General features: G+C 37.8%; 1 protein-coding gene across 6 annotated transcripts; it reads right to left on the bottom strand.

The window, feature by feature from the left end:
* Positions 1 to 35,815: 35,815 nt before the first annotated feature.
* Positions 35,816 to 63,706, bottom strand: KBTBD8 (kelch repeat and BTB domain containing 8). 6 transcript variants are annotated; one of them, XR_007134640.1, is made up of 6 exons: positions 63,601 to 63,706; positions 62,747 to 62,957; positions 56,902 to 58,016; positions 50,791 to 53,936; positions 37,407 to 38,418; positions 35,819 to 36,605 (listed from the first exon to the last, which is right to left on the bottom strand). XR_007134640.1 is itself a non-coding variant. In XM_047778914.1 (4 exons), exons 1-4 carry the CDS (start codon positions 63,614 to 63,616, stop codon positions 53,473 to 53,475), a joined length of 1,806 nt encoding a protein of 601 aa, XP_047634870.1. In that variant the 5' UTR covers positions 63,617 to 63,706; the 3' UTR covers positions 50,657 to 53,472. The 6 variants fall into 6 exon arrangements, 1 of the variants encoding a protein (XP_047634870.1); XR_007134636.1 differs by having other exon boundaries at positions 35,820 to 36,605; positions 38,343 to 38,418; XR_007134634.1 differs by having other exon boundaries at positions 35,816 to 38,418.
* Between the last annotated feature and the right edge of the window lie 8,383 nt (positions 63,707 to 72,089).

The raw sequence follows: 72,089 nt of genomic DNA, 5'->3' as shown, positions 1-72,089 counted from the left end.
TTCCAAAGAACAACTTTAAATTGTTTTTAGGTAGAAAAGTTGTGACGTTTACATTTCATAGAGTAAATCAGATAATATTTATGGAACTATACACAGAAGTTTTTTACATTGTTTTATTAATATATATTAGAAAAATAGCATGTATGTTAAGAAAGTATCCATATATTTCATATTATAACTATTTCTAACCCACTAATTAAGCTATATATTTGAAAGGGTACGACGCCATAACTTAGAATGAATAATGGTATATACTTAAAATGGTTGACCATGTGGAAGTGTTGAAATCTTAACAGAGAGTCAAAATTAAGAAAGATGTAAGGATTTTCTATGAACTTAAAGTGGCTAGAATCTGAAATATTTTCATCATAAGTGTGTTCTAACACTGAGTTTATCTGTTGGGAGTCTATCCAGCTGGAATAATGTGGTTTCAATTCCAAGGCAACTCTGATATGTCAGGGCTACCTCTTGGCTCACATATTCATCCAGTGAATTGTTATTAGCTCTGTGTAATTTCAGTTTTAATCTCAACACAGGTTTTTGAGATATTATGCTTATATCATATTTCTCAATTCACTATAGGTTTGTTTTTTGGGTTTGTTTGTTTGTTTCGAGGTGAAGATAAAGAAGTGTTTTTTGAGATAAGAAGATTGCTAACCTAGCGCAGTAGAGGACCTCCTGATAATCAGGGAAAGCTCATGGCTGTGTCAGTTTTTACAACCCAGAGAGAGAGGAGAGGTCTTACAAAACACCTGCTGCTCTGCTGATTGGTTGGGAAAGAGGGATCTTTTGATACACTTGATGATTGGGTGAGGGTGTATAAGGGTGGGGTGAGCAGTGGGCCACATGTCTTTCCTAATGGGGGCAGGAAGAAGTAAGCCAGGTTGCTCAAGGTGAGGGAGGGGTCATTTCAATGAGATGGGTGGGCAATATTAGGGGTCTGGCAATTCTTGTCTTGGCCAGAGGCTTTGAGTTCTAACTCCTTGAGAGGGCTTGAAGTCCCACATTTCCCCATCTTTTTCTTGAGGGCCAAGTCTTTGGCCCCTTTGAATACCCTGCTCTTATTAGCTACCTGCCTTATAATATCATATTTGTGATGTGATGTTTTTATACTTAAAAATAGGAAGCTATGAAATTATTGATACAATACTAAACCCACTTGATTTCCTTGCATCAATGTATTTCTGATAGTTATATCATCATTTTTATGTAAATGTCAGTACTTTGAATGTTAACACATTTTTAGGAATCATTAATAGTAAAATCATTTTTAACTATGAAATAATTGTGGATGTAGGCAATATCTTAGAGTATTCTGAAAATTTCAATTAATTTCAATTTTATGCTAACATCATCATCTGCTTAAAATAAAGTAATTAAAATACATTTAAATTTCTTTTAGGAGTTGCCGTTGTGGCTCAGTGGTTAATGAATTGGACTAGGAACCATAAGGTTGTGGGTTCGATCCTTGGCCTCACCCAGTGGGTTAAGGATCTGGCATTGTCATGAGCCGTGGTGTAGGTTGCACATGCAGCTCAGATCTGGTGTTGCTATGGCTTTTGGCATAGGCCAGCGGCTACAGCTCTGATTAGACCCCTAGCCTGGGAACCTCCATATGCCACATGTGCAGCCCTAGAAAAGACAATAGATAGATTAATTAATTAATTAATTAATTAAATAAATTTCTTTTAGATAATAACTTGCTTTTATTATCTTTCTCAACTGTTCACATTTGATTGTTTGATTTATGCTTTTGTCTTCTTCTATTCTTTCACTATTCATTTCTCTTCCTCCCTCTTTGCACTCCTTTTTAATTATTCATCTCCCTCTTCATAGGCTCCTTCCTGACTCTGATTTTTGTTAGGGTAAGTCATCATAGAACAGGACAATTCAGATTGTAATTCAACTACACTAGACAAACAAACACATATCTATAAGATCCTTAACAATCTATTATCACTCTTCAGTTCCAAAGTGAATTTTAAGTTTAGAACATAGAAAATGTTATTTCAAGAGAGAACATGAGATTTCTATGTATCTTTCTAAAAGACCTCTTTTGGCTCTTATTCACATATGTGATTAAATGTCCTCTCCAGTAGATCATCAGCATATGATATGAAAAAGATAGGGGAAATTAATGTCTTCCTTTGGTGAATTGTATTTTCACATATGTACTTTGAATTGCAAAATTCATTGCTAGAATATACTACTCTATATATTAACATTTAATGTTTAAAAGATATGTGGCAAGTTACTTTAAAGAATTTCTAACCTTAAAATCAAAAACAAATGGACACCAGCCTTGCAGATTCATCCAGAAGCTAGTTTAGTCATGCTAATAAAACTTATTTTGCAAGACTTTCTCAATCTAGGTCATATTTTGCTTATACTTCTGGAAATGATAAGCAAAACTTGAACTGCTTTCCAAGGTAGATAAGAGTTAACCACTGAAAATTGTAATAGTATAATCAATAACTGTAAAGAATAAACAGTTACTGCTTTCTCACTGTATGAGCTTCTTTTAAACAATGTACCCCTGAACCTCATTCCACCTTTTGGTTTGCGTGCCCCATGGTTGCCAACTGTCTTTTTTGTGTGTGCACAGTTAACTTTCACTAATTACTTTTTTAGTGAGTCACTTGTTTTACTCTTGTTATTTCTGAACTTTTCACAGTATAAAGTTTTGATTCATACTGGAAATAATGCACCTTCTATATTATTTTGCAAGAAAACTTTAGTTCTAAAAATTTACATATTTTATTTTTTTTTAGAATTGAGTATATAGACATGATAGTTTTTCAATCAACACAGTTGAAAAGTCAAAATTTTAGAAACAAGATAAAAAATGTGTTCATGTCAAAGAGCATTCTGTCTTGTCTTTGGCAAATTTAGTTACAGACTGACCTTCAAGCTTCCAATTCCATGGCCACCTCCTTTAAGAGTCAGCCAAGGTTATTTCAGAAGGTAGGATGGAGGACAGACCATACTGTATGTAAGATTGGATGATCTAAGTAACCATCTCCCTCTTCATAGGCTCCTTCCTGACTCTGATTTTTGCATGTATAATCAAGCATCCATCTAATTATCTTGGTTTTCCAACTAAAGACCTTTTTTCAAAAAATCCTCATTGTAATAGTGTATCTACCTAAGCTGACACAAACCAGCCTTTTATCATGTGGGCAGCTGAACCTCCTCTTCACAAGGAGGTGGCTTAGCCTCCATACATATAGCATGGCTGGACCAAATCTTGGAGGACAGAGAATTAGCCCAGGAGTAGTCAGGGAGGTGTTGTGGACACAACCTGGCCTTTGATACTAGACTACATGGGTTCAAATCTGACTTCTGTCACTTTCTAACTATGTGGAATGCAAGTTATTAAAATTCTTTCTGCCTTCCCTACTTTCCACATGTTTAAAATGGGAAGGGAGTTCCCTTCATGGCTCAGCTGTTAACAATCCCAACTAGGATCCACGAGAATACAGGTTCAATCCCTGGCCTGACTCAGTGGATTAAGGATCTGGCATTGCCATGAGCTGTGGTATAGATTGCAGATGCAGCCCAGATCCTGCAATTCAACCCCTAACCTGGGAACTTCCATATGCCACAGCTGTGGCCCTAAAAAGCAAAAAAAAAAAAAAAAAGGTGAGGGGGGGAATAGTAATAGTAGTTCCACAGGGTTATAGAGATTGAATAAGTTAATTCTTATAAAACACTATTAATATAAGATATTTATTATTATTATTACTATTATTATTATTATTATTGCACCTTTCTTGATTTGGGGCCTAAAACTGCTTTGTCTTATTATAAAACTATCCAAGATGTTTTCGGCACCTGAGAGTCTGTCTTGGGAAGTCCTCTGAGTTACCACAGAAACATGCAAATGTTTCCATTTACCCAAAGAGAGAATGCAAAATGTCTCTAGTCTCTTGACAAAGGTACTTTTAGAAGCAGTGTTTTTCTTTTAGTTTAAAAGGAACCAAGTCCTAAGTTTTTTCCATTCTGCCATTTAGCCCCAAAGAATCCCGCTTTATTTGCTGAATAAATGTAAGCCTGTATCCTTGAACAGAAAACCCTGAACTTCATCCATTATCACCTATGAGGCCTTGCTTGATCTGGATGCTGCCTCTTTCATCAACTTTGTCTCATGATACCTGCCCTTCTGACTCTTTCCAAGCCCATTTTCTTACTATGCATCATTGGCCTTTTATCTGTTTATGGAATAAGCCAAGTTCTTTCCAGCCTCAGGACTTTTGTTCCTGCTATTCCCCTCTCTAACTAGCATGCTTCTCTTCCCATCTCCTAGCTCTTCTCATCCATTAGGGTTCCCAGGCAGAGAAACCTGTGACTACATTGTTTACATTTGGTACTTCTCACTTCTGTTCTTTTTTTGTATTTCAGCCTCTTTTGTTCCTTTATATCACTTAGGTCAACTTGCATCCACTTGATTTCTGTTGACTGTAAGAAAGATGGAGTAAGGAAAAGAGCTAGGTCTTTTTCTGTGTTATACTGCAAATGTCTAGCACATAGTTGGCATTAAATAAATGTTTATTGAACAGATGAGTGGCTAAATAAATACCTTGTTACAAGGTGTTGAAGTGTTTCTAAATGGGAAATTTTTCTGACCTACTCAACAGATAAATAACACTAATTTCAATTAGTATGTTAATGGTTTATATATTCTCACATTTTGTAGTTTATTCCTGAGAATTTACTTAGTCAACTAGCTTGCCCTGAAAATCTTTTTTTTTTTTTTTTGTCTTTTTGCCATTTCTTGGGCCACTCCCATGGCATATGGAGGTTCCCAGGCTAGGGGTCGAATCGGAGCTGTAGCCACCAGCCTGCGCCAGAGCCACAACAATGAAAACCTTTTTTTTTTTTAATATAAAGAGAGTAAAGAAAAACTTTGGCTTATCCCTGTGAGGAATGGCATTCTAAATTGCAATGGTCAAATGGAAAAGAATCATGAGCCCAGACATGAATGCCAGCGTATGCAGCTAACTAATACTTGACAAGAGAGCCCAGGATATCAATGGAGAAAAAACAGTCTCTTCAATAAATGGTACATGGATAATTGAATATTCACATGTAAAAGAATGAAACCGGACCCATATCAGAGACCACTTAAAAATTATCTTGAAATGGATCAAAACTTAAATGTAAGACCTAAAACTGTGAGACTCCTAGAAGAAAATAAAGGAATAAAACCCCTTGGCATGGATCTTGGTAATGATTTTTTGAATATGAAACTGAAAGTACAAGCAAAAAAATTGTATGTTGGATTGCATCGAACTAAAAAGATTTTGCACAGCCAAAGAAGCCATCAACAAAGTAAAAAGACAATCTATGGAATGGTAAAAATATTCATAAAACATATGTAAAATATATAATGGGGATTTTTGTGGCACAGAGGGTTAAGATCCAGTGTTGTTGCTGCAGTGGCTTAGGTCATTGCTGTTGTGCAAGCTCAGTCCCTGGCCTGGGAATTTCCATATGCCACAGGTGTGGCCAAGAAAAATTTATATAGATATAGATGATATATTTAGATATAGATATATTTTGGCCACATCTTTTGGCCAAAGAGGTTAATATCCAAAATATATAAAGAACCCATACAACTCAATAGCAAAAAAATAAATTAATTAAATAAAAGGTAAAAATGAGCAGAGGACTGAATAAACATCTCTCCAAAGAAAGGCTAAAGGTACATAAAAAATACTCAGTGTCCCTAGTTATTAGAGGAATGCAAATTAAAACCGTGATAAGATAGCACCTTACTCCTGTTAAAATGCTCATTATCAGAAAGCCAAGAAGTAGAAAATGGTGGTGTGGATTTGAAAGGGAATCCTTTTGCATTGCTGGTGGGATTGTAAATTGGTATAGCCACTGTGGAGAACAGTATGGAAGATCTCCAAAAATTAAAATGAGGACTTACCATCCAGCAATTCTACTTCTAGGAATATATCCAAGGGAAACAAAAGCACTGATGTGAAAAGCTATTCTGCACCCCATGTTCATGGCAGAATTATTTACCAAGGCCAAGACATGGAAATGACTTATGTGCCCATCAATGGATTATGGGTAAAGAAGTTGGGAGATGTGTGTCTATATATATATATGTGTGTGTGTGTATAAAAAATACACTATTGTTATATTATTCATCCATGAAAAATATTGAGGAAAATCTACCATTTGCAACAACGTGGACAGACCTTAAAAGCATTATGCTAAGTGAAATAAGTAAAACAGGGGAAGACATGTGGTATATGATTATATGTGGAATCTTAAAAAAAAAAAACAAACTCAGAGGAAAAGAGATCAGGCTTGTGGTTGCTAGAGGTAGCTGGTGGAGGGAGAAGATAATGGAGAAAGATAGTCAAAAGGTGCAAACTTCCAGTTACGAGACAAGTGCTAAGGATGTAACATACAACACGATGACCGTAGCTAAGACTGCCGTATGGTATGTAGGAAGGTCGTTAAGAGAGAAAATTCTAAAAGGAGAAAAGAAAATTTCCTTTTTTCTCCCTTTTCTTTTTATTGTATCTCTATGGGAAGATAGATGTTACCTGAACCTCTTGTGGTATTCATTTCACAGTATATGTAAATCAAACCATCATGCTATGTGCCTTAAACTTAAAAGTGATATATATCAATTATTTTTCAATAAAACTTGGAAAAAGGTAAAATGAATTACAATGGTTTGAATTTCACGTTTCTATAAAATTAATTTAGATATTTAATTATGCTACCTCCCATTTCTCCTAGGTTTTAAATAGGAAGTATCTTACGTAATAAACCTCGATGCCTAGCGTGATATAAAGCATCTGCTATCTCCAAACTTTACAGCAAAACTGACCATCTTAGGAGTTCCCGTCATGGCTCAGTGGTTCACGAATCCGACTAGGAACGATGAAGTTTCGGGTTTGATCCCTGGCCTCACTCAGTGGGTTAAGGATCCAGCGTTGCCGTGAGCTGTGGTATAGGTTGCAGACACGGCTCTGATCTGGTGTTGCTGTGGCTCTGGCGTAGGCTGGCGACTACAGCTCCAATTCGACCCCTAGCCTGGGAACCCCTAGAAATGGCAAAAAGATAAAAAAAAAAAACAAAAACAAAACAAAACTGACTATCTTAAATCACAGTAAATGCTACTCAATAATCTTTCTTTTAAAACATTGCTGAATTATTACTACCACATTGAATATAGTTAATTCTCTTAAGTTCTATCTAGTCTTTTAAAAAATATTTTCTTTAGTTATGTTATAAAAGTGAGTCTCAGATCTAAAGTCAAAATCTTATCTTAGTGTCTCACTATTTTAATGGGAAAAAAAAAACATAGAACTACTGAATGTTTTAAAACAAAGAAAGCAAAAGCATTTGCTTTGCCCTCACCCTGACACACGTGATCTTACAATGATTTCTATTTTTTAAAGTCACATGGTATTTTCACTTCATATGCTCTTTGAAGGAAAGCTATTTTCTACAGTGATAACAACTGAATCTGGAAAGTTTCTGGATCAGAGGAGCTGCTCAGTTTTATCTCTGGGAGCTTCTGGTTAACTGATGTAGCATTCATTCTCTTATATCCTGGAAAAATTTCTTCCATCTATTCTCTACTTGTAGCTACCTTTAAGAAAAGAGGAATGAGGCAAAATTGAGCTTCAGGGAATGATAACAAAACATTCCTAACAATGTGAGTCCTAGCAATGCTTGTGTATCAGATAGTTCTCACCAGGACTGAGAGAGTTTCATACGGTAATGAATCAATTACATCAAAACACATGCTGTTACACAATACAGGGGAAACACTTCTGGATTAGCAGAGTGAGAACTTCCAAAATCTGTCCCTCCATAAAGCAGTGAGAACACTGGCAAAAGTCTTAAAAATCAATGTATTCAGAACTCTGGATGTTAAAAAAATGCTTGTAATCATTCTGTGATTATTTATACATTTATGCAAGAAAAATAGCTGAATTTCAGTAAGACTGCAAGCTTCATAGATTTATTTCTTCCTATTCCCATCCCCATCTCCCCAGCTCTTCTGTAGCCATGATAAACAACAGCCTCACAACCATGGTATCTATGAAAAGCAACAGCAGCCCAGCAACCACTAAAGGACACAGGACAGGTTGGAGTCCCTCAAAAGCAAAATAATTGTCGTTCTTTGACTTGTTTGAAAACTCCCTGGAGAAGATCCATTTTCAGGGCTTGTCCTTATTTGACCTATTTCAGAGCTCAGTCTGGAAACACCACCACTAGGACAAAGGTCAAAAGAAGTAAATAAGCAGCAATTGTTTAACATAACTCTTTCATGAGGCAGTGATAGCAGTTGAGTAACAAGAGCCTGACAAAAGTAGGCAGCATGCAGGAACAGATGGATGATCTCAGCAAAGAGATGGAAATTCTAAGAAAGAATAAAAAAGAAATGCAAGTTTGATGGACACAGCTGAGGAAACAATCTCTTAACTTAAAATATGTTAATAAAACTTACAAAACTGAAAAGCAAAGAGAAAAAGACTGAAAAAAAGTAATAGAATATTTAGGAACTATGAGATACATACAAGATGTGTAACGAACTTGTAGTGTGAATACCAGAGAGAGAATGAGAGAGAGAGAAAAGAACAGAAGAAATATTTGAAGCAATAACGACTGAGAATTTCCCAAATTAACATCAAACACCAGACCAGAGATCCAGGAAGCTCAGAGGACACAAAGCAAGATAAATGAAAAACAAAAACCCGAACAAAACACCACACTTGTACATATATTGAAATGGTATAAAATCAAAGGTGAAGAAAAAAATCTTGAAAGTCAAAGGAAAAAGACACTTTCCCTATAGAATTACAAAATGAGAAATACATTGATTTCTCCCCAGAAACCATACAAGTAAGAAGAGAGTAGAGTGAAATACTTAGTGTTGAGAATACAAAAAAACAAAACAAAACAAAAAAACCAAAACCAACAACCTGGAATTATCCTTCAAACATGAAAGAGAAACAAAAAGTTTATTAGACAAACAAAAATCTAAGGCATCTGTTGCCAGTAGACCTGCCCTGTAAGCAATGTAGAAAGAAGTTTTTCAGAGAGAAGAAAAATGACATATCAGTAACTCATATCTACATAAAAGAAATAACATTCAAGATGAAATAAGTGAGGGTAAAATTAAAATGTTTATTTTTCTTTTTGTTAATTTATCTAATATGTTTCTCTGTTTATCTAAGAGCTTGTTTAATAATAGCAGCAGTTTAATCAATGGTTTTAGCTTACGCAAAAGTAAAATGAATGACAACAATGATACAAAGGGCAGGAAGGAGGAATTAGGAATACTGTGTTTTTGCAAGGTTCAGGAACCACCTGTGAAGTGGTTTTCTGTTATTTGAGAGTGAACTTGGATTAGTTGTACATGTATATTGCAACTCTAAGACAACCATTTTAGAAAAATCAAAAACAGAAAATGTAATTTATATGCTAAGAAAGGAGTGAAAATGGAAACATAGAAAATGTTCAGTTAAAACCACAGAGGCAGAGCAAGAGTAGAAAACAAAAATAGAAAAAAAGAACAAGGGCAAAAAATAGAAAACAATAACAAATATGGTAGATATTAACCCAATTATATCAGTAATCGCTTTAAGTGTCCTTGTTCTAAATACCTATTGAAAGAGATTGTCAAAGTAGACCAAAACAATAAGATACAGCTATATGGTATCTGCAAGAAATCTACTTTAAATATAAAGACACATAGGTTAAAAGTAAAGCAGTAGAGAAAGATCTATCATGCTAACACTAATCCAAAGAAAGCTGGACTAGCTCAATTAATTTCAGACAGAGTGGACTGCAAAGTAAGGCAAGTTATCAGGCATAAAGAGGGCCATTACATAATGATAAAATGTTTTTTTCTCCAAAAAGATGTAACAATCTTCAATGCGTATTTGAGATTTAATCACAAAATTTGATATTAAAAATGGATTAAAGTATAAGGAGAAATAGATAAACCCACTGTTAAGTTGATTTCAGTACCTCTATCAGAAATGGACAGATCCAGGAAGCTAAAAATCAGTAAGGACGCAGATGAACTCAACAGCACCCCCATTAGCCTGGATACAATGGACATCTGTATATTACTTCATCCAACACTACCATAATACTCATTATTCTCAAAATCACATAGAAAATTCACTAAGATAGACAACATTCTGGGCCATAAAGCACACCTTAACAAATTTTAAAGGATAGAAAACATAATATGCTCTCAGGCCCACTAAGCTGTGTTAAATTACAAAAAAGAACAAGGGAGTTCCCATGTGATTCATGGGTTAATGATCTGGCTTGTCTCTGTGAAGGCGCCAATTTGATCCCTGGCCTGATGCATTGGGTTAAGGATCCAACGTTGTTGCAGCTGTGATGAAGGTCACAGCTCTAGCTTGGATTCATTTCCTGGCCCGTGGCGGGTGCTGGAAAATATTTTAAAAAACAACAACAAAACCAACAACAGCAACAATAATAACAACAAAATAACCAGGATGTAACAAGTGTTGGCAACAATGTGGAGAAATTTCAACACTTATACATTGCTGGTTGATTGGAAAATGGCATGGTCACTTTGTAAAACAACCTGGCAGTTCCTCAAAATACTAAACATGGAGTTACCATATGACCTAGTAATCTGTCTCTTCACTTTATGCTCAAGCTGATTTAAAACATATGTCCACACAAAAACTTGTATGTGAATATTCATTGCAGCATTATTCATAACAGCCAAAAAGTGGAAACAAGGCAAATGTCCTCCACCTGACGAATGAATAAACAAAATATGATATATCCAAACAAAACATCATATAACCATGCAATAGAATATTATGGGTAATAAAAAGTAATGACATTCTGAAATAAGGTACAAAAATGCGTAAACATTGAAGACTATGCTTAGAGAAAAAAGTTACAAAATACTACATATTGTATATTTCCATTTATATGAACCGTCTAGAATAGGCAAATCTATAAAGACAGGAAGTTAGATAGTACTTAAAAAAATCTGGGGGATGGAGTTTACTGGTGGGTCAGCAGATTAAGAACCCAGCATTGTCATGGCTGTGTTTTGGGTTACTGCTGTGGCACTTGTTCATTTCCTGGCCTGGGAACTTCCGCATACCATAGGTGCAGCCAAAAAAACAAAAAACAAAACAAAAAACAAAAAAACTGGGGGAAGAGGAAAAGGGAAGTAGTGGTAGCTATTGGGTATGGCTTTTGGCAGGGGAAGGTATGAAAATGTTCTGAAATTAGATGAGTGGTTGTACAATTTTGTGTACACTAAGAGTATACCAGGAGTCACTGAATTGTTTACTTTCAACGGTGAGTCTTTTGATTCATGAATTATATCTCAATAAAGTCATTCATTCTAACAAAGATGCACAATATTACTGGATGGGTTCTAGAAAATTCATGCTAATCCACATGATCCTCAGTGTATAGAATTACCACACTGTTATCGTATGTAATTAAAGGCTGAACTTGTAGATTTTTCCTGTATTCAAGCTCAAGAGCTGGAAACCATATTCACGAGGTGCCAATGCTCTGAGAATTTGCTATATATAGTTCATCCCAGTGGACTAGCTGAAGTATCAGAAATAGCTTTGGAAGGTATAATGGGCTGAATTGTATTTTGCGTTTACCCGTAAGTTGTATATTTAAGTCCAAATTCCCTAAGGATGTCAGATTGTGACTGCATTTGAAGACAGGGTCTTTAAAGAAGTAATTAGGTTAAATGAATGCCTTAAAATGGGCCCTGATTCAGTATGACTGGTGTCCTTAAAGAAGAGGATATAGAACAGAAACACATACAGGGGAAGGACCATGTAAAGGCATGGGGAGAACACCATCTACAAGCCAGGTAGAGAGGTTCAGAGCAAACCAACCAATCCACATCTTGATTTTAGACTTCCAGTGTCCAAGACAGAGCCAAAATTAATTTCCTTTGTTTAAGCCACGCAGTTTGTGGCATTTACTATGGCAGCCTTAGCAAGCTAATTCAGAAAGGAAAGACTTAGGTATTTGCATCTCCAACCAAGAAAATTTATGCTTTAAAAGATAGAGCTTAGAAATTACCAATATTAAATGAATGATATATTTTTCAGTTAACACAGTTTAGTTTCATCCACATCATTGTCCGTGGCATTGGCCTTGCTTTCTGGACTGTTAGGCTGAGGACCCTTAAAGAATCTCTGCTACCCAACAATTAAAGAGAATTCTCCTTAAAAAGATGATAAACTCCCCCTCCAGCCATAGCTATAGCATCAACTAGTTAGAAGGAGTCAGAAAGGCCAGTGTCACCATGCCATTAGCAAATTACCTTCTAAGTATTTTAAAATTGTTCTCAGCAAAGAATATCTCTGAGGTCAATTCTTGGAATCATTCATAGCCGCTGTATTAAAGTTTTCTCTCTGGTGTTCCTGTCGTGGTGCAGCGGAAATAAACCGACTAGGAACCATGACGTTGCAGGTTCGATCCCTGGCCTTGCTCAGTGGGTTAAAGATCTGGTGTTGCTATGAGCAGGGGTGTAGGTCGAAGATGCAGCTTGGATCTGGTGTGGCTGCAGTGTAGGCTGTCAACTTTGGCTCCGGTTAGACCCCTACCCTGGGAACTTCCATATGCTGCGGGTGCAGCCCTAAAAAGCAAAAAATAAAAATAATTTAAAAAAATAAATAAAGTTTTCTCTCTAGAGGAGAAAAGATTTAATATGTAGGTGGCCTTCACATGCTGTCATGCAGCTCCTCTTCCAGTGAACTGGAGCCAAGTCAGAGAGTCATGGAGTTGCTATTGGTAGGGTGGGCGAGGGGGGCCAGTTGATGCAGTGCTTCATAGTTCACGATAAAGTTATTGATCTTGGGAGTTCCTATTGTGGCTTAGCGAGTTATGAACCCAACTAGTATCCATGGGGATGTGGTTTCCACCCCCGGCCTTGCTCAGTGGGTTAAGGACCCAGTGTTGCCATGAGCTGTGGTATAGGTCACAGACAAGGTTCGGATTCCACGTTGATGTGGCTGTTGTATAGACCAGCAGCTGCAGCTCCAATTCAGCCCCTAGCCTGGGAACTTCCAAATACCACCAATGCTGCCCTAAAAAGAAAAAAAAAAAAGGTTTTGGTCTTAATCCTAAGGGTATTTTAAGTCAGTAGCATAAATTAACAACCATGTTAATAGTGCACACATTTTTTTTCTAAACACTTTCCACATTCCTACCTTATTTTACATTCACAGTGACTTTATTAAATGGCTCAAGCAGATGAAGATGTTATAGTCCTTAGACCCAGAGACGCTGACTCATACATTATCAGAACTTGAATTTAAGATGATGTAAATTTTCATTATTTCAAACTAATACCAAAAAGATATGATTTATGAAAACTCCTTAAAGAAATACTTTATATTTTTTATAACTTATTATCTAGCAAATAGATGTTATTTGTAAGTCTAGGAGGAATCTCCAAGTTTGAGTGAGTAATTAAAATTAATTTTCTTTTTTTTTTCTTTTTTTGGTTTTTTTTTTTGTCTTTTTAGGGCTGCACATGGAGGTTCCCAGGCTAGGGGTCTAATTGGAGCTATAGCTGCTGGCCTACGCCAGAACCCAGAACCACAGCAGCCAGATCCAAGCCACATCTGCAACTTACACCACATCTCACAGCAACACCAGATCCTTAACCCCCTGTGCAAAGCCAGGGATCAAACCGCAACCTCATGGTTCCTAGTCAGATTCGTTTCCACTGCGCCAAAACAGGAACTCCTAAAATTAATTTTCAATCCATTTGTTATATTTTATATAAAGCTGTGTTTTTTAAGTGCCAAGAAATTCTTGATTCTAATATCTCCCTGAAATTGAAATTTTACATTATAAAGTTAATTATTTAGGAATGTGTTGACACTTTCATTTAGTTGACTCTTTTGTGTTGCTCATGGATTGTCAATAATATTTGATTAATTTGTTTTTTCACTTATTTTGTTCGTTTTTATGGCTGCACCCATGGCATATGGAAGTTCCTGGGCCAGAGATTGAATCCAAGCCACAGCTGCAACCTATGCCAGATCCTTTAACCCACTGCACCAGGCCAGGGATCAAGTCCTTGCCTCTGTAGCAACCTGAGGCTCTGCAGTTAGATCCTTAACCCACTGTGTCACAGCAGGAACTCCAATAATTTTAATTTAAAAATCAAGATACCATATGTGTTCACATATCTCCCCTTTTCTGGGTACTTTCATATTTTAAGGTAAAATTGTAAATCCTCTTCACAGCAGCTTATGCTTCCAGCTTTAAAATAAAAATGCTGTTCCTTTGCTTTGCTCCTTAGGTTGTTAACAAAAAAAAAAAGAGGTGAAAATGAAGGTCTATAATCATGCTTATCTTCCACTTGACAAGATGAAAAGAGAAAAACACTCAGCCCACCCTTGCACTGCTGGCTCTCACACTTTTCCTTTCTCCTCACTACCTCCTCTTCTGACCCCCTCCCTCCTATAGAGTGGGAATACAGAGCTGTCACCTCCCTCTAGGAAGTTCCAACCTATGGGGATATCTGGAGAGTCTAGAAATGAGTCTAGGAGCTACTTATTCTGAACCACCACCAAGTATATGTGTGCCTCAAATCTAGAACTTGAAATGGAAAGAACACCTAATGGAAATATCACCTTGCTGTCAGCTGTAAATCCCCTTCCTTTTCTTACATTGTCTATATCTCTGTAGCTTTAAAAAGTCTTGGACTCTCAGTGGTTTTTTTTTAAGTAATGTGTTGATGTACGGAAGAATGAGAGTGGTTAGGAGATTTAGAATCCAATTAACTTTGCACCTGCGGATTGCTGAGTTAACTCTGAGTATGTTACTCTGCTCTAGTAAACCTAGTAAGAAACATCAGATTAATGATGACAATAAAAGATGACAGTGAAGTAGAAGCCAGGTGCTGTGATAATTTTCCATTTCCTTTATCCTATTTACAGTAGAAAATGTTGCGAATATTACTTCACACTCTGGAGTTGTACAGTGCATAATTTGTACAACAACTGTGACAACTCTGGTTAGATATGTAAAATTATGTAGGTGAGAGTCATATAAAGTGCAGGAATGCTTGACTTTTGCCAAGTAATTTGGCTTTTAAAACTCTTGAGACTATCCAGGGAAGATATTACAAGTTTTGTATTTTGTATTTCCCATTGTGGCTTAGTGGGTTAAGGACCTGACTTTGTCTCCGTGAGGATGTGGGTTCAATCCCTGGCCTCCCTCGGTGGGTTAAGGATCTGGCATTACTGCAAGCTGTGGAGTAGGTCACAAATGTGGCTTGGATCCAGTATTGCTGTGGCTGTGATGTCGGCCACAGCTGCAGCTCCAACTTGACACCTGGCCCAGGAACTTCCATATGCCACAGGTGCAGCCATAAAATATAATAAAATTAAAATTAAAAATAGAAGCTTTGTATTTTAAAAATCAAATTAACATCTAAAACTCCTTCAAGCCAGATATATATCCCATGATTTGGGGACTAAATATCAAAATTACAGATCCCAGTCTACTGATGTCATCACATGCTATTTTGGCCTTCAAGCAATATATACACAAAAGTATATACACAAGTATATACACAAAAGCTACACCTTGTCAAAAATTAACTCAAAATGGATCATGGACTAAAGTGTAAAACTATGAATGTTTTTTAATATAGCAGAAAATCTTCATGACCCAGGGGTAGGCAAAAACATCTTAAACTTGACACCAAAAGCATGATTCACAAAGAAAAACAATAAATTGGACTTCATCAACATTAAATTTTAAATTTTTTCTCTGTGAAAGATGCTGAAAAGACAAGCTACAAACACAAAGAAATATATCTAACAAAGACCTTGTATCTAATATGTACAGAGAACACTTAACAGTAAAACAGAACATTACGAAATCCAAATGGTCATGTTAGAAAAGAAGACATCACTGGAAAGGATACATGGATAACAGGTAAATACATGCGGAGATGCTCGACATCATTAGTAGTGGTAGGTATAATAATGCTCACCTCAAAATCCATAATTCTAATCCCCAGAACCTGTGAATATGTTATCTTACATTCCAAAAGAACTTTGCAGGTATGATTAAGTTTTTAATAGTCTTGAGACGAAATTGTCCTGGATTATGCAGCTGGGTTTGATGTCATCACAAGGGTCTTTATAAGAGAGAGGCAGGATTGGAGATAAGAGAAGATGCCATGATGCTGGCATTGAAGATGGAAGAGGGGGCCTGGAGCCAAAGATTGTCTCTAGAAATCGGAAAAAGCAGGGAAATGGATTCTTCCCTAGAGCCTCTAGAAGGAATGCAGCATTGCAGACCCATTTTAGATTTTCTGACCTCCTTAGTGGTAAGAGAATAAATTTGTGTTGTTTCAAGACACTAAGTTTGTGATAATTTCTTACAGCAGCAATAGGAAAGTCATACAACAAGCCATTAAAGAAATGTAAACTAAGATCACAATAAGATCTTACTACATACCTATGAGAGCAGTTAAAATTTGAAAAATAATGACGATAGCAAATAGAGGTGAAGATGCACAGAAAACAAATCTCCCTTACATTGCTGGTGGAAATGTAAATGATGTGGATTCTCTGGAAAATTGTTTGACAGTTTCTTAAAAAGACTAAACAGGAGTTCCCGTCGTGGCGCAGTGGTTAACGAATCTGACTAGGAACTATGAGGTTGCGGGTTCGGTCCCTGCCCTTGCTCAGTGGGTTAACGATCCGGCGTTGCCGTGCGCTGTGGTGTAGGTTGCAGATGCGGGTCGGATCCTGCATTGCTGTGGCTCTGGCGTAGGCTGGCAGCTACAGCTCCAATTCGACCCCTAGCCTGGGAAACTCCATAGGCCACGGAGCGGCCCAAGAAATGGAAAAAAGACAAAAAAAAAAAAAAGACTAAACAAACATTTACCATATGATCCAGCAACTGCACTCCTGGTAACTTATCCCAGACAAATGAAAACTTAAGTCCACCCAGAAACCTGTACATGCTTGTTCACAGCAGCTTTTCTTGTAAACACCAAAAACTGGAAACAATAAGTATGTCCCTTGGTAAGTGAATGGTTAAACTATGGTCCATCCTTACCATAGAATACTACTCAGCAATAAAAAGAAATGAAATATTGACACAAACAACAACTTGGATGGGACAAGGGCATCACGCTGATTAAACAAAGCCAATCTCATACCATATGATTCCATTTATGTAACATCCTCAAAATGATGCACTTACAGATATGGAAAGCACATTAGTCATTGGGGGTGATGGGCAGCTGGGGGGTGGGCTTGATTATGAAGACGTAACATAAAGGAAATCTTTAAAGAATTTTTAAAGAATTGTCCTGTATGTGTGTTATGGTGATGGTTACACGCATCTACACATGTGATAAAATGATGTAGAACTGTGCACACATGTCAAGTTATTGACTTGAGGGTGTACCATAATTGTGTAAGATATAATAATGCGGTGAAATCAGGTAATGGATAGTTGAACACTTGAAGTACTATCTTTGCAACTTCCTATGAATTTATAATGTTTTAAGTTTAAAAAATTGGACGAATGGAAGGCAGGCATCAACAGATACCTTTCCAAAAAAGAGCTGAAAGTTTAACTGCAACGCTTTGTTTAGGAAAAACCAAGATGTAGATATTTCAGAGAGAAAGATTTTCTAATTCTTATTTTTCATAAAATTTCTCCAATTTTTTCAACTTGAAATATACCATGTATCCAAAAGAAAATATAAAATACATATTTACAGATCACTCAAGTTAAATATAACCCATGCCTTAGAAGATCCCTGTATTTGATGGTTATGTCAGCCCCTCTCTGCCCCAGAGATAACCTTTCTCCTGACCTTTATGATAATCCCTTGGGTAAAAGTTGTTTTTGTTTTTTTTTCCTCTGTATTTATCTCTTAACACTACATTGTGTACCCTTGCCTGTTTTGAGCCTTATGTTAATGGAATCATAATGCCCGGATTCTTCCCTGAGCTGCATATTTTGCTACTACGATGTCTTCAAGGTTTATCTAAGATCTTGATGAGCAATGGCTGTAGTTCATTACTTTTCAATGTTAAATGGTTATCTGTGTGGGAAATAGTTACTAGTGAACTTTCTGTTCTCCTGCTATTGGATGTTAGATCAATCCCTTTTTCTCTCTTGCAAGTCTGACCAGAGAAAATGTATTCTCAGTTACTGTTTCCATCAGGTCCAGCTGGTGCTGAGACTAGGTGAATAACTGTCTAATACTGGGCTGCGATATTGGGAAAGCCGCTAGCACACCTCATGGCACTCACATTCTGCAATCCCAGTTTTATCAGTAATAACAGCAATGCTTGGCCGCCAATTGCCTCACTCTTTTTGAGAGATTTCTCAGTTGTTTCAATTAGGTAAGGAAGAGAAGGATCCCATGTTTGTTCTCTGCTTTGAAACCCAATATTGACATTCTAATTACCAATTTTTTTTCTCTTTTTCTCTATCTTTGTCTCGATGTCTCCCTCTTTCTTAAATTTCCCTTTCCATGGCTCCATCCACTTTTTCCTGGTTCTTCTCTTAGTGAGTTTTCCCCTTGTAAGCTCTTATATTTTACAGACCTTGAGTGTTTACCCTCTGCCAAACTCTGTTCTGAAGTCTCACTTGTTTACTCTTTTAGATCAATTTTAGAATAATTTTGTCAAGTGAAAAAATTTCTTATTTTAATGTACATACTGATTTGGGAATAACAAATATCCTTCCAATATTTATTTGTCCTGCATAAAAACCTGGAGTTATGCTTTTCCTTAGTGTATACAAATTGATTTTTTTAATTAGTAGGGTATTTTCCTCATATATTTCATTATCATTGCCATTTAGGTTAATCCCAAGGCTGTGTTTTTGTTCTTATTGTTCATGGTATAGATAGAGAGATTTGTGTATGTGTATAATATTTATTCTTTTAAAATTATATTTTCTGATTCCTGTGATAAAGTCACTAATATGTATATTTGTAGGTATATATATGCATTCATATATGTATGTGTACATATATTTATTTACATTTAAATGTATACATTTTATATATAAATGTAATAAATTCATATTTTATATAGAGGTAAGACATAGATGTATAATTTAACATATGTACTATATATAGACTGTATTATACTCATTAATTCTGATAGAATTTTAATTTATTGTATTCAGTTTTTTAGATAAAAATATACCATCAGTGATTAAAAATGCTCATTTCAATTTTATTCTACATGTGCAACTATTTCTATTTTTTTGTCTTTTCCAGAATTTCAAGAACAATGCTAGATATGGAATTCTGGTTTCATTTCTAATTTAACACAAATGCTCCTAGCATTTCATCCCTATGTATGACACAAGATATAGATTTCAGCCAGAAATCGGTTGACTTATTAAGGATGATTAGCTGGAATATTAGTCTTAAAGAGATATTTAAATAGTTAATGAACATTAAATTTCATCAAAATGCCCATTAAAAGCTATAGAGACTGCTTTATGGCTTTTGTAATTGTTCTATTGATGATTTAACATCTTGATACCAAGATGAATTGTTTTAATAGATTGGTTAATTCTATTGTTAGTTTTGTTTTTTTTGGTCTTTTTGCCTTTTCTAGGGCCGCTTCCGCAGCATGTGGAGATTCCCAGGCTAGGGGTCTAATCAGAGCCGTAGCCACCGGCCTATGCCAGAGCCACAGCAATGCGGGATCTGAGCCGCGTCTAGGACCTATACCAGAGTTCATGGCAATGCCGGATCCTTAACGCACTAAGCAAGACCAGGGATCGAACCCACAACCTCACGGTTCCTAGTTGGATTTGTTAACCACTGCGCCACAACGGGAACTCCATGTTAGTTAATTTTTTAAGACACCTTACACCACAGTGAGCAGATCTGTAGAATACATTTAAATGTTGTCTTTGCAGAGAATGATCAGTGTAGCTTTCCTTATTTTTCCATGGTCCAGAATAGTTTATAAAGCACAAAAATTAATCTGTTGCTCTAATCTTAGAGAATTCATTTATAGTATTATTTGGAGCAAGAGCCTTTTACAACTTTCTTAATTTGTCCCTGATTATCTTTTATTGGGTTTCCTATTTCCTCTTAAGTCAGGATTTTATATGTATGTTTTTTCAGAAAAATTATCCCTTTACTTTTGTTTTCAGATACATTGTACCATTGTGTATAGTGTTCTCTTTTCATTTTCACTTCTCTGTTATTTCTGTAGTATCATCTTTTTTCTTTACAATATCACTTACTCTGTTTTCTTCTGAAGCTCTTAGACTTTTTAGAAATTTGCCCATTTTCCTTATTTTCATAAAGACCCAGTTTTGAATTATTAACTTTTACAGTCATCTTCATTATTACCTTTAGCTACTTCCTTCAGGTTTTAAAGAAATTATTCAGAATTAATTCTTGGTGTAAAGGCATTAAAGACAGTTACTCTTTGCCTAAAGAATATATTAACCACATTCCATAATTCCTACTATGTAAGTAACACTCCATTTAAAAACATGTTCATTTAAAAAATAACCATTTTGGGGGGGGGTATATTTTTAGGGCTTTACCCATGGCATATGGAAGTACCCAAGCTAGGGGTCAAATTGGAGCTGTAGCTGCCAGCCTATGCCATAGTCACAGAAACATGGGATCCTAGCCACATCTGTGACCACGGTTCACAGCAATGCCAGATCCTTAACCCACTGAGCGAGGCCAGGGATCAAAACCCACATCTACACAGATCCTAGTAGGGTTCATTACCACTGAGCCAGAATGGGAACTCCCATAACCAATTTTTAAAGTCACTTATTTAATTTAAAAAATATCATTTTTTAACCAATTGTTATTTGGGGAGATAATTGAGAATTTTTACTCCTGTAATTTTTCTTTAAGGTGTATATCTACTAATTTATTATATTGCTATGAAATAATTAAAATAAGCAAGAAAGTACAGAGATTAATATGGTCAGTTATCCATGACCCAGAATTGATACACATTATCTTTTTTCATGCTTGCTTCAGCGAAGATTTCTTAAGAAATAAAATATTACAAATAAGTTTTTAAAAAAACCTTCTTTTTAGTTTCTCTGGATCTACTCCCTTCTTTATTTCTCTCTTCAGAAACAGCCTCTAGCCTGAGGATGGTCTGTATCTCTCCTGTTCATGTCTGTACATATGTGCTATATAAACTGCTTTTTAAATAAAAATATGTAAATAAATGAAGTAATAAACATTTTGAAACTTGCTTTTCACCCAATTTATTCCTTTTTGCTGCCATGTATACTTCTATGATTTATGCATCCATTTCTCTAGTTGTTTTAATTGCTATAATGAATATACTTATCTGTTTGCTTATTCACATGTGCAAGAGTTAAGGTATATATCTAAGAGTGGGTAGTTTATCTTCAACTTAACTAATTATTACCAAATTACTTTCCTAGATGGTTATACCAATTTGCAATCCTCCTAGAAGTTTATGATAGTTCACTTTTTGACCTCAGGATTGCTAATCCCTGGTATTAACTTACTATTAAGTTTTAAAGCATGAGATGCTATCATTGTAGTTTTAATTTACTCACCAAATTCCTAGTGAGATTGAGCATCTTTTAAACATGTTTATTGAGTTTTCTCATCTATGAGTTACCTATTCATATCCATTGCCCATTTTTCTATTGGGTTGTCTTCTTATTGATTTGTAGGAATTATCTGCTGGTTCTGGATAGTGATACTTTTTGTCTTAAAATCTTGCAAGTATCTTCCCATGTGTCATCATCTTTTAATTTAGTTGATATTTCTTCTCTCGTATACATGTTTCTTGTCACTAAATTTATCAAGTTTTTCTTTTATAATCTACTCTTTTATGTTTCAGTGTCATAAAATATTTTCTTATACAACATTTTTTCATAAGTTCTGTTATTTTACATTTTAGTCTTTGATCCACCTGAAACGTATTTTTTAATGGTATATAAAGGAAAATGAGGATGAACAAATGGGTGGTAGAATCATTAGACCTCTATATTACCTATAAAGCTGAGATAAAGGAGGCACAGCCTCTGCATCTTTGCAGAGAATGTATTATTAACATGCTAAATCAGGCCTTCAAATTTTTATTGACATTATTGCCTGCTACACTCATTTAAGAGCTTTCTAGTTTATATCAATCAATAGGGCTTTTCTGGAAGCTGAAATATATGGGAAAGTACTTCCTTTTTCCTAGGTGGTAGATAAGATGAGTATTAGTAAATATAAAGACATCAACTCTTTCAAAACTACTGTTTTGCTTCAGTCAGTGAGGTGCTGCATTAGAACAAGAACTGGTCAGCAAAGAAAAATGGGAAACTGATCTAAGTTCCTTGTCTCTTGAGTCCGATGATCATAGTTTGATTTCTCTTTAACTTCAGTTTAGAGTGGATTTATTATTTCTGTAAGCAATGTGAATTTCCAAATTGAAGAACACATCCATATATACATATATTCCCAAAACAAAAATAAGTATTTAGATCTTCCCAATGTGGGTTAGTAGGCCCTCTTCTAATCTCTTACTGGCTCAGCACTGAACAAGAATTAGCTTTATAGCAGACTCCTTTTTGTTCTGCTTTTGGTGAAAAAATGGGGTTTCTATAGATCAAGAATCTGCTAACACAACTTTTTCCCATATCTGGAGATATGATCATTTAATACATATTCTACAAGTTTTTTCTCTCCATCTAAACTATGTCTGAGCAAGAAAGCTTAACTTGACTGATGAATCTGACTGTCCAGAGAATCCTTTAGCTGTATTCAACTCAGATACAATACTGTATTTCCCACCACACTTCACCAGTAAGTCCTCCGAACTCTTCCTGAAGCTCTCTTTGCCTTCCCTGGCTACTACCCACCAGACCAGTAGTGCCATGCCCTGTCATGAGCCTCACTTGCCCAATAAATTCAGAGGCCAAAAGAATACAGTGTGGTACCTTTAGACAAGAGTCATGCAGGAGGCACTTAAAATTTTGTTGAGAGGGCAGATTTTATATTAAGTGTTCTTACCACAATAAGATAAAGTTTTTAGAAAAAAAGATTTATTTCCTTTGGTACTTTCACAGAGCAGCATAAGGACAAAACAGGAAGAAGATAGGAGAGCTCTAATAGCTAGCCAGTGGAGGTCAAAGTTGAGATATTACCTTTTGCAGAAAGCTTGATAAATTATCATAATAAGAAAAATATGACCAAAAAGTCAAGCCTCAAGAATGGCTAGGTGTTCCTGCTGTGGCGCTATGGGATCAGGTGCTGTCACTGGAGTTCTGGGATGCAGGTTCCCTGCCTGGCACAGTGGGTTAGGGATCCAGCGTAGGTCACAACTGTGGCTTGGATCTGATCCCTGGCCCAGGAACTCCTGATGCCATGGAGCAGCCAAAAAAGGAAAAAAAGAATGGCTAAAATCATTAGCATGAATGCCTCAGAGGGAAGTGACAGTTTCCCATTGCCTACTTATGGAAAGAGGATGGTCACCAGAATTTACTACTCTTCTAAAATAGGACAGGAAAGAGGACAAGCTGAGATATGAAGATGATGTATTTTTAATTGGTTTCATTCTGTGATATCTAATTGACACATAAAGTGTAAGTTGTGATTGGACTGTAACTATAGATGTTGGTCATCTACCTCTTTAAGTCAAATCAGTAACATAAAAGATAAAACACATTAATATTTTTATGCTTCTATCTGGATTACTAGCCCACTGAGAAAAGATAGGGTGTCACCAAATACACAGAATAAACCAGTGGTTACCACTGGGGAGAGGGAAGGGGAGGGGCAAGATGGGTAGGGATTAAGAGGTACAAACTAGTATGTACAAAATAAATAAGCTATAAAGTTGTATTATACTACACAGGGAACATAGCTGATATCTTATAATAACTACAAATGGAATATTATCTTTAAAAATTGTGGATTATTATGTCATACACCTAAAATATATAGTATTGTAAATCAACTTTACCTCAGTTAAAAAAAAAGTTACAGTGTTGTGTCTTTATCATAGTTATTTCAGTTCATGACATCTTATATAAAGGACCTTTAGCTGACACAAACAGTAGAAGTAACTAAAGTCCAAACCAGAAAAATGTAATGTGAGAGAGTCTTATAAAATTACGTACTTAAGGCTTAACTTCATATTTTTTAGAAAAAAAATTCAGCCTTTTTGTGTTAACAAAATGAAGATGTAACGTCAGACCACAATATTCTGAAGGAATGAATTTAACACAGTTGTTATATTAAGCAAGCTTGGAATATATATATTTATTTATGAGAAGTATAAGAAGCCTATTCTCTAAAGGGCTCCAACATACCCTAATTCGGCTTTGAGAATTGCTTTGATAACTCTCTCTTGCGAAAAGTAGATGAAAGCTTGCACTAGGAGTGATTAAGAGATTTATGGGATTTATATACTAACATGAAAGCCCAGGATTTTAGACTTGTGCTAATTGTTCCAACCCTGGGTCCCAAAAGTCTAACTCCACTATTGAGATATTTTAAAAGATATTTCAAAACGTGCTTCAGGAATCCCACAGTTCTTTAATTCAAATATTATTTCATACCTTTTTATATATCATTTAAACTAATAGATTTAAAAGGTACAATTGTTCAAAAGTGTTGAATACCAAATTTTGACACATTAGAATTAATGCCTGATTTCATGCTCTCAGTAACATCATTACAGTACAAATTTCAAAATAATGGTAGCTTTGACATCTTTTTGCATATAGTTGAATGTCTTACCAATACAAATTCATTCATCTTAAAAATTTACATGATTAAGGAGTTCCCCAGTGGCCTAGTGGTTAAGGATTTGACATTATCACTTTTGTGGCTTGGGCTCGATCCCTAGGCCAGGAACTTCTGAATGCCACAGGCGTAGCCAAAAAAATAAAAATTAAAAAAAACTTATGTGACTTTGCATCCATGTTTTTGTAATTAATTATCCCAGCTGTGCGTGTCTGTCACATTAGATTATACATTTTGCATCAGCTTTTGTATTTGCCAATAATGTGTACAATATGAGTAAGTTTCGTTAGATCACACAGATTGTTATAGTTCCATCCTGCCAGCTGCCGACAACATTAGCAGTGAAGGCAAACCTTGAACTAACATGCAAAACAAAATCTATTTTACTGTTTTGAAACTTTAAGTGACTCTCTAATGGGAGCAAGCACTGAAGTATACAGATTTATTATAATAACTACAGCAAATGTCACACTATAAGATAATTTTTTAAAATATTTTCTACAAAAGATTGTATCTTTTCTATCGACTTCTCTGAAATTTAAATGCTTACCTACTTAATTATGTGAGTAGTAGTTGGATAACAAAATGAATAAATGTAGGAAAACATATAATAATCTCTGTGGTGTTTCAGAATCAGTTTAATGGCCCAATACCCTAAGAGCGTAAAATGAACGGCTTAGAAAAGTGTTATTTTCTCCTGGTTAACAAATTAGGAATTTCTCCCTATTATTCAAACAAAAAATATACAAAAATTGGTTGTGTTGAAGCTGATAAAAGATTACAACTGCCATAACTAGTATGATAATAACCGTTGCTTTGAATTATCAATTTGTCAGAATAGTGTAATAATATTCCCCAGTTTTATAGACTTACAAATGTAAACTCATAAAACATGTTAAAGCTACACAATTTCTATTTTTTGTTTGTTTTATGTATTCACGATCTGTAAAAGTTAACATTTGAAAAATGAGTTCCACTGTTGCTTAAAATTTTTGAAAACTGCTGTGTTAAAATAACACAAAAATCAAAATTAATGGTTTTTAAGTTGTACAAGTAAGCACTCAGTGTACTTCAGTGATCATCCCTAAGTTTTGTTTGCTTTCCTTGTAATATAGATTCTGAAGACCTAAGATCTAATTTTTACTTTGAAAACTGCATCTTCCCAGACAGCCAATTTTGGCATGCCTTAAATAATAGATTCCCACCAAATCACATTTGTACAGTCTATGGTATTTACCAAGGTTATTTTGTAGGTTTGCGTGTTGAAGCTAGCACTTGAGCAACCTGTCAGTTTCTCCTGGTCCTCTGCTTACTGTTGGGAATGAACTGTCATATTGTTCATAATGATCTCTAAGTTACAGCTTCAGAGTCAAAGTCTGAATAGCTGGCTTCCCACTGGCATGATAATTTTAGTCACAGGATTAAGCTGAATTTTCTGCTTAGGTTTATTTGAAGTAGAATTCTCGATTTAAGCAGACAGTAGAAACATGAAGAAAGACTCTTTAACAAGATATACAATTTAGGAAAAAACTTAGGGAGACACCAGGTAAGACAATATTTTTCTACCTCATTTTTGGCTATGTTGCTCATTGTTTGATGATTTTTTGATCATAATTAATGATTTGATTGATTGTGGAGTGTTTAACCTTGAATTTCCCTTCAAGGCTTGAGTGAGCCCCTTATAATATGATTTTTTTTCCCCCATCTTTCTAGGGCTTCTTTAAGGAATTAAAATCTTATCTTCCATGGTCAGTTATCAAAACCACTGTAGCTTTTTTTCCTCTCAAACCATTTATACCATAATCTCATCTTGACATCAGCCAACCTCATTCTTAAAATTTATAAAGAAAAATATTTAATCCTGTTTCTCAAGTTACTTGCCTTGTTTCTCCACTCATTTATCTGCCTCTTACCCAATAGGAAAGAAGAGATTAAAACATCCATAGGCATGACAGTAATTCTAGCATGCTCGAGGTGCTTACAAGCATCCTTTTTTAATGGGAATGGAATTTCATTTATTCTAACTTGTCTGTTCCCTTCTGCCACCTGCCACCTGCCCTTTAGATGCACATAAGTGGTCTTCACAGTCACAGCTTGCCCTGTTTGAATGGATCCAGACATCTTTTCCCAGAATTTAACTTTTTAAAGAAAGATGCACCTAAGCACATTCGTTTTAAGTGGAACTCTCAGGCAGCTTCTCTATAATGTCTCATTAACTGAAAATACCATTCGTGTACATAACAGCTAAAAACGGCAATTTGCTCTCTCTCTCATTTCCCATCTCTCTTCTCTGACTCTACACCATGTTGGAGTTCACATCGCTTTGGGATCTGGAGAGGTAAGAGGTCAGGGGAGACCCACAAAGGCCAGGGGAGCAGAGAGAGACCTTTGGAGTGGGGATCCCGGCTAACATGTGGGTATATCCCTTTTATTTGCTAACTCTGTATCCTGATCATGGATTGACTTGCTCAGTTCCTGGCCTCAGAGCCCACTACCTGGCTTACTGGATTCCTGGAGTTGTATTTTAAAGCCCAATGGATGGATTCAGAGAGTTATTAAGAATATGACCAATTATAGTGGTGGCCTGAGCCACAAAAGGCCAAAACCCAGGAGGACTTCATCCTTCTCAAAGCTTTTTTTTTGCCACACCTGCAGCCTGTAGAAGTTCCTAGGCCAGGGATTGAATGCAAGCGACAGCTGCAACCTACATCATAGCTGCAGCAATACCAGATCCTTTACCCACTGGCTTGGCAAACCATCGAATCCATTCCTCAGCAGTAACCCAAGCCACTGCAGAGACAACACTGGATCCTTAAGCTGCTATGCCACAGCAGGAACTCCTAAACATTTTTGTATTATAGCACTATGTAGCACCACATACAGGGTCAGTTTCTTTTAAATTCATGTCATGTAATTCTCAAAGGAATTCTACAGTTGGAACATATTCCCTTAATAAAATAAGGGATAACTTAATAAAATAAGAATTGATAGAATGAATTAGAGTTGCCTAGAAAAAGTATTACTAGGTATTTTATTATTATTATTACTAAAAAATGTTTAACTTGGGAGTTCCCGTCTTAGCACATTAGAAACTAAGCCAACTAGGAACCACGAGGTTGCGGGTTCAATCCCTGGACTTGCTCTTTGGGTTAAGGATCCGGCATTGCCACGAGCTGTGGTGTAGGTCTCAAATGTGGCTTGGATCTGGTGTTGCTGTGGCTCTGGTGTAGGCTGGCAGCTACCGCTCCAATTAGACCCCTAGCCTGGGAACCTCCATATGCTGCAGATGCAGCTCTAAAAGGACAAAAAGACAAAAAACAAAAACAAAAAAAAAGGAAAAAAATGTTTAACTTGTAATCCAAAATTAAATACTACAAAAAGGGATTCAAAGAAAAATCTTACTCTTACCTCTGACCCACTCCTCCCATTTTCCCAACATCCAGATAAGCACTATCATTGGTTCCTTTTATATACTCCCAAAGTTTTTTCATCCAGATACAAACAAGTGTATATCCCCTTAATCTCCCCCTTTCTCTGTACAAGTTAGCATACTAAAACAGTGTTTCATACCTTTCTTTTTTCACTTCAGATTGCATATTGGAGTTCTTTTGATATCAATACACAGAGAGCTCCCTTATTCTTTTCTATAGCAGCATAGTATTCCATTGTATGGATCAAACATGATTTATTAACTAGATATCATACAGTATTACTCTTCCTTTGTCTGACTTAATGCCCTCGAGGTCCATCCACGTTCTCACAAATGGCAGAATTTCCTTCTTTCTCCTGGCTGAATAATAGTCCATATTATGTATAGCACATCTTCTTTATCTGTTAACATTGGCAGACACATAGGTTGTTTCCATACTTTGCCTATTATCAGTAATGCTGCGATGAACCTGGTAGTGCAGATACCATTTTCGAGATCCTGATTTCATTTCTTTTGAATATATACACTGAAGTGAGAGTTGCTCAGTGATATGGTAGTTCTATTTTTAATTTTTTGAGAAATATCCATACTATTTTCCATAGTGGCTCAACCAGTTTATATTCCCACCAAAAGGGCACAAAATTTTCCTTGTCTCCACATCCTCACCAACACTCACTATCTCTTGTCTTTTTGATGATAGCCATTCTAACAGGTAAGAGGTGATATGTCACTGTGGTTTTGCTCTTCAACGATAGTTCTAATTAGAACTGGTCCCTTTTCTCTCTCTGAATGTCTATGGGATATTTTACCTGCAGATCTCTGCGGTAGCATAACAACCACCCTCCAAGATGCCCACACCCCCATCCTAGGAACCTATAAGTATGTTACATAGCAAAGGGACTTTGAAGAAGTAATTAAGGTTAGGAAATTTAAAATAGAGAGTAGCCTGTACTGTCCAGGTGGACTGAATCTAAGCACATGCGCCCTTACAAGCAGAGAAATTTCTCCAGATAGAGTCAGGGAAATATGGCACAAAGTGGAGTCAAAGCACTTGGAATCATGAGAAGGACTCATTTCTGGCTTACAGATGGAAGCAACCATGTGAAAAGCCCAAGAAAGATACAGGCTTTGCAGACAACCAGTGAACTTGTATGAAACCCTGAGATCCAGATGAGAATTACCCCACCGGATAACTTGATTCTGGCTGAATTATAACTTTTGCCTAATATTTATAGATTATGCAAAATTCGAATCTAAAATGCACCAAGGGACATTCAGATTGTTATAATGGAATTTAATCCAAGTGAACACATAACTTAAAATCACAGTGAGAATTGGAGGTAAAATGGATATTCACCTTCCCTGAACAGAACTAGCAAGTGAAAAATAGACATAGTGACAAACAAGTAGAATATACATTGGGGAGTTCCTGTTGTGGCTCAGGCTAAATGAATCTGACTAACATTCATGAGGACACAAGGTCAATCCCTGCCCTCACTCAGTGGGTTAAGGATCTGGTGTTGCTGTGAGCTATGGTGTAGGTCACAGACACGGCCCAGATCTGGCATTGCTGTGGCTGTGGCATAGGCCAGCAGCTGATGCTCCAATTTGACCCCTAGCCTGGGAACCTCCATATGCTGTGGGTGCAACCCTAAAAAAGACAAAAACAAAAATACATTGGGTTAATAGTGATTTCATCACTAAAGATAGCAAGTTTTAAATAAGCACGTGTTACCACCTCCAAAGAATTGAGATGTGCATATGTGTGTGTTTAAGATAGTGTGGGTGTTCTAGGGACAGCTTTGTCATTGGGACATTGTGGTCAAAGAGAGTAAAAGGAATTGAAATTTTGATACTTGATTGTAGAAGAAAAGAACACTAATGAATTCAGGCACAGATCAATTCACCCTTTCTTCCCACTTATAAGACACCGAGCCTACTATCAATCACTATTTTTAGAGAAAATAATGATTAAATAGATGGGAAAGAGCAGGAAGCTCATGGTTTACAGAACTGTTCATCACAAAGGATGTAACCAGAGCAACATGTTATATTTGTTATGGATCATAAGAAAAATTGCTCATTTCCACTGATTTTTTTGTTGGCTCTGATGCAGTATTACTTCTATTTTGCGAGGTGACACAAAGAGTATCTTTTGAGCATTTTTAGAAAGCATTTTTCATTGGTTGAAAATTGCAATGCTTTCTCTGAATGTTTCTAAATTATGCCATATTTTTGTGGCTATCAATCTGGCCTTTAAATATTTCTGGGAACATCAGCATCATGTGAAAGATCACTGATCTCCATAGTATCTGTTGAGCCCTTGCCATTAGATGCTATACTCGGGGGATAAGTGTGTATGTCTAAAAAGAAAGGTCCTAAGTGTCGTCAGATATTCAAAGGAATCTGGAGCTAAAATAATATTAATAATATGAATTCCTCTTCTGGAGCTTTATGTGATATGCTTTTACTCTGGAAATACAAGCTTTTCATTTCCAGTTGAAATTGCATGATGGCCCCATGTGTGTTCTGTTGATCTCCAGTAATGCTTCATATTCATGAGCATGAACGCTCATACTTGACCTTGTGTGGGAGAGTCCAGTAAAACAAATACACATACATGACAAATATATATTGTGACTGGCAAGGATAAAAAAATTAGGCCATGTTTTCTTCTTAAACTTTTAGCAACCTTTCCACAGTGATGCTTTTTCAATCTTTGTAAGACTGGTAGAAGTAATTTATAGTAAGCACAATTTTCCAGTCATGTGAGCAACAACCCGTAAATAAACGAATACCTAAGTTTAGCCATGATAATAGAGTGGTTCTCAGATTCATTTAAAAAACATGCGTTTAATCCCTCATGATGCTGCAAGACTCCCAGAAAAAATTCCAAATTCCTTTAATTGGCTTTGTGATCTAACCCCAGTTTAGACCTATAGGTTTATCTGTAACAGGTTTTCCTAGCCTGGGCAGTATTGACATTGGGGCCACATAATTCTTTGTTGTAGGAGACTATTTTGTGTACCTTATGATGTTTAGCTTCATCTCTGGCCTCCCCTAACATGATGCCAGGTGTCCCCTGCCACCCCAGTTCAGCTGTGGCAACCAGAAATTTCTCTAGACATTGACAAATATCCCCTGGGGACCAAAAATCTGTCCTGGTTAAGAATCACCAGGGCAGAGTCTTTTACTCCCTCAAATGTGACTTCTTCACCGTGATGAAGACGTTTATTCAGTTTCAGAATTCACACTGTTCTTTCTCCTCCACACTTGAGTAACTTCTATGCCCCTTAAGTATGCAACACTCCTCCCACTCCTTTGTGCCTGGTGAGTCTCATCTTAACTTCCGGGCTAAATTTAGAAGTTTGGGTGAGGTAGGTACAGCTTTCAGCAGTATTTCCCCTTCTGCAGAGTGACCCTGCTATAGAGCATAGTGAAATGTTTGCTTGCCTGTATCTCCTATTAAGCCATAAGTTGTGGGAGTTCCCATTATGGCTTACTGAGTTGAGGACTTGACCTTGTCTCTACAAGGATGTGGGTTCAACCCCTGGCCTGGTTCAGTGGGTTAAGGATCTGGTACTGTCATAAGCTGCAGCGTAGGTCGAAGATGAAGCCCAAATCCATTGTTGCCATGGCTGTGGCATAGGCCTCAGGTGCAGCTCCAGTTCAACCCCTGGATATGCTGTAGGTGCGGCCACAAAAAGAAAAGAAACAAACAAATAATAAGTTACAAGATGTCAGAGATGATTCCTGAGTTACTCACTAGGGTGTCACCAGGGCCTGGTACATTTTCAATGCACAAAAAAGAGTTACTGAATAAACTAATATTTTAGCCAAAAAGAGAAATGAGTCAATTACTGCTACTTTTACAAAATACATTTTCTAGTGCAGTTATTGAGCATTAAGCTTTCACAAAATAACCTTGGAGAAAACCTGGTACCACATGTGTCAAACACAAATCAGTTTCACCTTAATTCTTTCCATGCTTTTGACCTTTATAAATTTTCTTGGCTTAAATCATTTTATATTTAAAGCCTATATTTTATCACAATTTGGCAGATTTTTGTTTGCTATCTGTTAGCACAGTAAAGGTCACATCATTAGATGAAGCCTGATGGCAAGAAAAACACAGTAATTTGCCAATGGGAAACATATAAAAAGTGTCTTCATTTTTTATGTTGTCCTACACCTTTTACCTTGGGGTTAATTTTAAATGTTATTACTCAAAATTGAAAATTATGTCCAAAGTGAATTCTGGAAAGCACACAAAAGTGAAAAATCACTTAGAAGTTCAACTCGAAAACCATGGGGTTTTTTTCACACAATTAAATCATAGAAAAGTGTTTACAATATCTTGGCTGACAAGGATTTAAAAGGCTGCGAAATAACAACTACTTCCGTAGGTACAAAACGTTGGGTTATGTGTTTCACTTTATTATCACTAACATTTGTTCTAGTGTTAATGAAAATAACTTCTAATAATATTATAGGTTGAACAGATAATTATTCAATGTGTACCACATAGGATACAAAATACAGTCCATTCATGATGGCCATGTGTGGGAGGCAAGGTGAAGTTCACAGTAATTCTCTAGGCACCATGTCGCATTTCAAGGACTTCACTGTAACTATAAAGCAGGGTAACCTGTCACAGTGATTTACTGAGTGCCCACTCTGTGCAAGCACTAGAGAAGACAACAAGAGATAGGTGATGCTAAGCACTTGTTTGGAGGAACTACCAGACTGGAAAGGGAGAAAAGACATGTACACAAAGGACTGTACTTTAGCAAAGAAAGCCCCACGTGTTGAAGATAAACAGAAAACTACATGAATTGGACAGTGAGAGAGAGAACATCATTGCATGTTGGTGTATGTGTTTGTATGTCTTGGTGTGTTTGTCATAGGGTTGTCTCAGAGGGTAGGGTGTTGTAGATAGATTAAATAATATGTTTATGTAGGACATATTTTTGGTAACAGTGAGCAGAGACTGCATTTGAAGTTGAGAAGTAGAACATGTGATGCCTGATATGTCACTGTGAAGAATATGTCTTCACTTTGCTTGACAGGAGTCACAGTTTAACATTTTTTGTATTTAAATGCCTGTATTAAAATGCTCACTCGTATTAAAATGCCTGTCATTCAGTAATTGATGGGGGTGGTGCCAGTGTGTGAGGGAAAGGAGGGAGAGAGAGAGGAAGAGCAGGAGGGAGGGAGGGAAGGAGAGAGAAGGAGGGAGGAAGGAAAGAAGGAAGAAGGAGAAAAGGAAGGAATAAAAGAAGAAATGCATATACACAGGCAACAGAGGGAGGGTGGATGGGAGATGCTAATAGAAGCCACTCTAACTTCAGCTCTTTTGAATAAATCATCCATCAGCAGACAATAGAACAGATAGTGAGGAAAGAGGTATATTATCAGAAACCAGCTGAAACTACCCAGGAAGAGAAAATGAGACCCTGACTATGATGACCATGGGGATGAAAAAGAAGAGATGGATGAGAAAAAAAAATATTTTCTGTGGGGGATTTCAGGAAGTGATAAATTACCGACTTAGGTGTTAGCAAGAGAGACTGGATACTGCTCTAAGGTTTCACGACTGGACAACTCAGCCACATTAATAAATAGGGAAGCTGATGAAGGGGGTATATGGGAATCCTCTGCATGATAGGCTCAATTGTTCTATAAATCCAAAAATGTTCTATAAAATTAAGTCTGCCTTAAAAAGGGAGAGTGTAAGTTAAGCAATCCACTTTATAAAATACTGCAGATATGCTGAGAAGGAAGTCAAAGGATAGACTTGTTGGTTACATGTTCATAAGATAAATTCCAAAAGGACATTTCAGAGAACTTTGGGCAGGGAACTCAGTTTACAGAGAAGAAGTAGTGAATAGTTAGAGCATGGAAGCAGTAAGAAGGGTGAGAATGAGGATGGACTGTCCAACAGCATCCAGGAGCTCAGTCTCCAGGGAAGCTCAAAGCAGGTACAGGTGAAGGAAGGACCCAAAGAAAAGAGGGAGGTTGAAAGGACAGTGAAGGAAAGCTGAATGAGTATGCATTCATTTCCTCTGCTATTATGAGTTTTTTTAACTCAAATCAACATGAGTTTATTTTCTTCCAGTTCTGGAGGTCAGAAGTCTAAAGTCACTTCCAATGGGCTGAAACCAAGCTGTCATTTTGTCTACACTCCTGCTAAAAGCTCTAAGTTAGAATTTGTTCCCTTGCCTTTTGTAGCTTCTAGAGGCTACCTACATTCCTTGGCTTGTGGCCCAATTCACTGAACTGTCTAATTAGTTCTACTCGTTTCAGTTTGATTTTCTCAGATTTTTTTCTAGATAGCAAAAACAGTCATCCACAGATCAATAATCTCATCTTTATTTGCCCACAAAATCTATTTTGCTCCCTTGTCTTATTTTGCAATGGTTGGCACTACCAGAGCAGGGATAAATAATAGCATCTTTTTTTCAGACTTAAGTGGGAATGTCTGTCCTCCAAAATGTGTGTTTAGTCTGTTTCTGCTAAGGTATTCTTTATCAACCAAAGCAAAGTTATTTCTTTTTTAAAAAATTGTATTGAAGTTTAGTTGATTTATAATGTGTTCATTTCTGCTGCACAACAAAGTGATTCGGTTATATATACTATATATATTCTGAATATATATTATATGTAAATATATACTATATAACTATATATATTCTTTTCATATTCTTTTCCATTTATGGTTTATCTTATCATAGCTCCTTGTGCCATATTCAATATCCTATTATCATTGAATATATCCTATCTTAGGTCCTTGTTGTACATCCATCCTGTATATACTAGTTTGCATCTGCTAATCCCAAATTCCCAGTCCTTCCCTCCCCACCCGCTGAGCAACCACAAGTTTGTTCTCTATGTCTGTGAGTCTGTTTCTGTTTCACAGATATGTTCATTTGTGCCATATTTCATATTCTGCATATAAATATCATGATATTTATCTTTCTCTTTCTGACTCACTTTGCTTAGTATGATAATCTCTAGGCCCATCTGTGTTGCTGCAAATGGCATTATTTCATTTTTTACAGCTAAGTAGTATTCCATTGTATATATATATACCACTTCTTTATCCATTCAGCTGTCAGTGGACATTTAGGTTGTTTCTATGTCTTGGCTATTGTAAGTAGTGCTGCTGTGAACATAAGGATGCATGTATCTTTTTGAATTATAGTTTTGTCTTGTCTGGACATATATCCAGGAGTGGGATTGCTGTATCATTGCTGTATCATCTATTTTTAGTTTTTGAGGAATATCCTTACTGCTTGCCATGGTGACTATACCAATTTACATTCCCACCAACAATGTAGAAGGGTTCCCTTTTCTCCACACTCTCTTCAGCATTTATTATTTGTAGACTTTTTAATGAAGGCCATTGTGACTGGTGAGAGGTGGTACCTCACTGTAGTTTTGACTTGCATTTCTCTAGTAATTAATGATGATGAGCATCTTTTCATGTGCTTATCAGAAAAAAAAAATACAACCCAAATGAAAAGTGGGGAGAATATCTAAACAGACATTTCACCAACAAAGCAAATTTCTATTCCCAGGTTACTGAGTATTTTTATTCACGTTATGTGTTGAATTTTGCATATATCAATATGAAAGGATAGCTATGTGATTTTCAGAAGTGATTTTCTGAAGTCTTTCTCTGTGGTCCTGCCTTTGTTTTCAACAGTCTCTTCTGCCTGTGTTTCTTCTAATGCTCCTTTCTGCAATGACTTGAATAGCTCCCATTTCTTTAGTAAGTTCTCCTTATCACTTCTTTGGCCTATTTTTTTTTCTTCAATTAATATGAGAATAGAGATTTGCATGTATTTGAAATTTTCTTTTGTTTCATGGAGTAATTCTTCTGCCATGTTTTCATTATCTACAAGTCCCTTGTCATAATTTTTTTCCTTCTCTTTCTCTCTCTCACTCTCTTTTTCTTTGTACAAAGCTTAGATCCCAAGGTTATTCCATTCTTCATGTTCCTCTTCTTTGAATGTGAGTTTTCCCTGTCCACATTCAATTGGTTGACCCCAAATCAGAAACAACTTAGGGGATCAGGTTGTCTGCCAATAGATTTAATTTGGATCTCTATGGAAGATGTTCACAGCAAGGAAAAAAACTGTGTGCTTCAAATGACTCTGTCATTATTTTCTTCTCAAAGAGAAGAGAGGATGCATGAAAATGTGGTAGCAACATCAAGAGCAGAGCTAGCCCTCATCCTTGTTTAGAATGCTGGACAAGATTATCCCCTGGCTGTCTCCACACCAACCCGGGGCTTGGCCACTCTGACTTGGTAGGACAGCCTTGTCAGGCAGAACTGAAACCAAGTGTGTTTGTCCAGGAAACTGAAGACTCCTAAAAGGGAATTGATAAATTTATTGGATCAAACTTAGTTTTAAATGAAAGTGGACATGTTATCGATTTCCCCCCACTCACCCAGAAGGATAGCCTGATTGATTATATTCAAAATAATGAAATTATTATCCCCCATATATCTGAGTTACAATATTAAAGTTTTGCAGCTTCCTTCTTGCTTCACACAGATTCTTAATTTCCAAGATGGGCTCCCACATGTAGTTAAAAAAAATCAGTTCCCTTCCCCTTCTCCTATCTCTGTTCATTATATTTTTTTCTTAGCCCCCTTCTACACAAAACAATATGATAACAGAGATGGAATCAGTGCAGCTGTACCATTTGTTCAAACAAAAAGGAAGTTTAAATTCTCCAAAGAGATTTGGTAAGTGTTTATGAAAAATGTATAAATCTCTATACTGACAAATATTCCACACTCAGTGCTCTTTTCACTCAAGAGGCAGTGTTTCTGCCAGTGTGCTCCTGCTCCAAAACAAAGGAAAGTACTCTTCCTAAAATCTGCTAAAACAGAGTTCAAGCATAGCACAATAAGCAGTGATCTCATTATGCTTATTGCACATGTGTAGAAAAGCACCAGATATTTCCATCTGTCCATCTTTATCTGCGGCAAATTGATTTCACAACTTTTCCAGACATTAAATGCCAAGCCCCATATAAAAATGTTTGCGAATCACTGCTAAGCCTGAAAATGTATCTTTCCAAACAAAATGGGGGAATGTGGAGTCAGAAAGTCCCAGAAAGGAAAAAAGAAACTCGTGGTAAGTCAGAAAGGGACTTTCACACCTCTGTTCATCAGATAGTTGGGGCACTCTCGTCTCCCACACAGCCTGCTCTGTGCTCAGCAGACATCAAGATTAAACGCACAAGATATGTGGTCCTTGCCTTCGGAGGCTTCACATCTGAGCAAGGGCAGAGGAGGACCAGCATATTGAGTGGAGGTGCAGGGGTATAAGAGGACAATCCAGCAACATTCATTAAAAAACAGAGTCAAGGTCCTCTGAGGTATATTAATTAAGCGATGCAGTGTTTTGATTCATTAAATCATCTGGTTGTTCTGTAAGAATAAACAATTTTCAGAGTCAGATTCAAAACTTACACTTAACCATGAACTAATGATCAAAGGGCTTTACTGAGTTTCCAGGCATCCTTTCAGGAGTTGTGGTTATTATGAACACCTGGTTTGCACTTGACACTGTGGCCTCTTTCCTTTCTCAGTACCACATTCCCAGTTTTCCCAGGACCTCTCTGTTCTTGGCTCCTTAGAAAGGCTCCCTTCCCCTTGCTGTGCCTCACATGGGCCCTCCAAGGCTTGGCTTTTCCCCACATCCCCTTCTCCACACACCCTCCGTGAACACTCACATTTCTCGGGGCTCCAGTTCTGCTCAGCCTTGGGCTGGCTGCCAAATCCACATCTTTGTCTGACCTCTCACCTTCCTTTGGTTTCCTGTCTCCAGGCTTTGTCTCTGCACAGCAATCTATACATACTTATCCCATCACCACTTGCGAAGTGGCTCTTCCAAAAGTGAGCTCACTGACTTTACATCCCACACGGGCTTCCTTTCCAACCGCCTGCAGTCCTAGCACCAACATGTTCTGGTTTTGAATAGAACCATCCTGGCCATCCTCCTGGGTTCCCCCACTCACAGGGGACTGGGAAAGAATTCGTAAATGCACTTTTATTTACAGCTACAGTTCTTGTTCCATATGTTTGACAATTACCTTTCACTTTCTTTGTTTCTTCAGCAGTAAAAACAGAGGCAGGGGCAGATAAGAGCAGCAGCACCAGAAGTAGGATCTAAAAAGATAACATACACATGGAGTTCCCATTGTGCCTCAACAGGTTAAGAACCCAACGTTGTGTCTGTGAGGATGCAGGTTCAATCTCTGGCCTCACTCAGTAGGTTGAGGATCCGGCATTGCCACAAGCTGTAGCATAGGTTGTAGATGTTGCTCGAATCCAGTGTTGCTATGGCTATGGTGTAGGCTCCAATTTGACCCCTAGCCCAGGAACTTCCATGTGCCCCAGGTGAAGCTGTAAAAAAGAAAATAATAAAAATAAAACAAATTTTAAAAATAAAAAATAAAAAGGTAACATCTACAAAAGCATTCTGCAAAGTAGAAAGTGTCATGCAAGAATAAGATATTAGCTAGTGGCTCATAAACATTAAGATATTTTTCACCTGGGAGCCTCTTGTCATATATAAGTGTAATAAAGAGGATCCACAGCCTTAAAATACAGAGCATGTCATGCTGAGTAGCAAATCAAACTTGTACAACTCAGTGCCCAGAAAGGTGTGGATGGTATTTTATTTTTGGAGGAGTGAAATGTAGGTTTAAGAGAAAAACATAACCATCTCTTGGAAACCTTCAAGGAAGACATACATATGTAGATGCACGTATTTTGCTCTATATCACATTTATGTATGACTATGAACATATATATCCACATGCCAAATGCCTCCTTCTTTCTCCAGCTAACTTGCTACTGTGGTTTTATCAACTGTAGACTACAGTAGTTCCAGGACAAAATCCTGGGGTTGCAATTTGGGTAATTCCCCATTCAGGGGGGCAGCTGAGGTTAGTGATGGGTCTTATCTCCCTGGCCTCCTGGGCTGCCCCAACAGCTCACAGACATGATGTGGGAGAAACTAGGGCCTCCACACCTTCACAAATGTGAGCTCTGAAGAGCTCATCAATTCTTGTGCCTGTGACTCCTGCCAATCACCTCACCCACCACATACTTTAGAAAACACAGGATATTTGAGGACTTATTGCAAAGCAGATGTTTCCGGGTCAGGGGTAGGAACCAGATTTGGTTCTCAACTGAATTTCATCTGGCCAATGAGGCAAAGGAGCAAGTCCCCCCAATCGGTTCACATTAGTGTTATCTTGCAGAAATGGGAGAGGCTACGGAGTGTGTGTCTATTTCTCTCTGGGTCAGTATTTTTCTCCAAGGGTCTTTACTCTGCATCTCTTGCTAGGAATTTGTCTTACGCTGATCCAGATCTTGGCCTGTAGGTTTGGGTGTGTCTCTAACTTTCATTACTTTGAGAGGGAACAACAGGGTGCTGCAGAACTCTCAAGGGGGAATAGTCTAGAAATGGGCTAATGACTTGATACCTGGGTATTGCTTTTTCCTGTTTTTATTGAAAAGGCATGGAGTGTTTGATTTTTTCTTTTTTTCTTTTTTTTTGGCTTTTTTTTTTTTCGGGCCACATTTGGAGTTTCCCGGGCTAGGGGTCGAATCAAAGCTACAGCTTCTGGCCTACACCACAGCCACAGCAAAACCAGATCTGAGCTGCATCTGCAACCTACACCACAGATCATGGCAACACCGGATCCCCAGCCCACTGAGCAAGGCCAGGGATTGAACCCGCATACTCATACCCGCTAGTCAGATTTGTTTCCGCTGAGCCATGATGGGAACTCCTGACCTGCATCTTAGTTGACAGCAATTTGAGTTCTCTCCCTAGCACTCTGTGGAAACTGCCGCATCCTTTCCGATATTTAAATTGTCAGATCCAGGAGCCCCTTTAAGTTTGCATTTTTTCCTTAGTTTCTATGGATCACATTCTTGAAATTCTCTTCTGCAGTCCTACTGCTTCCTATGCCCTTTTCTCCCCTAATAACTTCTCAGTTGCCTTTCTTCTGCCCATTTAACTGAATTTCACAGATATTTGTTCTTATCTAATTTTTCTTCTCATTTTACACTTTATGTTTGAGCCATTGCATCCATTACTAAGACCAGCTCTGAAAATGCCAGGTTCCTAAATTCCATTATTAACTTTGACCTAAGCTTTCGGCTGGTTGTCAGTGAGCACCTGTGGATTTCTTGTCATCCCAGATGCTCACTGATTACAAGGAAATGCCCCCTGTGTTGTGTAGGTCCCTCTTGGCATGTCGCCTTTAAAATTCAACTGTGGCCAATTGACTCCTCATTAGGTGTTGGTAAAAGGTGCTTTGACCTTACCTTTTTATCTTTAAAAGAGCTTTGGAATCACATATTTTGGGAACTGAATTATATGAGCTGAAATCTGTTAGATCCTTATCTGTTAGTGAGAACAAAAGACAGGATAAATTCTAAGGACAGACTCTTTGGTTCTTAAAACCAGTCCAAGGAACAACCCACTCTTATTTTTATTTTGCACAGAGGTTACAAGCCATACAGAAATTGCTCTAAGTACTATTTGTTTCATTTCAGTCCTGTACAATATACAGTGCAGAAGTGAAAGTGAGAACTGTGTGACTGTAAAACTGTGGAAATCACTTTCATGCATGGATTACGGGTCCAATCTCATTAATAAGAGTCCAAATGACTGTCCTTCTTTTTGGCAAATATTTTATATTAGCTACTAAGGAAGTACTGTTCTGCTAAGGCTATGTTTTAGGAATTTCTAAACGACAGCAGTATAGCTGTGAATAATGCTAACAATACTGACCTTTTACAGAGTGTTCTATGTGCCAGGCCCTGTGATGAGAATTTTTCATGCTTATTTGATCCTCACAAAAACTCTATAAGGCGGATTATATTATTAGCCCTACTGTATATATGAGAAAATGAAAGCTCTGAGACTTTAAGCAATCTGCCCAAAGTCACCCAGAACACTAATTCCTGTTCATAAGGCCTATATAAAATACTGAGAAAATATATTACACATTTTCTATTTGTTAATATTTATGTCTAGCTTTTCCCCCATCAAATCACATAGTTGTGTATATATTTGTAGAAGAGAAAAGAAAGGAAGAAAAGGATCTCTTAAATCTCATTTATTTTTAACACACTAATCAATAGAAAATGGTTCTGCATATACATGATAAGGAAAATTTAAAATGATTACATTGTAATGTTCAATTTAGTTTGAGTAGTATAATTAAAATATATCTCAAAGTGATTGAAATTTTAATTAAATTATATCATATAATTTTGATTTGGTGCTGGAAAACTGGGTTATTAGGTATGCAACCATCAACAATCACTGAACTATGTATTAAGTAATTCCATGACCATATAAATTGTAAACAAAAGATACCTGAATATGATTAAGTGTATGGACATGTTTACTAAGTAACTTCTTAACTTGTTTTTTATCGTGAAATATGTCTTACCTATAATAGAAGGCATATGATATTTATGTATGAGGTGAAGAATAACTCATTCACTTTGTAAATAAATATTTATTAGAAGTTTATTATAGGGACTTCCAGATTCAGGTTGTCACTCCCAACCTTATAACAAGAAAAAGCTCTTCAACTGAGAATTACAACTTTTCTTAGACCCCTCAGAGAAATTAGGTTGCAGGGCGGTCACCCTGATATCTGGAGTACAGGCGAATCTGCTTTCCTACACCAGAAGTCCCAAGGGCCATAAACTGATAAGAACACTTAAATGGTAATTTTAGTGACTTGTTAGAAGCTGAGTGTGAACTAGCAGGAGAGTGAGAAACTTCTGGGCCCCTACACTTTTGTGGGCTTTACCTATAGGAACCCCTACCAGGTTCTTAAGGTGAAAAGCTGAAAAAATAAAAGTTCCCTGGAGGCTCTGTCATGAGGGGAGGGGTAAAAATTGTGAAATACACCCAGAGCCTTCTCCATAACAAAAGCCTCCTCTTCAGGGAAAAATTCTCAGACAGAGTTTGATAAAAGTTGGGGGAAGAGCTAGCTTTCCTATCTCATCTAAGGGGGAAAGGAATGAACACAGTCAAAAGGGGGTCAGGAAACATTAGGAATGCTGTGCCTGGGAAGGGAGGATGGAGCCAGGGAAAATAAAGAGCTATACAACTGGAGAAGGTCATAGCCCAATACACAGGCTCACTAAATACTGTGATTTAATCATAAAACCTTGCAGTGCTCTCCATCACCCATATCACAGAGCAACAGATAATGAATTATAGCAGAAAGAGCCACAAGATACAAACTGTTTCTTAGAAGTACTAAGAGAAACCCAAGAAAAAGAAGGGAGACCAAACAAGGGAGCTACAGGAATTCGATGTCTCTGGTCCCAGTAGCTACAGCAGTCATTACAAACAGTCCAAACTCCTACCCATATTAACATAAATCCTCACACTAAAGTCAGTTAACCTCAGTTCCTATTACATGATGCATCATGTCCGGCTTTCAACAAAAATTATGACAGCCTAAAACAAGGCAAGAAAAACAATCTGAAGAGAAAAATCCAGCATCATAACAGACTCAGATATGTCAAAGATTTTGAAATTGTCAGGTGTGTGAATTTAAAGTAACTCTGATTAAAGACAAATACCATATGATATCACTTATATGTGGAATCTAAAATATGGCACAAATGAACCGACCCATAAAAGAGAAACAGACTCATAGACATAGAGATCAGACTTATTGCTAAGGGGGAGGGAGGAGGGAATGGAATAAACTGGGAGTTTGGGGTTAGTAAACGCAAACATTGCATTTAGAATAGATAAGCAATAAGGTCCTATTGTATAGCACAGGGAACTATATCCAGTCTCTTGGGATGGGCCAGGATGGAAGATAACATAAGAAAGAGAATGTATATATATGTATGACTAGGTTGCTTTGCTGTACATCAGAAACTGGCACAACACTGTAAATCAACTACAGTCTAATAAAATTTTAAAAAATAAAATTAATTAATATGTAAGGGCTCTAATGGAAAGGGCAGACAACAGGCAAAAACAAATGCATAATGTAAGCAGAGAGATGGCAACTCTGAGAAAGAATTTAAAGTAAATACTATGATGACCAATTTCTTGAAAGGGGTAAAATTCACCAAAGGAGAAATATATAGACTGAGTAAACTAATATCTGTTTAAGAAATTGAATTAATAAAAAAACCTTTCAGAAATAAAGCATCAGGTTCATATACTTTCAACTATAAATTCTACCACACATTTAAGGTAGGAATTATACCAGTTTTGCACCATGTGTTCCAGAAAATAGAATCAGAGGGAAAACTTCCTCTTTCATGATTCCAGCATTACTGTAACACCAAACCCAAGAAAGGGGGAAATAACCTTACTGAAAACTAACCTAACAGCCACTGTCTCAGCCAGGTGATGAAGGCTGACATCAACAATGACAAGTCATATTGAGAGTATATCCCTTTGATGTGATGAGGTGAGAATGGCACTTTACCTCTGTGGTCTTCCTCCCCTAGACACGTAACCCCAGTTTAATCAGGAGAAAAACATCAAACAAACACAACTGAGGGCTTCTCTACAAAACATCTGACCGGTACCCTTCAAAACTGTCCAAGTCATCAAAAGCAACTTAAGTCTGAGAAATTTTCACAGCTAAAATGACCCTAAGGAGACAAGACAACTAGATGTTATGTATCCTGCCTGAGCCCCTGGAGCATAAGTAGGACATTATGTAAAAACCAAGGATTAAAGTATAGAATTTAATTAATAATAATGAATCACTGAAGTTCCCACTGTTGCACGATGGGATGAATCAGCAGCATCTCTGGAATGCTGGGAGGCAGGTTCCATCCCTGGCCCAACACAGAAGGTTAAGGATCCAGCTTTGCTGCCGCTGCAGCGTAGACTGCAACTGTGACTAGCATCTGATCCCTGGCCCGGGAACTCTATAAGCCAGGGGACAACTAAATAAAATAAATAAATAAATAAATCAGTATTATTAATCAATATTATTAATATAAGATGTTAATAATAGGGGAAACTGGTTTGGGATAGATAGGAACTCTGTACTATTGTCTCAGTTTTTCTGGAAATTTATTTCAAAATTATTTTGAAGTTAAAAGTTTATTTGAGGATTTCCTTTGTGGCACAACTTGTTAAGCATCTGGTATTGCCACTGCAGGAGCTAGGGTCCCTGCTGTGCTGCAGGTTTGAGCCCCGGCCCAGGAACTTCCACATGCTGTGGGCACAGCCAAAATAAATAGTTTATTTTTTTAAAATTATATGCTAGATGCTTTTTCAGGTAAGGGGGACACATTGAACATCAAATAGGCCTGGACACTGCACTCATGGAACTTATTCATGGAACTTGTCTCTTAAGGAGACAGCAAAAAATGGCAGAGAGTGGGGACCGTGTCGGGTGGTAAGATCAAGCATAACAGGAGCATTTACTTTAGCTAGGACTGTTTTTTTGTTTGTTTTGTTTTTTTAAGGGAAAGTATTTTATTTTTTTCCTTTTTTAAAGTTTTACTGAAGTACAGTTGATTTACAGTGCTGTGATAAGGGCTGTTTAAACAAAAGCTTAAATACTTCAGTGGGATTTAGCTAGGAAGATGTTACTGAGACCTTAAGAAAAAAAAATGGTCATGCTAAGAGCAGAGGTGAGAATCTACTTGTGGCTCAGTGGTAATGAACCCAACTAGTATCCAAGAGGACATAGTTTCGATCCCTCGCCTCACTCGGTGGCTTAAGGATCTGGCATTGCCGTGAGTTGCCAGATGTGGTTCAGATCCAGTGTTGCCATGGCTACGGGGTAGATTGGCAGCTGCAGCTCTGATTTGACCCCTAGCCTGGGAACTTTGATATGCCACAGGTGCAGCCCTAAATAAATAAATAAATAAATAAATATGAAGAACAGAGGTGAAGGAATGAAGTTTCCAGGTACAAGAAGTGGCATGAGGAAAGCTCATTAAAATAGAAGCCTTGAGGAATTGACAAAAGCAGCCATTGTTTTATGTTCACTTCCAGCAGAAGCCAGTTCTGAGCAAGGACTGGAGAGCAAACAGCTCCTTAGGGGGAGGGGAGGTGGTCCCAAGAAGCATTGGTAAAGAGGAGGAAGTGAATCAGGGTGTGGTTATCAAGCAGGTAATACAGGTAACTAGGGCTCACCCACATTGGGGAACTCTAGGAGACCATATAGAACATGCCTCACTTATCCCATCTGTGGAAGAAGCTAGTGTCTTTATCAACCAGCTTGCATCAGAAGGTTGTGAACTCCTCCTCAACGGGGTTAACTCCTTGGTTCTTTCAGCCTGCCTTATTATCGTGGACTAAGCAGAGTCGAGCAGCCAGCAAGAATTACAAGTAACTACTTGCAATTGAAATGTGCATGGCAGCTGGAAACCATAAAGGTCAAAATGCGTGGGAGTCCCCGTCGTGGCTCAGTGGTTAATGAGCCCGACTAGTATCCATGAGGACACAGGTTCGATCCCTGGCCTCTCTCAGTGGGTTAAGGATCCGGTGTTGCCATGAGTTTGGTGTAGATCACAGATGCGGCTGGGATCTAGCGTTGCTGTGGCTGTGACAGAGGCCAGCAGCTACAGCTCTGATTCGACCCCTAGCCTGGGAACTTCCATATGCTGCCAGTGCAGCCCTAAAAAGACAACAACAACCAAAAAGTCAAAATGCATGGAAATAGTGAATGCAAAGTGTATAGGGGCAGAGCACCCACAAGGTCTGCAACAGCCAATGCATCTAAAGAATAGGCAGCAAGGAGAAAAGTGGCACTGGATTAGGTTGGAGAAATAGGGAAGGGAGCACTGATGTAGCACAGAGTTGCTGTGTTCTACACTTGGCGGTTAACAATACCATTTGTTAGGAGTTCCCATCGTGGCTCAGTGGTTGACGAATCTGACTAGGAACCATGAGGTTGCGTATTCGATCCCTGGCCTTGCTCAGTGGGTTAAGGACCCGGCGTTGCCGTGAGCTGTGGTGTAGTTTGCAGATGAGGCTCAGATCCCGCGTTGCTGTGACTCTGGCATAGGCCGATGGCTACAGCTCCGATTCGACCCCTAGTCTGGGAACCTCCATATGCCGCGGGAGCGGCCCAAGAAAAGGCAAAAACACCGGAAAAAAAAAAAAAAAACTACCATTTGTTAAAAGATCACTGTGGCTATTGGACTGGGAATGGGTTACTGAGAATGTGGACACAAGTTAAAATGGGGACAACTGTGTGGGGCTCCTGCAGCAGTCTAGGCAACAGAAGCCTGGTTTCGGTACAGGCGAGAGTGGTGGAAATGGAGAGGAGAGGACAGATACACATTACCTTTTGCAGGTGGAGCTTTCAGGAAATGATGGAAAAGGAGAATTTAAGTTTAAGATGTCTCCACCAACCCAACAGAAGCTATCTAGTAGGCAGTTGGATAGAAGCCTGGAGTCAAGAGTAGAGCTATGGGAATTCCCGTTGTGGCTCAGTGGGTTATGAACACAACTAATATCCATGAGGATGCAGGTTCAATCCCTGGCCTTGCTCAGTGGGTTGAGGATCTGGCATTTCCGTGAGCTGTAGTGTAGGTTGCAGACATGGCTCGGACCTCGAGTTGCTGTGACTGTGGTGTAGGCTGGCAACTGCAGCTCTGATTTGACCCATAGCCTGGGAACTCCTATATGCCAAGGATGCATCCCTAAAAAGAAAAGAAAAAAAAATAGAGATACGGTTTGAAAATATAAATTTTAAAGTCATCAGTCTGCAAATGGCATTTAGTGCCAAAGAAATAGATGGGGTCACATGAGAAGAGAAGACAGAAGAGAACCTGGGAAGAAAAGGGGCCAGTAAAGTGGGATTAATAAGGACAGGGCAGTAACAAGAAAATGTTCAGAACATGGTGTCCCAGGATCCCACTAAGGACAGGTTTTCAGAAAGGAGATAGTGGTCAACTGTGCCAAACACACCTGTGAAGTCAAGTACAATGAGGACAAATGTGAAAAATGAATTTACAGCTAAGTGTGATTGGAGACCTTGATGACAGCAGTTTTGGTTGTGAGGAGACTGTAGCGACTGGGGTGGGTTGAAGAGTGAATGAAAGCTGGGAAATAGAAACAGCTTGTACAGGAGTTCCTGTCGTGGCTCAGTGGTTAACGAATCTGACTAGGAACCATGAGGTTTCCGGTTCAATCCCTGGCCTTGCTCAGCAGGTTAAGGATTGGTGTTGCCATGAGCTGTGGTGTAGGTTGCAGACACTGCTCGGATCCCGCGTTGCTGTGGCTCTGGTTGTAGGCCGATGGCTACAGCTCCGATTTGACCCCTAGTCTAGGAACCTCCAAATGCCTAGGGAGCGGCCCAAGAAATCAAAAACAAAAAGAAAAAAAGAAAAAACAGCTTGTAGAAACAACCCATTAGAAAATTTTGCCTTCATGGAAACCAAGAGAAGGAGCACTAAAGTGGAGGAAGGTACTGGACCAAAGGACAGTTTGTTGTTTTGCTTAATAGGAGAAAAGTGCAGTTTTTGGTTTAGTAGAATGATCTGAGCAAGAGGGGATGTTGGAGAGGGAATGATAAGGGAACCAGAGCACAAAGCAACCATGGGTAGAAACAGCACACTTCCTCCACACCTTTGAAGAGGAAGAGCAGAGGAAGAGCAGAGGAGATTCAGGTAGATGGATGGTAGGAGGAAGAGGGAGCACCCAGATAATGGCTGCCATCTTCCACCTGGAGAAAGGTAGAGGACTCAAAACCAAGAGGGAGAAAAAGATGTGGTGGTTTGAGAAAAACTAAAAACTGCTACACCATGTTGAGAACCCATGGGAGGTACATTACGTCAAAGTGAGTGGGCTTAATCATGGGATTTCTCCTGCAGTATTTCAGGACACGGGGCCAGGCATGGAGGAGGCGCATGGCCAGGATCTCTCAGGGCTGAGGTTCAGTCAGGCAAGTATGGTGGTAGCAAAGAGAGGCAAGGGAACTGAGGAAATGTAAAGTGATATTATTTTAAATGAATCATGGAATTTAAGATGGGTAAGTTCAGAAAAAGTCCCCAGTAGGGGCTGATGGACAGTGGAAAAAATCATGGGGGCCAGTGGATTGGCATCTCAACAAGATCCAAAAATCCTAAGGGCAAGTTCTTGAGCAAGTGAGTTTAAATAATAGAGGTGGTGGCCAGTAGGAAGCTTAAGGTATATTTTCTATCACTTCAGTTTTTTTGTTTGTTTGTTTGCTTTGTATCACTTCAGTGTTTTTAAAATATATGACTGAAAAATGCAAATATTGTGTCTCTGGTTACCTAACTCATCCTGGACAGTGTCCCCTTCAGCAGGCATAAAATACTTTACACTTGCATAAATTAAAATTCTCCCTCGTGGCATAGCAATTTCAACCTCCAAATGTGTTCTTTGTGACTGGAACACCTTCACTTTTCCTTTCTCTGGGATGGCAGCCACATTGATCCACCTGTCCAAACATGTGAAGCAGCTTCCTTATGAACACACACAAGTAAACTAGGCTAAAGCAGGTTACTAAAAAAGGAAGGGAAATCTGCAGATTCATGAACGTGGTGCCCAACTTTCTAGGTTCTGGGATCTCTTCTACCAAAGAGATATATGTCATTAAAGTGAAGTGTGGAGAATGAGAATGAAGGACACGTGAACTTGATATTTATTAGACCTGCTAGTAATTAATGCTACCTATCTACAATTAGTGCATGTTTACTATTGAAAGCCATATAAATTCTGTCTAGAAAGTTCCAAGTCAAGAATGTTTAGTATATCCTAGACCATTAAATGCATGAAAATACTTTTTCCCCCCCTCAAATCCATTACACAAAGTTCCAAATTTCATTTCAAAAAGCTAGCAGGTGTCACGTGCAGCTCTCTTCTGAAGACTCAAAGATCCTAGACCGCTTATTTTTAATTTTTGTATTTGCAAATAATTTTTCAATAAAAAACACAGTCATACAACCAAAATTTTGAAATGGGAAGTCATTTTAACTTCATAGAAGCAAAATAACAGTACTCTAAAACACTATTTATCAAGCCTTTTCTTTTTTTTCTTCAACTTATTTGAGGGACAGAACCCCTAACAGTGGTATGTTAGTGTAATGATGGAGGATGAGTGAGACAGAAGGTATTTTCCTACATCATCTACTTCCTCGTTAAGAATCAATCAGAGTCATAAATGACAGTAGATATTTTAAGTAACAGTATTGGGGAGAAGGTGGGACTCAGAAAAGACAACCATTAAGCACAAAATACAGAGCATCTGCCTTTTCTATCAGTTTTGAACGAATGTAGCATGCATGAACTAGGTTGAGGTCAAAGTGGACAGCTTGGTTCTAATCCCAGGTGAGCCCCTCATTAGTTAGATGACCTTTAGCAATTCACTTGGTCTTTCTGTTTCCAACCTAATAAAATAGAGGTGCTGGCACTTGTCCTACCACTTTTCAGGGTACTCTTAAGACTTAAATGAAAATTCACTTCTTTTTACAAACATTGACTGCCTAGTATGTCCTAGGCACTGAGCTGAGGTGAATCATAAATAAGTCCCTTGTCTTCATGGAGCTTACATGTCAATGGGGGAAAATATCTGAAAACTAAAGTGGAAAAAGACAGGTGGTATGGGTGGGGGTGGCGTTGGAAGGCATTCTGTTTTACGCAAGGTGGTCAATGAAGGCCTCTCTGGAGTTTTAGTTCTTAAACAGGTGAATTGTCAGGGCTTCCTCAGCAAAAGACACAGCAAGGGTAAAGGCCCTGATATTGGAGGAGCTTGGCATGTCTGAGGAACAGGAGTCAGTGTGGCTAGAATGGAGGGAGCAGGTGGAATGGTAGTGTGGTCTGAGCAGTGGGGTTGTTTAGATCATGGAAGGAAGGGGTATAGATCTCATATGAAGGGAGATGGAAATCATTGGAGGGGGTTGAGCAGAAAAATGTAATCTGACATGTTTCAACAGGATCCCTCAGGCTACTGTGTGGAGGACAGTATAGATTACAATAGATGTTCATCACCTGGGGTCAAAGGTGATTGAAAGGGGACCAATTCAGTGGCAAAGGATTAAGGCAGACAAGGTAGGCTGCTTTAGACTAGGGTGATAGGGGTGTAAGTGGTTTCTGGTCAGAGTCTTGAGTATACAGTGAAGGGAGAAGCAACAGGATTTTCTGATGGATTAGATATGAATTGTGAGAGAGAAGGGAATACGGAGAGCTGAGGGCAGAACCAACTCAATTAAGCCACTATCGATATGAGTGAACTTGCTTTAGAATTTCAAGAACATTATACAGGGTGGTATTAACTTATTCATTTTGTACCCGAGGCCAAGTATTCGAGAGATTAAAAATCTCATTCTATTCCACCATGATATAAGGTATTTCATGATTTCCATCTTGTCAGAGGTCAATTTAGGACAATGGAAGTTTTCAGTCAGAAAAGGTTTTATTATAAGAAACAATGCCATCAGGTAAAAATGCAAAAAATTGTGCAATTATGGCAAAATGTTTAAAAATATCTACACATTTGCCCCCAAAGGACTACAGTACTTACTACATACCTGAGCACTGAACATTGAATGCCGTTTTAAGCTTCTTCACATAGGGAATCTGATTCCTCGCAAATCACATCCACTTATCCTCATGCACCAATGAAATCAGCTTGATGTTTAGGCATCAACTTTGTAGGATAACAAGAAAACAACGATGGAAAATATAGAATACAATTTCTACTTTCCTTTAGCATAATTATACCACATCCAGTTTTCAATGCATAAAAAATATATAGGAAAGTGCCACATACTTTCTTCAAATGCAAAAAACAAAGTCAAGTGGGGCTGGCATATGTCACCCTATATTTTAATTCTATAGTACCCATTGTGCCTTTTACTCATATTCTCATCATACTATGCAAATGTACCTTAAATATCTAAACACAGAGCCACACATATCATTAATCTTAGTTTTCTAGGACCTCTTCTGAAATCACTTTAAAAGTGGCGAAATATCCCAGCTATATAATTTAAACAAATAGTGCTTCATACAAAATTCAAGATACATTCTACTTCCCCAGCAAATTCTAAACCTTGGCTTTGACACACTATACTTTCACACCCTCAATATAAATTGTTAGAGCAAAAGGACCAACTGTTGTGCAGATCAACAGAGTAAACTGACTGCAGAACTAACCACAGTACTTTGTTTTCCTATACATCAAACAGCACATGGAAATTGCTAACTCAATGTTCTAATGTCATGTTTTCAAGTAACACATCCTTCTAAATAAATATGGGAGATTGTCTAAAAATGGCAGGAAATCTTAGATAGTCCACAAAGCTCTCAAAAATAAATCACATGAACATCTCTTGGAAAAGTCAGTGAGTTGTTTTTTCCTCCCCTTTGCAATGCAACACAGTAAAGATGCTTCAAAACACTCACAGAAATAGCCCCCAAAGAGCATGAAGATAAAAAAAAACGGGGGAGAAAAAACATATGATTAGTTGACAAAGTCAATAAAGAGGTTATAGACATACTACCAAGGCCATAAGACCACACACATCTAGTTTCCCAAGACTAGATTTTAAAATGTCAATTCTCTAGACATTGTCCACTTGAAATTCAGCTTCAGGAAACGTTCCCTACTTGTAGAGGGCTGTGACAAGCAGTTTGGAAAGTTTCTGAAAAACGAGGTATGTAATGCAAAGAAGCAATGTTTTAAATTTGTTTCACAGTTATCACATTATGATTTGTGCAAGAGTTTTTAGTACAAACCATGCCAGTTAGTTTTCTTTCAGAGAATCAAAATATTCCAGTTGGGGACGGACTCTGGGCTATACTTATATCCTTTATTAATTTTTCCAGGCAGAGTAAAAACTAATTACTGATCCAAATATCTGCCTGAGGGATAACACATGAGTTGCTTTGTCCTGTCAATATTTCTGACTATTAGAAACTCAGCAGTTAAACATGAGAAACAATTTAGCGTACCTATAATGCTGTGGTTCTATTCACTCCTTTCCTTTTCAGTCACCTTCAGCTAAAACAAGTTTTTCAATGTAAAATTATTCACAACTGTTAAGTGCAAAAATAAAAAAAAAAAAATGAGGTGAGGTTTTGTCATATATAACGTAAAAGCCATTAAATGAGACCACTGCAGGAATTTTATGTTTCTGGAAAGCAGAATTTTAAAAGTAGGTGTAAACTTCACATTATGCTCTGTGAAGGAGGGAAATAAGTTACCTTTCACTGTACTGATAATGAATGAACAGGTAGAGGATGGAAAAGGGGGTAAAATGACAAAATGGCCCACGTTAGTGCAAAATGAGAATAGTGTTCTTTTCACTATTCTAAGACTGAATCCAGTTAGACCAATAACTGGCTATATCTTGCCATCATGTAGGTAGAAAATCTGGTGAAATCATGCTAGAGTAACATGTAAAGTACTACAGTCATGAAACTAACATACCGATTTGAAAGGTAAGCATAGGCTCAGATGATTAAAATCTATCTAGCTATACACATGAATTAACTTATGCAAGCACCAGCCACCTGTGATTTTGGGCCCTTTCTAGGATTTAAAAAAAAAAAAAAACAGAGACAGTGTTAGCACTTGAAAAAATTGTCAACAGAAAACTGCTATTTTAAAACTTTAGCTTAACTTATAGTAACATGGGGACTCTAAAACAATCAAACTAAAAGCTCTTAGACTGATTTGTTTTTCCTTCAATCTACTCTAGTAACAGGACACATTTAAATCTCAGTACATTGGAAAACAGTACACAAATATACATATATTCAGAATGAGGGTCTAAGTTAGTGCGTCTCTGTTGGAGAGGTCACAGCTCAAGTCCTAGTGATATTGCCTCAGATTTTTACCCGTATTCAAAATAAAAAGTCACATCAAACTATTTTAGCTGTCTCTAACCCATAATACCCTAACCACTTTTCAAAGAGTGCATAGTTGTCGAGTCATCTGGTATCACAAAAATTCTAGAATGATGTGATTACTTCTATACCAGAAAAAAAAAATGCTGATAATTGCACTTTGTTACCTTTTTCTTACTGAAATGAAAACATCACAAAGATGGAAAGAAATGCCTCCCTACCCTCATCTTTAAGAGTACCCATCTCCAAGCATAAACTCTCTCAGCTTTCTTAAATACTGACACCACTTCTTGTATCTTTGAAAGACTAAGTTTCCTTAAGTACGAGATGCCGGTGAGCTCACTAAGGCCTGCCCTTCGTTAAAGTACTTTCTGAAGACACTGAGGATAGAGTTTAGCAACAGCACATTCAAAATGCCGGCCAAGGTCCCAGAGCCGATCTGGGGTCTCATATACTTTCATCCATTGGTCAGTGATGTCATCATATTGATAAAGGGAATTTTTTCTGCTGGTTCTGAAGACATGTTCTTCAACGGTCACTTGAGTAGCTCGAACAAATAAATGGAGTTTATTCTGGAAAAGTACCAGTTTAAGGTATGGATTTATGGACTCATCACATGGAAAGTCCTTCTTACGAGTCCATTTATTGAGTTCAATATCATAGGCTTCTACAGTAAACATACGCTGATGATTTCCACAGGTTCCAGCTATGTAGTAGATAGAGTTCTTGTATACAGCTGCTAAGCCCTGGATTCGAGGCACAGTCATGGGGGTTAAGAAACCCCAGTAGTCTTTCTGAGGCTCATAGAAGAGGAAAAATTCTCCTAAAAAACACGAAAAAGAAAAAAAGAATATGCATATTTACATGGCTCTTTTTGGTTGTATGTTGAATACCAAAAAGTGTAATTTTCCAAATATTTTTCTTTCTAAAATACTTTTTATAATACCCAGAGATTAAATATTATAAAATAGCTTAAATGTCTTCATTCCACGGCACAGCATAACATAACATTATGGTCAACCTGAACTGGGGTGTTCAAAATGGGGAAGTGAGAGCAGTTACTTTGGCTTCATGGCAGAATAAAGGTTAAGACCTTGTTTCCATTTACTCTATCATTCCATTTACTCAATTGGATGTTTCAGAAAACATATTTTAAGCCAGCTCTTAAAAAAAAAAAAGCATGATTACTAATGGTTAGCCAGTAAGATCAAGATATATACATACAGTCTCAGCATGAATAAGCCACTATAAATTTATGTGTTAATTATTTAATTAGAAGATAGTACACAGAATCATTCAGATTTGTGTCTCTGGGCCACTCATGTGTTAACTTCAGTTGCTATAATGCAAAGACAAATATTCAAAGAGAGTAAATGTGACTTTAAGATGACCAAAAACATGCACATGGTTTATGGAGTTGACTATGACTCAGTTTCAGTTCTATTTTGACAATAAAAGGGTGTGCTAAGTCAGAGTGCCAATATAAAGACGTCTAAAATAATCAAACTAGTGAATATTTACAAGAGCTTGGTTAAATATAACATTTATATAAAGTCCTTGATATGAAGATCTGAACCCTTTATGAACAGATTAAATGACAGTCTAATAGCCACTGACAGTACAGCATAAGCTTCTGACTATTCATATCAAGTTTATTTACATAAAGAGGCTTTGTTTAGATTAGAAGTACCTAATTCTAAATTGAGCTTCCCCTTGAAAACTGTTTTGAACTAGGTTTCCTCCTACGGATAAATGTAAGTGTCTACTTAATAAAAGTGAAGCTGTAATTTCAGTTTTTCATAAAACAGCTTGTTAAACTCCCAGATTTTGCTTACATATTACCTACCCCTATGGACTTATGTAAAAGGATTCTTAATAAAGACGGGAATTAAAACTTTCTACCATGTACTACCTCACTACAAATTTCTTATAAAAAGGTAAAATAGTACATTTAAAAAGTTGATTTTTCAAATCTAAAGTCTTCTTTAATAAATTAAACCAGTAATAGACAATTAAGAAAACCCTCAGTGCTTCACATTTCTCTTATAAAAAATACATCAGGTTAAACAATGTTCATTCCATCCCTGAAATTCTATTAATTTATTATTTTGCTTTAGTATTTACCTTAATACACAACCTACACATTCCATTTGGGAGTCTTCTAATTAATTCTATCTCTATCGACTAACTAGGGGAGTTCCTATTGTGGATCAGCAGGTTAACAACCTAACATAGAATCTATGAGGATGAGGGTTCATTCAATCCCTGGTCTAGCTCAGTGGGTTAAGAATCCAGTGTTGCCATGAGGTGCACTGTAGGTCACAGATGCGACTTGGATCCTGAGTTGCTGTGGTGTAGGCCTGCAGCTGCAGTTCTGATTTGCCTCCTAGCCTGGGAATTTCCATATGCTGCAGGGGAGACCATAAAAACAAAAACAAAAACCCTAACTGGTCAGCCAGTAGAACCAAAATATATGCAGAGAGTGCTTCATCATATTGGAAGATATAACCTATCCAACCATTCTCAATAGATTTTACATCCATTTGGATATTTCATTTTTTGACAAAACTAACAAACCTAAATCATGCCCATGCTTCTATTCAACTAAAATATAGTACTAGAGAGTACTGCTACTTCTGGAGAATTAACTTCATATTGAAGTTTAAACAAATGAATTTAGGCATTTCTAGGAAGTTTTAAGTCAAGGCCTGGAAGAAAGAACATATTAAAAAAAAAAACAAACCCACAATGGGAAAAGACCTAAAGAATCAGGTGTATCTAACAGAAGTTGCCCCATTTTCTTTGTTTTATTAGAGTAGTAGTGTGAGAAAAACATTACATATGAGCAATTAAGAAACACAAGAAGAATAAAGATGTTGGTACTGCCAACACTGCATCTAGTATTCAAGCAACTAAAATAAGAAACCAAACAGAAGGAAAACATTATCACAAACAAGAATCTTGGATCAAATATCTTATTTGCTCTTACTCAGTTATTCTTTCTACTTCTACTATATCCTCTTTGCCAGAGTACTAGTCTTCAACAGCTGAAACAAAAAAATTTAAGTATATTATGGTCCCTCTCCTCTTATAATGTTAAAAGAAAAAGGTGACACCTCAAAATTTTTCAGTAAAAAAAAAACTTGAAAACTTAATGTTCTACAGATGGCAACAAACTGCAGTGAAACTGAAACCTTAAAGACTGTAGTTTAAACTCTTCATAATTAAGTTTCATAACCTTTGCCATCAAAAGGCTTATACGAAATTCTTTGGCAACTGAATAGTATAACTATACTTGTTGCTTTGTTCTTTTTTCTCTTTAAAACTAATCCAGTAAGTTCCATAAAAAAAATAAATAGTTGCTGCAACATCTCTTGATCATATATTACTGAAGAGCAAAAAAGTCATGTATCAAACTGGCTTTCTTGTTTAATGTCTTAAAAGTGGCTCTGAAAGAGTTTTCCCCCAGTGCTGAACTATTATTTATGAAAATATGTTTTCAAAACTATTTATTCCACGTGATGTCAAAACACAGTAAGAACATAAAACATTTACAGGATCATTTCAGGAACTTTTAAGTACCTGCCTTTTTTGATTGAAAAATTTATTTTCTTTACTGGTCCTTTTAAGAACAGACTATTCCAACAAATAGTTTATGACAGGAAAGCCAGAGGCATTCCTCAATTCATAGAAACAACTTGTGTTTTACTTATGTTTTAGTATAAGTGAGTGAACCCCAATCTGACCTGTTACCCTTTCATGAAGAACTAAATCACGTAGGCACCTACCCTGTAAAACATAGATCTTCTCTTTGTACTCCACAGCATTGTGAAACTCCATTGCAACAGGCATGGCACAAACTGTAGTCCAACAATTCTCTCTGCTGTCATAGCACTCCACAGATTTCAGTGAGTTTCTCCCATCACCTTCATAAACACGCCCTCCAATTGCATACATCTTCCCACAGCAGTACACCAGTTTGCAGCCTATTCTGGCTCGAAGCAAGGACGGTTTGGCTAGCCACCTATTGGTGGAATGGTCGTACATCCAGAAATCATTTTCTGCCTTATGATCAATGGATACCTCACTGCTGCTTGGCCTGTACCCTCCTGCGATGTAAATATCATTGTCCGGTGAAACCAGAATCCCAACCTCTCTTAGGTCATTCGGTGGTTTGCATAGTTTGAACACTTTTCCTGTGAATATATCTAGACAAGGCACTGTTTGCTTCTTTCCTGAGTGTTTGTGGGCAGCATCAAAACATATGATCATTTCTGATGCAGTCATTCCAAGTCTCTGCGTGCAGCCATTAGTATTCAATGGTCCCTTTTCCCCAGAGCTTTTGGCTATAGCCTGTGCAAACTGAGGTGGAATTTTCTCTACAAAGGTGTCTTCCATCAGAGGAAAACGTATGCATTTGGCAAAAATTTCTGGAAGGTGCACTTCTCTTTCACTCTGTTCATGTTCAAACCACCTTACGATGCTTTCATAAACATGCTCTTCTCGGTCTACATTTAAATCATCACTGTTTAGGATACTTATCAGTTGGTCTTTAGTCAACTGGAGAAACTCTTGTTCTTTGGTGACACACAGGAATTTTTTACGAATGTATTCTTTTGAGCGATCTCCAAGTTCCTGATGACCATAATGATCAGCAAAAATGAAGACCCCAATAGAATTCTGTGGGTCCAAATGACTGATCATGTACTTAGCACATTGGTCTTGGATGGAGGGAATCTGGAAGATGCTAGCTGCAGTAAACAAGGCTTGAACATTGGCCTCCGTCAGAACAATTCTGGAAGTATAGGCATAGTTCAACACTAAATCCATCGATTCAGCTTCAACACCGACTATTCTAACTTCTTTTTGAGTGCTTTCTGTAAGGCCGCTAGTGAACATGGATCTAGGAAGGAAAGAGTGGTTAATTTATGTGTGCTACAAATAAAAAGTATTGGAGTTCCCTGGCAGCCTAGCAGTTAACGTTCCAGTGTTATCACTGATGTGGCTCAAGTTACTCCTGTGGTTTGGGTTCAATCCCTGGCCAAGGAACCTCCACCTGCCATGGAAGCAGCCAAAAATAAATAAATAAACATGTGTAAATTAAAAAATAATTTTACTGTGGCATTTTTTTAGTTTGTTTTTTAATGGCCACACCAGTGGCATATGGAAGTTCCCAGGCCAGAGGTTGAATCTGAGCCTCTGCTGCTAACTTTACTGCAGTTGCAGCAGTGCTGGATCCTTTAACCCACTGCACAATACTAGAGATCACACCTCCACAGCAACCCGAGCTGCTGCAGCTGAATTCTTAATCCACTGCACCACAACTGGAACGCCTATGGCAAATTTTTAAAAGTATAAAAGTTATCACAAAGATAACCTTTTGAAACTGAAAAGTATTTCCTAATACGCTGAAAGAAAGGGGATAAAAGTTGATCATCCAGAAGAAGGATTTAGTCTGGCTAATGTCAAAAACCTATCCTCAGGACCAGTCAGTGTACTTTGTGCCAACTCTGAGAAAAGGAGAATATAAGTAAGTAAAGCACAACAAAAGGTGGCATGCACTATTTCAGAATGTCTTGTTTTCCTTGGAGCACTATCGTGGCTTCTGGTCAAGCTGCCCTTAAGGACCTGAGATCTTCAATCACCAGGTCAGTTAGAAAGTTTAACAATGCCCAGGAGTTCCTGTCGTGGCTCAGCAGTTAAGGAACCCAATTAGCAACCATGAGGACTAAAATTCAATCTCTGGCCTCACTCATTGGATTAAGGATCTGGCATTGCTGTGAGCTGTGGTGTAGTCACAGACGCAGCTCAGATCCCACATTGCTGTGGTTGTGGCATAGGCCGGCGGCTATGGCTCTGATCAAAGACTAAAAAAAAAAAAAAAAAAGAAAGTTTAAGAATGCCCAAAAGGTGTCATCGTGACACACTGGCATATAGAGACTGTCCAATAAAATTTTTCATGACCCAGTGGGAATTTACAGGAAACTTGCACCCCAAACATATCTTTAAAAATTTCATCTTAGAAAAATAAGATATTCTTCAGAAGTTCATATTTTCTACCTACTCCTTTTTAAAATAATTAATCTTTGAATGTTTCCTTAATCATTTTAAAGAATATAAGAACATCAATTCACTTACCTTTGGACATTTTGAAAACGTTTGCTAAATTTGAGAAAACCAAGAAATATACTTGATTTTCTCAAGTTTACCACATTTTTACCTATCTATATTTGCAGATAAGTAAAGATTATGGTAGGATTAATATAATGTCTATTTATAAAGAGATTTTAAGAATTAACTGATTCTTTGGAAATAATGGTTATTAAAATTCCGAACTATTATTTTGAAACCAAGCTTTTTTTTTTTTTTAGAATTAAAATATCTGTGCACTTATGGTACTTTCTTGGCCAAAACATTAAGTAGCCAAAAGCCTGGCTCTATATTTAAGTGCTAATTGTTTATAATCACCATTTGCCTTTCTTTTCTCTCCTCTAAAGTTTCTTTCTGCTAGGCTATTCTTAAACATAAAAATAAAATCAAAAGCTCTTTTAAAATCCTCTTGAGGAGTTCCTGCTGTGGCTCAGCAGTAACAAACTTGTCTAGTATCCATAAGCATGCAGGTCTGATCCTTGGCCTTGCTCAGTGGGTTAAGGATCTGGTGTTGCCGTGAGCTGTGGTGTAGTTTGCAGAGAAGGCTCAGATCCCATGTGGCTGTAGCTGAGGTTTAGGCGGGCAGGTGCAGCTCCAATTCAACTCTAGCCTGGAAAGGACCAAATGCCACAGGTGCGACCCTAAAATAAAAAATAATAAAATAAAATAAAACCTTCTTTAGAAAAGGACTGTGTGCCCTAGGATGCTTAATAGATGTCTATTAAAGAAACTGACCTAACACTGGTAACAAATTTGATTATTCAGCTTCACACCCCTCCTATTTTATTTTTAAACGCAATCTTACAAGAAAATTTCCCTAAATTAGAAGATTTCCAATAACTTTTGAAGTGTTTATCAAAAATGTGAAATTAATTTAAAAATGCAATATGGAATATTGCATGTATATAAGGGTACCAGGAGCCAGCTTGTGGCCTGGGTTAACCATCTCTTGTCCTATTTTTACTACTGCTATGTAAATTTTAAGTTTGATATCATACAGGCTATTTTTAATGACTAAAAACTAGATGTTCCAATGTATGGAGCTGGTTTTCAATCCAGGTGCTGAAAAACTCAGCTATCCAATTAAAAAGAAAAATAAAGTCCTTCATTAGGCAAAGATTAACTCCCAAAGGAAAACATCACCACATATCCTTTCATCATGGGAGCTACTACCAAGCTGAATACACTGTTCTCACACACAGGAGCAGTGTGACAAGTGAGTTCTCCTCTGTTCTAATAGATTCTTTACATAAACTCTGTATGAAATGGGGGTCACTTCCTCACACAAAATCCTAAGTAACAAAAACTTTCTAATAATCACACAAATTTTACTTCTGGCAGGTCACTGGGATCAGGAAACAGACATGCCAGATTTCAAGCTATTCTATTCTTCCACCAGTGATGCAAGACTTAGAAACTATTAAGGGAGTTCTCTTGTGGCACAGCTGGTTAAGGATCCTGCATTGCCACTGCAGTGGCTCAGGTCACTGCTGTGATGTGGGTTCAGTCCCTGGTCCAGGAACTTCCATATGTCATGGGTGTGGCCCCCCTACAAAAAAAAAAAAAAAAAGAGAGAAAGAGAAAGAGAGAATGACTTTCAAGTATGACTTTCTATATCTCACATAAGGAGCAGCACTGATGCCAAGAAACTTTGCTACAAAAACCTCTACTGAGAGAAAAGAACCTCATCTTTAAATTTTCTAGCCAAATGTCTTCATCTGAATTCACATGCCTTATACTTAGAAAGTTTTCCAAGCATTGCCTTCTTGGAAATTAAGAAAATCTACTATAGCTTACTTTTTTTAAAGTGATTTGTCCATGTCAGAACTGACTGTGCTCTTTCTGCATGCAGTCCACTCCCTCCACCTTTGAAAGCTCTTGCCCACTGATTGACAGTGGGGGAAGTCAGCCTTTGGACAGGAGTCTGCACCCTCCCCTGCAACCCCGTTATAAATAAAGCAAACTTTCCTTTCCACAAAAAAAAAAAGTGATTTGTTTAGGTCTTCAAAACCATTAGCCAGAGGTAAGCCAGAATATCAAATACAGTGAGATATAGACATTTTCATGTTAAAGTTTCATTTTTTTTTTTTTACTTTTCAAATCTAATAAAAAGTTAACAGTTCCATATGGTAAAATTTAAAAAGAACTCACTTTTGTTCCTTAAAAGTCATACAGTGGCTAAGAATCCTAGCTCTGGAATCACACTCAACCATTGCCACTAGTTACTAGTTAGACAGATGACTTACACAGGGCATTTAACCTTCCTGAGCATCAATGGATGGCCTCAATAAATGAGTATCACCCACAGTTTCCATTAGAGGCCAAACTTTATATATTCTGTGTACAAGAGTTTCTTTTTTTTCTTTCAGCACACTGCCTTGTTTTGGTTAATACTTAATACTCTAATGACCTACCATATGCAAGTCTAAATGGTTACATCATAAGCATCAAACTGAAGTGACTATATTTAACCCAGTATTCTGAGAAAGAGGAACCAGAAACTACTGTCTGGAAAACTACACTGCTATATGCTCTATAAAGGTAAACATCTTCAAAAGGAAAAAACACATTTAGGGTGTGGTTGAGAATATTATTTCACAGTCATTCATGCACCATTTTTGAATACTAAAAGGCTTAAAGTGAGAACTTGAAACAAAAACAGAAGTTAAACAGGAAATTGCCTCTTTCACTGATATTTTGTTAGAGAATGAAATTATTTTTTAGACTCGTTTTAAAATTTTACTTTTCAAATTTTATGATATATAAATATGAGTTTAAATGAAAATGAAAACTGAGCTTAAAAATACTTCTGGAAATCTTAGAAATAATCACTAGTCTGGGGTCTAAGACACATAGAACCTAGATTGCATTCATTTTTATTTCGTTGCTGTTATCCCCATGGCATTAAAACAATCCATTAAATGGGTAATTTCTTTTTAAAAAAACAGGCTATTATGTTTTAAATTCTAAAAGAGTTAACGTGAACTAAAGAAATCTTGGATAAAATTCTGGAACAAATTCCAGATCAGCACTGTCCAATAAAACTCTCAGTGATGGAAATGTTCTATATCTGGGCTGTACAATGTGGCAGCCACTACCTACATGTGGTTACTGGGCACTTTAAACATGGCCAGTGTACTAAGGAACTTAATTTTTAATTTGATTTTAGATAATCGAAGTTTTAATGGCCACATGTGGCTAGTGGCTGCCATATTGGACAGTACAATTTTAGATTTTCTGAAACAAACAGAAACATATTCACTGACTTAAAAACCAGCCACCTGAATTCTAGAAGAATCTGTCAAGTAACCCCCCCCCCAAAAAAAAAGGCTTAATAAAATAGGGCCAGTTATTTATTTTCTGCAAACAAATCCATTGGTTTCATTTCATTGTCGCATCTCAGTATAATAATCAAGTGGGCAATACTGAGGGAAAAAGGGAACTCGGTGCAGATCTCAATAGAAGTTTCCACCATCATCATACCTGAAGTAAGGGCTGATTGCAGCAAGAACGTTTCTATGACAGGAAAATGTTTTCCCGTGATCCACTTCCACTACAATGTCTGTCAGCTGCCCTTCATCGTACATTGTTTTGAGTTGCTTAAGAATACTGCAAGCATGGAAGGGGTCCATGGCTTCGCTGGCTGTGTCTGAAGATGGAATCCCATTCGGTGTTGGGGAAGACTTATTTAAATCTAGCAGGAAAAAAAATCAACCACAAGAAGTTCGGAGTCAGTTTCACCGTCGCGGGGTTTTATTGGTTTCTTTGTTTAGTTTTGTTGTTGTGGGGTCGGATTTTTTTTGGGGGGTAGGGGTTGTTTGGCTTGTCCCCCTCCCCCCCTTCTAAATACATACTTGTATACAGACAATCCCAAATAGGACCGCGAGGTAGGATCTGGGCAAGAGCGAGCTGCGATGCAAGTTCCAACAACCAGCCTGTTCCTCTGGGAGCCCGGCGAGCTCGAAGCCCGGTGCTCGCGGAGGGACCGTGCGGGCTGAACTGGCGAGGTGTCTACGGGGACTCAGCCACAGCCGGAACGTCCCAGCTAAGAGCGCAGGGCAGGAGCCTCACGAGGGAAGCTCGATGGATGGCGGCCGCCAGTGGCCCCCTCAACCGCCTAGCGAACAGGTCGGAGCGGAGGCGGGTACCCGGCCTCCCCATCCCTGTCCAGCCGGACCGCCCACCTCCCTCCACGCCATTCATCCTCCCTCCCCTCATCCCTGTCCACCTATCCATCCTTCTTTCCCGCTCCTCATCGCTGCCGCCTCAGCTCGCAGCCTGAGCTTAGCCCCAGGCCCACCACCCCTCCACACCTCGGTAACCACCACACGACCCACCTGCCGACGCGGCCATTTCTCGACGGGGCCCGGGCTCCAGCTATTTAAAGAGGAAATGTCATTTCGCTTCTCTCTCTCCCGGGTTCCGGCTCTTCTAAGCTGCCCCTAGCCAATGGGATGTCCTACGCATCCGGCTCCGCCCGTAGCCTCCGAACTCCGGGCACCTATTGGCCACGAGGAGTGCGAAAGCGCGTCGGGAAATGTAGTTTTATTGTCCCCGCTCCCGCGTGGTCTGGGTCGGGCGGAGGCCTAAGCCGGCGACTCCTATTGGGTGGTTCGGGAGGAGGAGGAGAGCAGGGAGCCCACCAGCCTGTGTCTGCAAGGCGCGCAGTGCCTGCCGGGAGAGGTAGTCTTCTGGCTGAGGAGAGCTGTCATTCTGAGAGGCGAGGGTAGGGAAAGCTCTTGAAGTGCGAATGTCCCCATTTTAGGCCTCTCTCGAGGCCCCCCGATCTTTTTTTTTTCTTTTTTCCACCTGGTCTTTCGTTTCCTAAATCTCCTGCCAATGTCTAGCTTCCGGTATGAATGTAGGGGTCCGCGTGAGGGCTGTGAAACCAGACAAATTTGGAAATGGACAAGAGGGCTGTTGTCCAAAATTGTGAAGGAAATCTGACACCCCACCCCGAAGAAAAATATCGGGAGGCCGAAAGCAAGCCATCCCTGTGACACCCAATTGAAATAGCATCGCCTTGGCTGAGTCTTCCTGTTTCCACAGATTAACTTGTTCTGGTTACAACGGCTGCTCAGGATCTTTAACTTTCACGCAAAGCCTTGCTTTTCTCGAGCATCCAGGGAACACCTGTTCCATTTTTAAGAGCACATGAACATTATAAAGGGTTTCAAGGTGATTTCCTTTTATGTTCCTGAGAAAGTGAGGGGTTGAGATACTTAGTAGTCTGGGATTTCCTTTGAAGAAATACTGAAAAGTGCCCTGAGCCCAGGGCTAGGGACAAGTACTGAATCTCTGACTCTTTACTTCTTAATGTGGGACCATACACAAGACCCTTTAATTCTTGAAATGTTTAGCTCCTTCACCGGTAATGTGTGAATAATTATTCCTATTCCATCTGCTTCACAGGCTGCAAGCCTTTTGAAAGAAAATACAAATTTTACTGTTGACATGTTTTCATTTTCTTGTCTCCTGTTTCTAGCATCTAACAGGGTGCCTGGCACATTATAGATACTTAATATTTTAAAAAAATGTAAGTCAGAAATGAGCTAATGTCAGAAATGCTGTTTCTAGATGTTTGAAATTTAAGGCAATTTTATCAGTGAGTGGGAAGGGAAGGAATTTTTAGTGGAGATAGTCCATGAGCATAGCATTTCTAACCCTGAAAAGAGCCAACAGTTCAATTTTTTTTTTTAATTGACCTCTTTTGCGGCTGCATGTGGAAGTTCCCAGGGGTCCAACCCACACCACTGCAGAGATATAGGCTGTTCCAGGGACAGCGCTAGATCCTTAACCCACCCACCACAGGAGAACTCCAAATAGTTCAGTTTCTTGATGAAGGATCTTGGAATTTAAGAGGTGATGGAGGAGTTCCCACGTGGCTCAGCAGTAACTAACCCAACTAGTAATCTGAGAAGGAGGGTTCTACCCCTGGCTTCGCTCTGTGGGTTAAGGATCTCATGTCACCATGAGCTGCAGTGTCGGCCGCAGACATGGCTAGGCTCTGGCGCTTTGCTGTGCCAGCTACAGCTCCAATTAGACCGCTAGCCTGGGAACTTCCATGTGCCTTGGGTGTGAAACCAGACAAATTTGGCCCTAAAAAGACCAAAAAAAAAAAATGATTGAGAACAGAGAGAGAATGATGAAAAACAATCCAATTCTGTCGACTAGGTCTGCTGAATAACTTAGAGCTTAAAGTGTTATAATTCTGTGTAAGTTAACAAGAATTGGTGTTCTCTTGAGACGGATATGATATGTGGACTTTGATATGCACTTATAAATCTTTATTATGAAAACCCTATCTGCACAGTTCTGCATGGATGAATTAATTTAACTTTTGTTACTCAGAACTTTAAATTTCCATTTTTTTTTTGAGCCAAATGCTTTTGCTTTCTACCTTATAGAAATAGTGGGAGTTTCACTCACAATGTTGATATTAAGGAAGAAATGGCATCAATCTTAGGGTTACCAGATTTAGCAAATAAAAATACAGGACACACACTTCAGGAGACATACTCATAGTAAAATATCATTTGTATCTGAATCAAATTTAATTAGGTGTTCTGTGTTTTACCTGGTAACCATTTCAAACCTGTTAAAATAGGGGTTTTCTTGTTTGTGTTTTGTTTTTGGTAGCCACCTGTCTAAGGCTTAAGAAATTTGGCCAATTTTCTTTTTCATTTAATTCTCACCTAATTAACAAATATCCTTGGCCATATTGTTTAATTTTTTTTAAAGTTTTCTGATTCTTCAACCCAAAAATTTCTGAATTTGGAGGTGGGCAGAATACAAAAAACAAAAGCCAATTTAAATATAAATAGGAAAAAAGTGAAGATTTATAATTACAGGTTTGTCATTTATGTTACACTGCAAATAGAATCCATTCTACTGGGCAGAGGGTTTTGCAGGGTAAATATTCCATCATCATTAGAAATACTTTGCTTTGAAAAAATACAGATTAAGTGGGAAGATGTAAACATAGAGCCAGAAGTCCCACAGTATTCATTCTCAATGATCTGTAAGAATACAAAGAAGATTCTGTTTCAGGGTTAATACTAAAGAGCCAAAGACTACAGCTTTGTTTTCAAATAGCTCTAATTTGAAATTTAATAAGAACTCACTGCCAATCTAGAAAGGCAGCTGCAAAAGCAAGCCAGTTTTCTTCTTTATGTATTAAGTACTACATTGTTCTCTGAAGCAAATTTCTCATGTAGTTAAAGTTTAAAGTAAATTTTATTTTATGTTGTTTTTTTATGACCATACCCATGGCTAATGGAAGTTCCTGGGCCAGAAACTGAATCAGAGCTGCAGCTGCCACCTACACCATAGCTGTGGCAACACCAGATCTATAACCCACTGTACCTGGCGGGGGATCAAACCCCCACCTTGGCAGTGACCCAAGCCATTGCAGTTGGATACTTAACTCACTGCACCAGAGTTGCTACTCCTAAAGTAAAATTTAGTAAGGATGAAAATTGGAATGGAACGCCAGAATATTTGAAGGACCTATATTTAGTTCAAATTAAGCATTTAGAGCTTTATTATTTTAATATTTATTACCTAGGAACCAAAGACAAAGAAGATTGCTATAACCATGGTTCTTTGAGGGTCATAAAGTCTCCATGTTTAAGTTCTAACAAAAATGAAGGATTATGAAAGCAGCAAACTTGAAAAATAAGAAAACTGCACAGTTGCCTTATTTTTTTTCTGCTTCCACTTTAAGAGAATGACTTTTAGCAATTATCAGCTGCACCCAGGCTCCTGTCAGTAATGATACCACACAACAAGAATGATAGCAGCTCTGATGAAGAAAGTGTAAGGGAAAATAGGACTTCACTTCTGAAAATCTGATGCAGTTTTCCAGTTTCCCTGTTCAGTGCTGGTTGAGGCTGTGAAATTGATCACAGCCACATAAAATAAAAGTAAAGGGAGAATATATACTACCCCTACCTTTTCGCAAATATCTTCACATATTTAGTCTTCTCAGTGCACCAGAATGTGACATTTTTCCTTTCCAAAGATTTTTGTGTTAGCTAGATTAATGCCTGAATTGAATATAAATTTGATATAATGTCACATTTGAAAAAAGGTTTTCGGGGGCAATTTCTGAAATTTTATATATTGCATATGACTTAGTTTCTTTTAAATACATACTCTAAATAAATGCTAACATGAAATTCACTGGTTGGGTATTACTAGATTTTGTTGTACTTTATTTTTTACTGCCTCCAAGGTGATGTGAGTATTCAACATTGTAATAACTAGAAGATTGCTTTTGTGAATCACTGCATTTGATCATACCAGAGGATATTAAAACACATTAATTCATCTGAAATTTAGCCTATTTGTGGAAAAAAAAGCAAGAAACTATAAAATTAGCAGCAGGGATATTCAGTTCTTCAAAAATATTTATTACTTCCATCCCCACCCTGCACCTGCAATATGGACAGGCATGGTATAAAGCAATGTTCCTGATACCGAAAACAAGGGGTATAGAAGATGTAACAGAGACAGCAATATAGATACTGAATGCTCATGTCCTTGTAAAATTCATGTGGAATCCTGATCCCCCATGGGATGGAATTTGGAAGTAGGCCCTTTTGGGGGGTGATTAGATTATGAGAGTGAAGCCATCATGAATGGAATTAGTGCCCTTATAAGAGAAATCCCAGAGACCTTTTGCTGTGTGAGGACACAGTGAAAAGACAGCCATTTGTAAACCAGGAAGCAAGACCTCACTAGAAACCAAATCTGCCAGTGCCTTGAGCTTTGATTTCCCAGCTTCCAGATTTGTGAGAAATAAATTTCTGTTGTTCGTAAACCACCTAATCTACAGTATTCTGTTATAGCAGCTTGAATAAACTAAGGGATATATACGGAGAGATAGAAAGATAGATGTAAATGATATAAGGTAATGTATATTCTTTATATGTACATATAATATTATATATTTATATCTCCCTATGTATTATATATTAATATATAAAAATTATATATATATAATTCCTAACCTCAAGGACCTTATGATTTATCCATGAAGATAAAACATATTCATGTGACACTCAACTAAAAATTGAAGGTTGAGGGCAGCCCCTAGTTAGCATAAAATAGTATTTTTAAAAACTAACGTTAGAGATTTCAGAAGAGAGAAAAGTTTCTGTACAGTTGGTGTGGGATTTAAGCTAAGCATCATAGAAACAATTACAAAAGAGAGTATAGTCTTACTTATTTGCTGTATCTTGGCTTGACCTGGAAAGCAAAGCATTTGCTCATTGATACTTAGTGATGGGGCTTAATTCAGGAATTGAATTGAACAAGGAAAGGGAGTTAATGGCTATGTGTCACCTAAATTATTTCACTTAATTGCATGTTTTAATTAAATTTTATAAAAACACTGTTACAAATGAAGGGACTACAGCTTGGAGAATTTAAATAACTTGGCCATAGTCATATAGGGATCAATGACTTCAAAGTTCTCTTTTATTTTATTTTTTATTTTCTATTTTTTTAGGGCTGCACCCACCGCATATGGAAGTTCCCAGGCTAGGGGTCAATTTGGAGTTGCAGCTGCCAGCCTACACTATAACCACAGCAACTCCAGATCTGAACTGCATCTGCAACTTATACTTAGGGCAACACCAGATCCTTAACACACTGAGCAGGGCCAGGGATCGAACCCGAATTCTCATGGATACTAGTCAGTTTAATTACCACTGAGCCACAGTGGGAACTCCCCAACTCTGTTTTAATTACAGTATGTAACAGCCCCTAGAAATAAGACAGAATATTGAAAATGAGATGTTCTGGGATTTTTTTCCCCATTAAACATGTCTAGATCTGTGTCATGGTCAAGTAGTGTCTGCAAATGTCTATCATGAATGGACTGCACTATCGGTATAGGTTTGAGATATTTTTATGCCTCAAGAAAAGGGGAAAAGGGAAAAGTTGGAAGAGTGATAGTCACAATGTTAAAGTAATTAGACTTTGTTAGACTAAATCGATTGTTTAGAGTTATAGTAATTTAGCATTTTAAATCTTTCCACTAAATAAATGAAATGGCATATCACACACACACACACACACACACACACACGCCATGGTTATATTATATAATTAATCAGGATGCTCCACCAGGGTGAATTTGACTCCCAGGGTATATTTTTGGTTATTACAATTTAGAGTGTGTGTGTTGCGACTAGTACCTAGTGGTAATTAAACTGACTACTAGTACCTAGGCCAGGGAGGCTGCTAAATATTCTGCAATTCACAAAAAATAGCTCCCCACAAAAAATAATTCTCTGACCCCAAATACCAATGGTGCTGAGGATGAGAAATGCTGGGTTATTGTAATTCTCACATTTGGTCACATATATTCCTAAATCCACCAAAATGAAAATTGTGCCTTTGAATTACTTGCAGTTGAGACTGTATATACCAATGTTCATGACAGGAAGGAAGCCCGAGTGTGCTCAGTCATCACACATTCCACCTTCAGGTGCGTGGGATTTTTATCCTTTTATACGAATCTGGGACTTCCATATTGAGATACACATAGCAGGGTTGAATGAATTTTCAATTTTTTTCCAAAAAGACTTTGCAATTCAAATTTAAAGCAAGTTTCTTCCAACAGACAGTACCACAAATATGTCTGCCAACATGTTTAAGCAAGGTTTAGTCCCAATGGGAAAAAAAAAAAAATTAGATGACATCATTAGATGCTGATGATGGATAATAAGGTGAGGGCTATGTTGAGACCTTGTGAGGAGCACCTTTCTCTAAGAAGAGTCTACCATGATAAGAGCAGTCAGGAAATGATCAATGATTAGTGAGCAAGGAAAACGGGTCTGGTAAAGCTTAGTGGTACTGAGTTTGTGAGACAAGCTTTGTCAGACACAAATGGACACAGAGTCAGGAGAAGCAGGTGGAAGGAATCTGTTGTAATACTTAGAGGTCAGGAGCTATAAGTTAACTATACTGCAGGAATTTTGATCCCCTCCAGTGTCAACTTGAGTTTGAATTTGGGTTTAAAGTTTGATCCTGATGGCAAGTTTTGTTTTCTGGTCTGAGCCTCAAGGCTGAGGCTTGCAGAATAACTGGCTCCAAAACAGATGATGTGACGACTGGCAAAAGGAGATCTGAGTTGTTAATCTGTGAATCAAAAAGCAAACCCTGGCCCAGCAGTATGTTAATACTGATGGCTGAGAGGAAGACAGTACAATTATTTACAAGAATGCACCCAGCTTGGGGTCTCAGAAATAGTTTAAGGAAGGTTAAACTGTGTTTGGAAGAAACTTAATAAATTGCTGATTTTTCCACCTTTGTTAGCCCATTGAATCTTCAGGGGAGGGGCGGGGGGGTGAGGCTGAAACTTGTGGTGCAAATACAATTCAAACACTTTTTTTTTTGTCTTTTCTAGGGCCGCACCCACTGCATATGGAGGTTGCCAGGCTAGGAGTCTAATCAGAGCTCTAGCCAATGGCCTTTGCCAAGCCACAGCAACGCCAGATATGAGCTTCGTCTGTGATCTACACCAGAGCTCACAGCAATGCTGGATCCTTAACCCACTGAGCGAGGCCAGGGATCGAACTCAAAACCTCATGGTTCATTCTCGGATTCGTTAACCACTGAGCCACACGGGAACTCCTCAAATACTTTCTTAATGACTCAGGCTACAACTGAGCATGCCTAAGCTCAGTTTGGAATTCATTTATTTACTGGGTTCCTGCAGTCACCAGGAAATTTAATCTTTATGCAAATTCTTCCTTTACAGAGTTGGCCCCTTTTACACCTGTCCTTGGTGAACACCAGCAGTTTCTTCCTTTCATCCTCTGGGTTATGTTTATAAAGTAAATGCTTTTCTTCTGCGAAAACACGTCTTCACGTCTTTAGGAGTGAAAGGTCATGATTCCTGCAACTTGATTTCAAATGATTTGGCATTAATAATAAACATAAAAGCTTGAGCTATTAAAATGAGATGGCAGTAAAAATTGTTTTGAATTTTTACTTGAAGAAAATGTGGTAGAAATTGTAGCCTGAGTCTTTAAAAAAAAAAGTATTTGGATATGATGGAATTCACTATTTAAATCTTTGTTAAATGAAGTGGACAGTGCTTCTCTCCTCAGGGTGTTTTTCCATCAGTGACGATGGATGATTCCAGATTTAGCCAAACAGTATCAACTGATGCCTCTCCTTACAAAAGGAAAAAAAAAAAAGAGGCATAGGCATAATCATGATGGTGACAAGAAAGGCTTGCTTTTTTTAATGACCTAGTCTGAGTTGACTTTGATTCATCAGCACTGGGCTCTAAACTGCTTGGCTAACTAGCCTCAGATAGTGCTGAGAGAAAAAAAGTGCTTAATTAGCACAGAGTGCTTGTGAGACCTAACAATTCACTGAAGTAAATTGTACATCAGAGACCTCCCTGTTGACTGCTGCTAAATGCTGTCTTCCTCAAATTCCTTTATCAAAGCCCCCACACCCCAAAATGATGGTATGTGGAGATGGGGCCTTTGGGAGATAACCAGGCTGAGAGGCATTCAAAGAGAGGGGCCCTCATGATGGAACTGGTGCCTTTATAAGAGACACCAGGGAGCTTACTCTCTCCCTTCCATGTGAGGACACAGTGACAAAGCAAATAAATTAAAAATAATGTATAAGTGATAATGTATAGTTACAATTATTCAAAACATAACATGCCTTGCTAATCTGAATTCATGTTCTATAGACTTCAGTATAAAAGAAAGTTAAAACTAAAACTATTATGTTACCCGGGAGAGTGGAGATTTGCATAGCTGGTATAGAAAGGTAGAAACACTTTTATCTT

Source organism: Phacochoerus africanus, chromosome 1 (assembly GCF_016906955.1).
Source record: "Phacochoerus africanus isolate WHEZ1 chromosome 1, ROS_Pafr_v1, whole genome shotgun sequence".
NCBI classification, from domain to species: domain Eukaryota; kingdom Metazoa; phylum Chordata; class Mammalia; order Artiodactyla; family Suidae; genus Phacochoerus; species Phacochoerus africanus.
The sequence above is the reverse complement of the archived record's forward strand: the minus strand, read 5'-3'. Positions and strand labels throughout refer to the sequence as shown.

Excerpts from the sequence above, each read along its gene's own strand:
- KBTBD8 (XM_047778914.1), bottom strand. Across the intron at positions 58,017-62,746 it reads GCAATCAGCCCTTACTTCAG|ATCCATGTTCACTAGCGGCC; the intron begins GTATGATGATGG and ends TTTCCTTCCTAG. Across the intron at positions 53,937-56,901 it reads GAAGATCTATGTTTTACAGG|GAGAATTTTTCCTCTTCTAT; the intron begins GTAGGTGCCTAC and ends CGTGTTTTTTAG.